Source organism: Salvelinus fontinalis, chromosome 18 (genome assembly GCF_029448725.1).
Source record: "Salvelinus fontinalis isolate EN_2023a chromosome 18, ASM2944872v1, whole genome shotgun sequence".
NCBI classification, from domain to species: Eukaryota; Metazoa; Chordata; class Actinopteri; order Salmoniformes; family Salmonidae; genus Salvelinus; species Salvelinus fontinalis.
Window position 1 is genome coordinate 42,107,901 of NC_074682.1, and position 72,089 is coordinate 42,179,989.

The 72,089-nt window shown below is 44.8% G+C and overlaps 1 protein-coding gene and 1 pseudogene across 1 annotated transcript; both read left to right on the plus strand.

The window, feature by feature from the left end:
• Positions 1 to 30,213: 30,213 nt before the first annotated feature.
• On the plus strand, positions 30,214 to 40,818 carry LOC129815572 (von Willebrand factor A domain-containing protein 1-like; annotated as a pseudogene).
• A 10,998-nt stretch (positions 40,819 to 51,816) lies between these two features.
• LOC129815991 (olfactory receptor class A-like protein 4) lies at positions 51,817 to 54,153 on the plus strand. The gene is made up of 4 exons (XM_055870191.1): positions 51,817 to 52,047; positions 52,414 to 52,677; positions 53,384 to 53,638; positions 53,941 to 54,153. Exons 1-4 carry the CDS (start codon positions 51,817 to 51,819, stop codon positions 54,151 to 54,153), a joined length of 963 nt encoding a protein of 320 aa, XP_055726166.1.
• The last annotated feature ends 17,936 nt before the right edge of the window (positions 54,154 to 72,089 follow it).

Here is a 72,089-nt window from a genome sequence, read left to right on the forward strand (position 1 = left end):
GAGGTTTATCCGGGGTTTTGGCCAAGTGGCGGCGCCTATTACCTCACTGCTGAAGGGGGGGCCGATGCGTTTACGGTGGTCGGCCGAGGCAGAAGGAGCTTTCAGCCAGCTGAAGGCGCTGTTTACTGACGCGCCCGTGTTGGCGCATCCGGACCCTTCGTTAGCATTCATAGTGGAGGTTGATGCGTCTGAGGCTGGGGTTGGAGCCGTGCTGTCACAGCGCTCGGCCACGCCACCGAAGCTCCGCCCATGCGCTTTCTTTTCGGAACTATGATGTGGGGGACCGGGAGTTGCTAGCTATGGTAAAAGCCCTGAAGGTGTGGAGACACTGGCTTGAGGGGGCTAAACACCCTTTCCTCATCTGGACTGACCACCGCAATCTGGAGTATATCCGGGTGGCGAGGAGACTGAATCCGCGTCAGGCTAGGTGAGCCATGTTCTTTACTCGATTTAGATTTACCATCTCTTATCGACCAGGTTCCCTCAACACTAAGGCTGACGCTCTGTCCCGTCTCTATGACACTGAGGACCGGTCCATCGATCCGACTCCCATCCTTCCAGCTTCTAGACTGGTGGCTCCGGTGGTATGGGAGGTGGACGCGGACATCGAGCGGGCGTTGCGGTTGGAACCTGCGCCCTCACAGTGTCCGACCAGTCTCAGGTACGTGCCGCTTGGTGTCCATGATCAATTGATTCGGTGGGCTCACACACTACCTTCTTCAGGTCATCCGGGGATTGCGAGGACGGTGCGGGGTCTTAGGGGGAAATACTGGTGGCTCACCTTAGCTAAGGACGTGAGGCTCTATGTCTCCTCCTGTTCGGTGTGCGCTCAGAGTAAGGCTCCTAGGCACCTGCCCAGAGGGAAGTTACAGCCCCTCCCGGTTCCACAACGGCCCTGGTCTCATCTATCGGTGGACTTTCTTACTGATCTTCCCCCATCTCAGGGGAACACTACCATTCTGGTCGTTGTGGATCGGTTCTCTAAGTCCTGCCGTCTCCTCCCATTGCCTGGTCTCCCTACGGCCCTACAGACTGCGGAGGCTCTATTTACCCACGTCTTCCGGCACTACGGGTTGCCGGAGGACATCGTATCTGATCGAGGTCCCCAGTTCACGTCCTGTGTTTGGAGGGCGTTTATGGAGCGTCTGGGGGTCTCGGTCAGCCTGACATCTGGTTCTCACCCCGAGAGTAATGGGCAGGTGGAAAGAGTGAACCAGGAAGTGGGTAGGTTTCTGCGGTCGTATTGCCAGGACTGGCCAGGAGACTGGGTGAGGTACGTCCCATGGGCGGAGTTGGCACAGAACTCACTCCGTCACTCCTCCGAGAACATGTCGCCATTCCAATGCGTGCTGGACTACCAGCCGGTCCTGGCTCCGTGGCATCAGAGTCAGGCCAAAGCTCCTGCAGTTTAGGAGTGGGTACAGCGCTCTAGGGAGACCTGGCGGGCAGTCCAGGACTCTCTTAACCTGTCTAGGATGACCACCACCACTGAAAAGGCAGAGCCGCAAAATTCAACAACAAAAAATATTTTTTAAATATTTAACTTTCACACATTAAAGTCCAATACAGCTAATGAAAGACACAGATCTTGTGAATCCAGCCAACATGTCCGATTTTTAAAATGTTTTACAGGGAAGACACAATATGTAAAGATGTAAATCTATTACCTAAAAATACATTAGCATAATCCACCATCTTTTATTTGTCCACCAACACCAGTAGCTATCACCAATTCGGCTAAACTAAGATATGTATAGCCCCTAACCAAGAAAAAAACTCATCAGATGACAGTCTGATAACATATTTATGGTATGGGATAGGTTTTGTTAGAAAAATGTGCATATTTCAGGTAGATGGCATAGGTTACAATTGCACCCACCGTCACAAATGGACTAGAATAACTACATAGAGCAACGTGTTTACCTACTTACTAATCATCAAACATTTCGTAAAAATACACAGCATACACTAATCGAAAGACACAGATCCTGTGAATACAGACAATATTTCAGATTGTCTAAGTGTCTTACAGCAAAAACACAATAAATCGTTATATTAGCATAGCACATAGCACATAGCAGCCCAGCATTGATTCTAGCCAAAGTGAGCGATAACGTCAACATCGCCAAAATATATTATTTTTTTCACTAACCTTCTCAGAATTCTTCAGATGACACCCCTGTAACATCACATTACAACATACATATACAGTTTGTTCGAAAATGTGCATATTTAGCCACCAAAATCATGGTTAGACAATGTGAAATGTAGCCCAGCTGTTGAGAAAATGTCCGTGCGCCATATTAGACAGTGATCTACTCTTATACATAAATACTCATAAACGTGACTAAAAAATATAGGGTGGACAGGGATTGATAGACAATTTAATTCTTAATACAATCGCGGAATTACATTTTTTAAATTATCCTTACTTTTCAATACAGTTTGCGCCAAGCGAAGCTACGTCAAAAAACATGGCGTCCTAAGCCACTAACATTTTTCGACAGAAACACGATTTATCATAATAAATTGTTCCTACTTTGAGCTGTTCTTCCATCAGTATCTTGGGCAAAGGATCCTTTCTTGGGTCTAATCGTCTTTTGGTGGAAAGCTGTCCTCTTGCCATGTGGAAATGCCAACTGCGTTCGGGATGAACTGGAAGCGTGCCCAGCGATTCACAGCGTTTCAGAAATAAATGTCCCAAAATCGCACTAAACGGATATAAATTGCTATAAAACGCTTTAAATTAACTACCTTATGATGTTTTTAACTCCTATAACGAGTCTTAACATGACCGGAGAAAGATTACTCCCAACACTAATGCTTGGAACAGGTGCGGGTCGGTGTCCTCCACGCGCATGACGCACCAAGAAAAGAGTTGCTAGCTACAGGGTTTTTTAATTTATAGTGCCTGTGAACGCGCAATCGACCCCATTCAAATCGTCATCACGTAAAGGCATCCAGGGGAAGACGTAAGCAGTGTCCGTATACTCATAGCAATAACAGTGGCCTTTTAACTGACTCCAGATCAGGGGCCAACATTTCTGAAATCTGACTCCATGTCAGGGAAATTGCTGTAGAATGGGTTCTGTTCCACTTAGAGACAAAATTTCAACTCCTATAGAAACTATAGACTGTTTTCTATCCAATAATAATAATAATATGCATATTGTACGATCAAGAATTTTGTGGGAAGCCGTTTCAAAAATTACACGATTAGCATAAATAGTGACAACAGCGCCCCCAGCCTCAACAGGTTAAGCAGGCCGGGGGACGGCAGAAGAAGAGCGCTGACCGCCACCGCAGTGAGGCCCCTGTGTTCGCACCAGGGGACAGGGTCTGGCTCTCGGCCCGAAACCTGCCCCTCCGCCTGCCCTACCGGAAGCTGGTGCCGCAGTGAGTGGGGCCTGTTAAAGTCCTGAGGAGGATAAACAAGGTGTGTTATAGATTGCAACTTCCCTCTTACTATCGCATTAACCCCTCGTTTCATGTGTCTCTCCTCAGGCCGGTGGTAGCTGGTCCCCTACAAGAAGGTGAGGTGCCGGAGGTCCCCGGCGTACACGGTACGAGCTATTCTGGACTCGAGACGCCGGGTGAGGGGCCTGCAGTACCTCGTGGACTGGGAGGGGTATGGTCCGAAGGAGAGTTGCTGGGTACCGGTGGGGGACATTTTGGATCCTTCACTCTTGAAGGACTTTCCCCGCCTCCACCCGGATCGCCCTGCTCCTCGCCCTCCGGGTCGCCCTCGAGGCCGGGGTCGGCGCGCTACGGGAGCCGCACGTCGGGGGGGGGGGGGGGGGTACTGTCACGAATCCCGCCGAAGATGGTGCCTCTTCCTGTTCGGGCGGCGCTCGGCGGTCGTCGTCGCCGGCCTACTGGCTGCCCCCGATCCCCTTTTCTGTTTCATTTAGTTGTGTCTGATTTGTTGCACCTGTTTCGTGTTTAGGTTTGATTGTGGGCTATTTAAACCCAGTTGGCCCGCCGACTTTTGTGCGGGCTTGTTTTTCTGTTTGTGGTGTCTGTTCCTGCTCAGTTTCATCCTGTTTGTTGGACTGGGACTTTACGCGCCCTTGTGTGTGTGGCGTGACCTTCTTTCTGGTTGTATTTGGAATATTAAAAATCCACATCTTTTGGAACTACCCTGCTCTCTGCTCCTGACTCCTGCATTCACCACTTATTGAAGCCGTGACACTAAAAGCCAATTAGGAGAAGGGAGAGGCAGGACTTGCATCGCGTTCGGCGTCACAAATAGAAGCAACTTCTATTTTAACACTTGGCAACGCAGACGCTCAATGGCGTGCACGAGCAGTGTGGGTGCAATGATTGAATAACATGTATGTGTACATTTATTTTGCAATGCTAGCGCATGTGACGCGTCCGGTTTGGGTAGCGTGTGACACTTTAATTATATTTAATTGACATGTGTTGTTTACATTTATGTTCTTAGCAGACACTGTTATATTCTTCAGAAATATTAGTAGTATTATTAATAAATGTTTGTAGTTACACCCTGACACATCAATTATATTTCCTTCTCAAACGGGTTGTTCGGATCCTGGATGCTGATTGGTTGATATGCGGGAGTTGTGGGACAACGACTTGTGGGACAAAATAACATGACATCTTAATGTCATAATTCCACTGTCCCGCAGCCCAGGCAGGAAATTCATAAACTATATCTCTTTTGGGAAAAAAGCATCTACATATTATTTTTCCATGCTATTTGGTTTGCAACAGTCGGGGTTGTATAAACCTACCTGTCTGCCTCTATGACATGTGCAACAATGTATCTTTTTACAAATGCAATCTCTCCACTTCCAGTAGGCTGGCTAGCCCTAGAATGAACGTGAAATGAATAATACACCATGGAAACTGTAAACACTCAAAATTCCATTAATTTATTAACCAGCGCAGTGTGCCCTATGTAGGCCTATTGGATATTTATTCAATCATCTCTCAACTCTCATCATCATTGAATCTCTGCTAGCTAGCTACATACCAATGATTTGTTTAGCATAGTAACGTTGGGCTGGTTGTTAGTTATTTTCTCATGTTTTGATCCAGTCGTTAATCATTCTATTAATTTGACGTTACTATGCTAAACAAATCATTTGCATATAGCTAGCTAGCAGAGATTCAATTATGTTGAGAGACAAGAACTTAATTAAATAATGATTTACACAACTCCTGCATATCAACCAATCAGCATCCAGGATCAAAACAACCAGTTTTGTAATGTGGTTTACTTTCAGAGCCCAGGTGGAAGAATAACTGTTGATTTTTTGTGCTGAAAAAGCTCTGTTTCCTCATCTCAATACAATGTGTTTCAATGCATTCTATTTGAAAATTAAGTGCTGGCAACGTTAAGAAGAGCTTTGTGCTACAGATTTTACAGGCTTTCTTCTACTTGTGTGGGGTAGTTCAATCTAATCTAAATTTAAAAAATATATATTTTTCTTCACCTTTATTTAACCAGGTAGGCCAGTTGAGAACAAGTTCTCATTTACAACTGAGACCTGGCCAAGATAAAGCAAGTAAGTGTGACACTAACAACAACACAGAGTTACACATAGAATAAACAAACATACAGTCAATAACACAATAGAAAAGTCTAGATACAGTGTGTGCAAATGAGGTAAGATTAGGGAAGTAAGGCAATAAATAGGCCATAGTGGCAAAATAGTTACAATTTAACAATTAAACACTGGAGTGATGGATGTGTAGAAGATGAATGTGCAAGTAGAGATACTGGGGTGCAAAGGAGCAAAAAAACAAAAAACAATATGTGGATGAGATAGTTGGGTCGGCTATTTACAGATGGGCTATGTACAGGTGCAATGATCGGTAAGCTGCTCTGACAACTGATGCTTAAAGTTAGTGAGGTTATGCTTAAAGTTATAAGACTCCAGCTTCATTGATTTTTGCAATTCATTCCAGTCATTAGCAGCAGAGAATTGGAAGGAAAGGTGACCAAAGGAGGAATTGGCTTTGGGGGTGACCAGTGAAATATACCTGCTGGAGCGCGTGCTACGGGTGGGTGCTGCTATGGTGACCAGTGAGCTAAGGCGGGGCTTTACTTTGCAAAGACTTACAGATGACCTGGAGCCAGTGGGTTTGCCGATGAATATGAAGCGAGTGCCAGCCAACGAGAGCATACAGGTCGCAGTGGTGGGTAGTATATGGGGCTTTGGTGACAAAACGGATGGCACTGTGATAGACTGCATCCAATTTGCTGAGTAGAGTGTTGGAGGCTATTTTGTAAAAGACATCGCCAAAGTCAAGGATCGGTAGGATAGTACATTTTACGAGGGTATGTTTGTTCCACATATCAGAACCGTCCAGAGTAGTGATGCTAGACGGGCGGGCAGGTATGGGCAGCGATCAGTTGAAGAGCATGCATTTAGTTTTACTTGTATTTAAGAGCAGTTGGAGGCCACGGAAGGAGAGTTGTATGGCATTGAAGCTCGTCTGGAAGTTTGTTAACACAGTGTCCAAAGAAGGGCCAGAAGTATACAGAATGGTGTCGTCAGCGTAATCACCAGCAGCTAGAGCGACATCATTGATGTATACAGAGAAAGAGTCGGCCAGAGAATTGAACCCTGTGGCACCCCAATAGAGACTGCTAGAGGTCCGGCCAACAGGCCCTCCGATTTGACACACTGAACTCCGTCTGAGAAGTAGTTGAAGTACCAGGCGAGGCGTTCATTTTAGAAACTAAGGCTGTTGAGTCTGTCTTAAAGAATGCGGTGATTGACAGAGTCGAAAGCCTTCGATGAATACGGCTGCACAGTATTGTCTTCTATCGATTGCGGTTATGATATCGTTTAGGACCTTGGCGTGGCTGAGGTGCACCCATGACCAGCTCGGATGCACACTAATACATCATATTTTCAAGTTTAATTTTATTAACAAGATTACAACTCCACATTTTAGTACAAAGTACTTTAGAAAAAGAACTGAGTGAGTCTGTGAGCCGTCCAAACAAAGGTCAATTCTGCATGATTGGCTGACCTTGGGTTGAGTTGTCCTTTCCTAACCATGTCTTCCTGCCATGGCACATGTCCAGGGGGGAGAGGAATAAGTCCCTTAGCTTGTTTCTTGTTTCACTTGCAAGCCATGTCGCCCTGGCATGAGGTCTCCCTGGCTCTTGGAGATTGTTGTCCCCTGCCAGAACCCTCCACTCTCCAAGTTGGTAGTTGCCAGAAGGGAGAGGCGTATCAGCAAAAGTAGGAGGCACGCATCTTGCAATCGTCTCAAAAGCTTCATCATTGGAGGACAAGTAGTTGTGGAGGGCCACACATGCCTTCACAATGTTCTTGCAGCCATGATGTTGAATGCATTCTATATGACATTCTCTATGACTCTCCGACAACGAGAGTGGCAGAGAATATATGAGAATATACTGTATGTCATGCAAAAAAATGCAAATGATTTACTTAAAAATCATACAATGTGATTTTGTGGATATTTTATTTTTAGATTCCGTCTCTCACAGTTGAAGTGTACCTATGATAAAAATTACAGACCTCTACATGCTTTGTAAGTAGGAAAACCTGCAAAATCGGCAGTGTATCAAATACTTGTTCTCCCCACTGTATGTCAGATATAAACTATAGCTTATTTGGTCAACAAAAAAAACACCATACCATTTTCCAGGAACCATATTCCAGAAGAGGTGCATACATGGCTGCAGCAACTAGGGAAATTTGAAACAGAACAGAAGTTAAATAGATTCCAACATTCTATTATCAACATACCTGGATAAGTACACATGAGATTCTCAAGTAGGGGGTTAGCTGCATCTCTCAAGAAAACATGGACTTTGTGTTTTTCTACCTGGCAGGACAGCTGGCAGTGGTGAATCTGTGATCTTCTGCAGCAATTTGGACCCGAAAGAACTGTCTTGAAACATTTCACCATCTCTTTTTCAACCGTATTCTCCTACATTCGTCTCCCTATCTCTCTTGTCTTGCTAGGTAAAGCAAATATTTTGGATACTGGGCAATTCTTGTCAGTCAAGTGTCTCTCTGTGTACACTATTTTATTCTCTAGTGTTATTCTCTTCCTTGTTTGGGTGTTGTCACTTCCTTGTTTGGCCATAGATGGCTAATATCAGCTCATCAGCCTCTACTGTCCCAGGGTTATATTGCTGCTTTACCCCATGTTTTCGGTTTTCAAGCTAATGTCTTTTAAGGAAGTACGCCAGCAAACTCGTTCAGTGCCAGTCGAACTGAAACATGCTGACGTCCAAAGTGACTAGGCGTCAGAATAGATAATAATACGTGTAAAATAAAGAAAAGAGTAGCAGCAGCAAATTATGCTTAAAAGTGTGTGCATGTGTGTGTGTAATGTGTATGCATTTGTGTTTGTGTTGTGTTGTGTTGGTTTGTGTGTGTTATGTGTGTGTGGGCGTATGTAGTGTATGTGTATGGGTTTTGTGTGGGAGTGTCAATCTAGTGTGTGTGAGTGTGTACTGTATATGCTTTGTACTGTATGTACTGTATATGCTTTGTATATAAAGTCCAGTGAGTGTGTGTAGGGTCAGTGCAAGACAGAGTCAGTGCTGATAGTTTGTGTACCTTTAATTGACTATTTAGCAGTCTGGCTATTAAGCAGTCTAATGGCTTGGGGGTAGAAGCTGTCTCAGAGCCAGATGATGCTCTGGTACCATTTGCCGGGCGGTAGCAGAGTGAACAATCTGATATAGAGGTCCTGGATGGCAGGGAGCTAGGCCACAGTGATGTACCGTGCTGTCCGCACCACCCTCTGTAGCGCTCTACTGTCAAGGACGGTGCATTTGCCATTCCAAGCGGTGATGCAGCAAGTCAAGATGTACTTGATGATGCAGCTGTAGAACTTTGAGGATCTGAGGGCCCATGCCAAATCTTCTCAGCTTTCTGGGGGGGAAGAGGTGCTGCCGTGCCCTCTTCACGATTGTGCGGGATTTGTGTGGACCATGTTAAGTCCTTAGTGATGTGGACGCCAAGGAACTTGAAGCTCTCGACCCGCTCCTTAATAACAGCCCTGTCGATGTGGATGGAGGCGTGCTCTCCCTTCTTTCTCCTATAGTCCACGATCATCTCCTTGGTCTTACTGACATTGAGGGACAGGTTGTTGTCTTGGCACCACACTCTTAAGTCTCTGACTTCCTCCCTGTAGGCTGACTCATCACCATCCGTGATCAGGCCTACCACCATTGGTATTGGATATGATATTATATTCACAGAATGGCGCCGGAGAAGATGGCTGCTGTTTTTACGATCCCCTAACAAATTGTGCTATTGTGTGTGATTTTCGGGTAGTTTGTAACTTATTTTGTACATAATGTTTCTGCGACCATCTCTTATGACCAAAAAGAGCTTCTAGATATCAGGACAGCGATTACTCACCTCGTACTGGGAGAGGATTTTTTCTTTAACGAGTCGGACACGAAGGGTTTACTTCAGACACCCGACAAGGCCCTCATCCCCGTCATTTGCAGGAGAAAGAGACAGAGATGTTGGGGATGTAGGTTGGGGTGCCTTGTAAGGATCCGAAGGCGAGTGTGTAATCTGCCTTTACCATCGGTCCTATTAGCCAATGTACAATCATTGGATAATAAAATAGACAAACTATGATCACATATATCCTACCAACGGGACATTAAAAACTTTCACAGAGTCGTGGCTGAACGACGACATGAATAACATACAGCTGGTGGGTTTTACGCTGTATCGGCAGGATAGAACATCCGCCTCTGGTAAGACAAGGTGTTGGGGTCTATATATATTTGTAAACAACAGCTGGTGCACAAAATCGAATGAAGTCTCAAGGTTTTGCTCGCCTGAGGTAGAATATCCATGATAAGCTGTAGACAACATTATTTACCAAGAGAGTTTTCATCTATATTACTTGTAGCTGTCTATTTACCACCACAAACCGATGCTGGCACTAAGACAGGGGGAAAAAAACTCTAGACCACCTTTATTCCACACACAGAGACGCATACAAAGCTCTCCCTCACCCTCCATTTGGCAAATCTGACCATGATTCTATCCCCCTGGTTCCTGCTTACAAGCAAAAACTAAAGCAGGAAGCACCAGTGACTCAGTCAATAAAAAAGTGGTCAGATGAAGTGGATGCTAAGCTACAGAACTGTTTTGCTAGCACAGACTGGTATATGTTCCGGGATTCATCCGATGGCATTGAGGAGTTTATCACATCAGTCACCAGCTTCTTAAATAAGTGCATCGACGAAGTCGTCTCCACAGTGACTGTACGTCCATATCCCAATCAGAAGCCACGGATTACAGGGAACTTCTGCACTGAGCTAAAGGCTGCCGCTTTCAAGGAGCGCGACACTAAGGGGACGCTTCTAAGAAATCCCGCTACAACCTTTGACGAACTATCAAACAGGCAAAGTGGCAATGCAAGACAAAGATCGAATCCTACTATACCGGCTTTGACACTCGTCGGATGTGACAGGACTTGCAAACTATCACAGATACAAAAGGAAACCCAGCCATGAGCTGCCCAGTGACACAAGCCTGCCAAGCGAGCTAAATGCCTTCTATGCTCACTTCGAGGCAAGCGACACTGGACCATGTCTGAGAGCACCAGCTGTTCTGGATGACAGTATGATCACGCTCTCCATAGCCAATGTGAGTAAGTCCTTTAAACAGGGTAAATTTCACAAGGCCACTGGGCCAGACAGATTACTCAGAGCATGTGCTGACCAGCTGGCAAGTATCTTCACTGACATTTTCAACCTCTCCCTGACCCAGTCTGTAATACCTACATGTTTCAAGCAAACCACAATAGTCCCTGTGCCTAAGAACGCCAAGGTAACCTGTCTAAATGACCATCGCCCTGTAGCACTCACATCTGTAGCCATTAAATAATTTTAAAGACTGGTCATGGCTCACATCTACACCATCATCCCAGACATCCCAGACCCACTCCAATTCCCATACCGCCCCAACAGATCCACATATGGCGCAATCTCTATTGCACTCCACACTGCCCTTCCACTTGTGAGAATGTTGTTCATTGACTACAGCTCAGCGTTCACCCATGACTGCACGACCATGCACGACTCCAACACCATCATTAAGTTTGCCAACGACACGACGGTGGTAGGCCTGATCAGAAACAACGATGAGACAGCCTATATGGAGGAGGTCAGAGACCTGGCAATGTGGTGCCAGGACAACAACTTCTCTCTCAACATCAGTAAGACAAAGGAGCTGATCATGGACTAAAGGAAACGAAGGGCTGAGCACGCCCCCCCCCCCCCCATTCACATCGACAGGGCTGAGGTGGAGCAGGTCGAGAGCTCCAAGTTCCTCGTTGTCCACATCACTAAGAATCTATTATGGTTCAAACACACCGACACAGTCATGAAGAACATCCCTTCCTCCTCAGCAGGCTGAAAAGATTTGGCAAGGGCCCTCAGATCCTCAAAAAGTTTACAGCTGCACCATCAAGAGCATCTTGACTGGCTGCATCACCGCGTGGTATGGCAACTGCTTTGCATCCGACCGCAAGGCGCTACTGAGGGTGGTGTGTACGGCCCAGTAAATCACTGGGACCGTGCTTCCTGCCATCCAGGACCTCTATACCAGGCGGTGTCAGAGGAAGTGCCTGCTCTTCATGTAGCCTAGCCCGTAGGCCTATATGTTTTGATAAGGTCTGTATCACTAAAGTGGCAAAATAACTTCTTAAAATGATGTATGCAGCATGTGATTTTCAAGCTTGGGGAAGATCATTTTCACCATAAAAATGCACCTTTATAATTAAAGCATAATCATATTTGTGGTAACTTTGATAATGGTGTTTTCCCACTAATGGAACATTTGTGCTTCAAGCCTACTGCCGTGTGCACATTGCTGCGCTTATTATGTGAAGAAATAGCCTAATAGTTTATTAACATTTTAAGGTAAACGTTCTGATCTATTGTGTCAGCTTCATTGCGTAAAAAGGTTTTTGGGATGCAAGTGGTTGTACTAATTTGGGATCTATTGCATCCCACAACAGTCCCAGACTATGTTTGGATTATTTATTTCTGCACAGAATAGGTCAACTTTTGTACTATGGGGATAGTAGATTGACATAGGCTAGTGCTTTTGCTGTTCGTTAGGCCTACTCATCTTGTTGGCTGACGAAAAGTAAATATGGAAAGTTGTTTCAATATCTTTAATATACACCTTGGAATTGGATAAGGACGGAGTTGTGTCCCCAATGTGTCTGACTTCACTTGTAGCCTGTGATAAAGACCCAATCATGTGATGGAGAGCGGTGTGAGTGAGATCAGAGGTGCTTCGGAGTGGCAGCATTTAGGGAGAAGGTTTGCAAAAGGTTATGGATTTTTTTAGGATGCATTATGGCCATAAAAAGGGAATGCTGCCGGGAAAATCGAGGCATTATCAAGTGCTTCTCAAATTGTGAATGAGAGACTGACAAAGTGTATACAGCCTGCACAAAAACAAAGCAGAGTTCATTCCTCATGGGGAGGTGAGAAACCGTTGGGCTTGCAGTAGATTGTGTAACATGTTGCAGCATAAGATAAGCAATATATGTGTTGGAATAAACTTGTAAAACAGCATTGTCATTGTCAGAGAGGAGGGACATTTATGACATAATGTGAGGTATATATACCTATGTGCATGGTATGATTGGCAGAGCTCTCGGGAATAAACATTCTGACTATTGTGACTGGCCTCTGTCTGTTTCATTTCAACCAGAACCTTACAAACTCTGGGCTACAGACAGACTATTTCATTGAAGTTCAGTTTATGAATCTTGGGAACTTAATTTGTCACGATCGTGTGGCGGATTGATGGACCAAAACGCAGCTTTTGGAAAGTAAGACATCTTCTTTTATTTTAAAAGATGACGAAAAATAAACACGACACGAAACACTTTAACAAAACAACAAAACAACAAACGACCGTGAAGCTAAATAACGTTGTGCACTACACACACAGGCTACAAACGTTCTGACATAGACAATTACCCACAACCAATGAGAGCCTATGGCTACCCTAAATAAGGCTCCCAATCAGAGACAACCGAAATCAGCTGTCTCTAATTGGGAACTCATTCAGGTAACCATAGACTCTCCTAGACAACTAAACATACATAGACAACACTAGACACATGTACTCCACACAAACCCATATACTATACCCAACAACCCCTTTACCATAAAAAACACCCAAACCCAACAAAACACAAACATTCCCCATGTCACACCCTGACCTAACTAAAATAATAAAGAAAACAAAGAATACTAAGGCCAGGGCGTGACATAATTCCCTTAACAACTTAATATTTCAATAAATCACCTGCTAGCAATAGCTAGCATGACATTACAGTCCATTGACTGGTGGTGCTGTTTCGTCATTAACATGGCTAGCTAAGCCAGCAAAAACTTAGTTAACTTTAAATACATTAACGGCAACATAAATATATACATAGTCACATTCGCTATTGACTTTGGGATATATTAACCAGCTTTCCAAAGACACTGTTGTGTTATACAGTTTTAAACCGTTTTTTTATGCACAGAGGAAGGAGAGACGAACCTGCTTTCAGAATATCTCTTACAGACTGAAGAGCAGGCAGTCCAACTTTCCAAATAGGGGAGAAGCACTCAAAACCTACTAGTTCTTTCAAGGAAAATAATACACAAATGGAATGTCTGAAGACCTCTCGTATTGCCAACCGTACTACAATGGCAGCAAATATTTTTATGAATTTGACAACACATAATGAAAGGAAACTTTATTTATATCACACATTTCTCTGAAGTGAATGGTTTCACCCACTACTCTGCCCATGAACTGCGGTATTATGTGATATCTACATTGTGTGCAGTGCGAGCGAGGTTGATGGAAACTTTACATTTTCCCTTTGTAACACAAGCCACAGACTGTTCTTTCTGCTATCACACAGAAAGTGGTACCAATGCACCAAGTCTGGAAACAACAGGACCCTGAACAGCTTCTACCCACATGCCATAAGACTTCTAAACAAGACTGCTAAATAGCTAATTGAATGGCTACCTGGACGACCTGCATTTACCTTTTTTTGCACTAACTTTCATGCACTGACTCTATACACACACATTGGACTCTACCCACATATACTTACACTGACACCCCAACACACACACACACAGACAGACAGACATAAGCCCACAAACATAACTTGTACACATGCATACTGACGCCACACAAACACTCGCATGCACGCACCAACCGGTGCACCTGGCAGCTACTACCATACCACGTTTAAAGGCACTCAAATCTTTTGTCTTGCCTATTCACCCTCTGAATGGCACACATACACAAACCTTGTCTCAATTGGCTTAAAGATCCTTCTATAACCTGTCTCTGATTGAAGTGTATTTAACATGGGACATCGTTAAGGGATCATAGCTTTCAAATGGATTCACCGGTTTAGTCTATGTCATGGAAAGAGAAATGTTTTGTGCACTCAATGTAACGGGCTTCCTCCTTCTCCTCATCCGAAGAGGAGTAGCAAGGATTAGACCAAAATGCAGCGTTGTGATAAGACATGATTTTTAATCAACACAACAGAAAACACGACGAACACTTGAATAATTACAAAACAATAAACAACGTAGACAGACCTGGACGACGAACTTACATGAAACACGAAGAACGCATGAACAGGAAAACTGACTACATAAAACGAACGAACAAACAAAACCGAAACAGTCCTGTGTGGCGTAACATACACTGACACAGGAGACAACCACCCACAACAAACAATGTGAAAATACCTACCTTAATATGGCTCTCAATCAGAGGAAATGAAAACCACCCGCCTCTAATTGAGAGCCATATCAGGTCACCCTTAACCAACATAGAAACACATAACATAGACTACCCACCCAAACTCACGCCCTGACCGTCAAACACATACAAAATAACAGAAAACCGGTCAGGAACGTGACATAACCCCCCCCTCAAGGTGCGTACTCCGAACGCACCACCAAAAGTCTAGGGGAGGGTCTGGGTGGGCGTCTGACCACGGTGGTGGCTCAGGCTCTGGGCGAGGTCCCCACCCCACCATAGTCAAACCCAGCTTCCGTATTCCCCTCTGAATGACCACCCTCCTATTCCAACCACTTAGTTTAAAGGGTACCGTCGAGATAAGGGTCAGCACCGGGATAAGGTAGCTCAAGACAGAGAGGTAGGTCAGGATAGAGAGGTAGGTCAGGATTTATTATTATTTTTTTTTATTTTACCTTTATTTAACTAGGCAAGTAAGTTAAGAACAAATTCTTATTTTCAATGACGGCCTAGGAACAGTGGGTTAACTGCCTGTTCAGGGGCAGAACGACAGATTTGTACCTTGTCAGCTCGGGGATTTGAACTTGCAACCTTTCGGTTACTAGTCCAACGCTCTAACCACTAGGCTACCCTGCCGCCCCCAGGATAGAGAGGTAGGTCAGGATAGAGGGGCAACTCCGGACTGAAGGGCAGCTCCGGACAGAGAGACAGCTCTGGACTGAGGGGCAGTTCTGGATGGCTGGCTCTGGCTGCTCATGGCTGGCTGACGGATCTAGCTGCTCATGGCTGGCTGACGGATCTGGCTGCTCATGGCTGGCTGACGGATCTGGCTGCTCATGGCTGGCTGACGGATCTGGCTGCTCATGGCTGGCTGGCGGATCTGGCTGCTCATGGCTGGCTGGCGGATCTGGCTGCTCATGGCTGGCTGGCGGCTCTGGCAGATCCTGTCTGGTTGGCGGCTCTGGCAGATCCTGTCTGGTTGGCGGCTCTGGCAGATCCTGTCTGGTTGGCGGCTCTGGCAGATCCTGACTGACAAATGGCTCTAGCGGCTCCTGACTGACTAACGGCTCTGACGGCTCGGGACAGACGGGCGGCTCTAATGGCTCGGGACAGACGGATGGCTCAGACGGCGCTGGGCAGACGGATGGCTCAGATGGCGCTGGGGAGACGGATGGCTCAGATGGCGCTGGGGAGACGGATGGCTCAGATGGCGCTGGGGAGACGGATGGCTCAGATGGCGCTGGGGAGATGGATGGCTCAGATGGCACTGGGCAGACGGATGGCTCTGGCCGGATGAGGCGCACTGTAGGCCTGGTGCGTGGTGCCGGAACTGGAGGCACCGGACTGGAGACACGCACTTCAAGGCTAGTGCGGGGAGCAGGGACAGGGCACACTGACCTCTCGAAGCGCACTATAGGCCTGGTACCGGCACTGGTGGTACCGGGCTGAGGGCACGCACCTCAGGGCGAGTGCGGGGAGAAGGAACAGTGCGTACAGGGCTCTGGAGACGCACAGGTGGCTTAGTGCGTGGTGCCGGAACTGGAGGCACTGGGCTGGAGACACGCACCATAGGGAGAGTGCGTGGAGGAGGAACAGGGCTCTGGAAATGCACTGGAAGCCTGGTGCGTGGTGTAGGCACTGGTGGTACTAGGCTGGGGCGGGAAGGTGGCACCGGAAATACCGGACCGTGCAGGCGTACTGGCTCCCTTGAGCATTGAGCCTGCCCAACCTTACCTGGTTGAGTGCTCCCCGTTGCCCGACCAGTGCGGGGAGGTGGAATAACCCGCACCGGGCTATGTAGGCGAACCGGGGACACCATGCGTAAGGCTGGTGCCATGTAAGCCGGCCCGAGGAGGCGTACTGGTGGCCAGATATGTAGGGCCGGCTTCATGACATCCGGCTCAACACTCAATCTAGCCCTACCAGTGCGGGGAGGTGGAATAACCCGCACCGGGCTATGCACACGTACAGGAGACACTGTGCGCTCTACTGCGTAACACGGTGTCTGCCCGTACTCCCGCTCTCCACGGTTAGCCTGAGAAGTGGGCGCAGGTCTCCTACCTGCCCTTGGCCCACTCCCTCTTGGCCCACTCCCTCTTGGCCCACTCCCTCTTGGCCCACTCCCTCTTGGCCCACTCCCTCTTGGCCCACTCCCTCTTAGCCCCCCCCAAGAAATTTTTGGGGTTTCTTCTCGGGCTTCCTTGCTAGCCGTGTACCTTCATATCTGCGGTCCTGGGCTGTGGCTGCCTCCTTCTCCTCCTCAAAGCGGCGATTCACTCCCACCTTAGCCCAGGGTCCTTTTCCCTCTATGATTTCCTCCCAACTCCAGAAATCCTGCAATCCTTTTTTCCTAGACCACTGTTCGTGGTCCCGCTGCTTGATCCGGGTTTGGTGGGTGGTTCTGTAATGGGCTTCCTCCTTCTCCCCATCCGAAGAGGAGTAGCAAGGATTAGACCAAAATGCAGCGTTGTGATAAGACATGATTTTTAATCAACAAAACAGAAAACACGACGAATACTTGAATAATTACAAAACAATAAACAACGTAGACAGACCTGGACGACGAACTTACATGAAACACGAAGAACGCATGAACAGGAAAACTGACTACATAAAACGAACAAACAAACAAAACCGAAACAGTCCCGTGTGGCGTAACATACACTGAGACAGGAGACAACCACCCACAACAAACAATGCGAAAACACCTACCTTAATATGGCTCTCAATCAGAGGAAATGAAAACCACCTGCCTCTAATTGAGAGCCATATCAGGTCACCCTTAACCAACATAGAAACACATAACATAGACTACCCACCCAAACTCACGCCCTGATCGTCAAACACATACAAAATAACAGAAAACCGGTCAGGAACGTGACACTCAGTGTACATATGTATATTGTATATTTTGTATGTACTGTGTGTGTTGTGCTTTATAGATTGTTTATTTGTGTGTGTTGGGCTTTAGCTGAGATAATTCTTTACAGAGTGAAGTATATTTGTCCAGGCCTCAATTGTTTCTTGACTGGCACCATTCATTCTCTCTGTTGATAATTCTAATGTTATAACTTCTGATAGTAACTGTATCCACTGGTGGATTGGGAGAGAGTGGGGTGTTTGCCAACAGCTTTTGTGCACAAGTGCTTCCTGCCAGCAGTAATAGTCTCTGACTGATTGAGATATTCAAGGAGCTTTCATTGTTAAGTAACATAGTAGATGCAACACATAGAGTATTTACATTCATGCACTTCGATATACATTTTGTAACTTTGTCCCAGAAGCATTTAACTGCATTGCACTTCCACATCATATGAAGGAATGTGCCTTCCTGATTTAGGGGACACAGTGAACAGTTTGGAAAATGTATTCATAAAACTTTTCCTTAGTGTTAAATACAGTCTGTGAACAAACTTAAATGTATAAGTTGATGATTCAGATTACAGAATGCCAAGGTCCAATTGTTCCATATTCTGGTCCAGTTACAAGGTTGTTCAGATTCACTTAGATCTGTTGACCATACTTTTTTCATGGCTAGCTTAGAAAATGAGCTTTTCCAAAGGTTGTTAATATATTAAATAGCAGTCCTCTTGGGAGCCCAGATCATTTATTTATAAATCCCATCATTGGATGGTTTGGTAGTTGGGTTTCCCAAGGGACTCCATAGGCCAGCCTAGCTGACCTAAAATGTACAGTGCACTCGGAAACTATTCATACCTTTTCCACATTTTGTTACGTTACAGCCTTATTCAAAAATGAATTAAATAATGTTTTCCCCTCATCAATCCACACACAATAACCCATAATGACAAAGGAAAAACTTTTTTTATTTTTTATTTTGTAAAAGTATTACAAATTAACAACTGAAATTTACATAAATATGCAGACCCTTTACTCAATACTTTGTTGAAGCACCCTTGGCAGCATTTACAGCATCGAGTCTTCTTGGGTATGAGCTATAAGCTTGGCACACCTGTATTTGGGGAGTTTCTCCCATTCTTCTCTGCAGATCCTCTCAAGCTCTGTCAGGTTAGATGGGGAGCTTTGCTGCACAGCTATTTTCAGGTCTCTTCAGAGATGTTAGATCGGGTTCAAGTCCGGGCTCTGGCTGGGCCACTCAAGGACATTCAGAGACTTGTCCCGAAGCCACTCCTGCATTGTCTTGGTTGTGTGCTTAGGGTTGTTGTCCTGTTGGGATATGAACCTTCGCCCCAGTCTGAGGTCCTGAGCACTCTGGAGCAGGTTTTCATCAAGGATCTCTCTGTTCTTTGCTCTGTTCATCTGTCCCTCAATCTTGACTAGTCTCCCAGTTCCAGCCGCTGAATAACATCCCCACACCATGATGCGGCCACCACCATCCTTCACCGTAGGGATGGCACCAGCTTTCCTCCAGACATGATGCTTGGCATTCAGGCCAAAGAGTTCAATCCGGGTTTTATCAGACCAGAGAATCTTGTTTCTCATGATCTGAGAGTCTTTAGCTGTCTTCTGGCAAACTCTAAATGGGCTGTCATGTGCCTTTTACAGAGGAGTGGCTTCCGTCTGGCCTCTCTACCATAAAGGCCTGATTGGTGGAGTATTGCAGAGATTGCTGTCTTTCTGGAAGGTTCTACCATCTCCACAGTGGTACTCTGGAGCTCTGTCAGAGGGACCATCGGGTTCTTGCTCTGTAACGGCAGCCTTCCTCCTCTTCGTCTGAAGAGGAGGTGTAGCAGGGATCGGACCAAGACGCAGCGTAGTTTGTGCTCAACATATTTAATACAGACGATAAACGTGAACACTTAACAAATACAAAATAACAAAATGTGGCAAACCGATATGGTCCTAGCTGGTGCAGAGAAACACAAAGACAGGAAACAACCACCCACAAAATCACAACACAAAACAAGCCACCTAAATATGATTCCCAATCAGAGACAACACAAAACACCTGCCTCTGATTGAGAACCATATACATAGAAACAGACAAACTAGACACACAACATAGAATGCCCACCCAGCTCACGTCCTGACCAACACTAAAACAAGTAAAACACACAAGAACTATGGTCAGAACGTGACAGTACCCCCCTCCTGAGGTGCAGACTCCGAAAGCACCACCTAAAACTGTAGGGGAGGGTCTGGGTGGGCATCTGTCCGCGGTGGCGGCTCCGGCGCTGGACGAGGACACCACTCCATTGTCTTTGTCCCCCTCCTTAGTGTCCTTTGAGTGGCGACCCTCGCCACCGACCTTGGCCTAGGAACCTTCACAAAGGGCCCCACCAGACTGAGGAGACAGCTCCGGACCGAGAAATAGCTCAGGACAGAGAGGTAGCTCAGGACAGAGAGGTAGCTCCGGACTGAATGGCAGCTCATGACTGGAGGGCAGCTCATGACTGGAGGGCAGCTCATGACTGGAGGGCAGCTCATGACTGGCGGGCGGCTCTGGCAGCTCCTGACTGGCGGGCGGCTCTATCAGCTCCTGACTGGCGGGCGGCTCTGGCGGCTCCTGACTGACGGACGGCTCTAGCGGCTCCTGACTGGCGGACGGCTCTGACGGCTCGGGACAGACGGGCGGCTCTGACGGCTCGGGACAGACGGGCGGCTCTGACGGCTCGGGACAGACGGGCGGCTCTGACGGCGCTGGGCAGACGGATGGCGCAGATGGCGCTGGGCAGGCCGGCAGCTCAGATGGCGCTGGGCAGGCCGGCAGCTCAGATGGCGCTGGGCAGGCCGGCAGCTCAGATGGCGCTGGGCAGGCCGGCAGCTCAGATGGCGCTGGGCAGGCAGGCAGCTCAGATGGCGCTGGGCAGGCAGGCAGCTCAGACGGCGCTGGGCAGGCAGGCAGCTCAGATGGCGCTGGGCAGGCAGGCAGCTCAGATGGCGCTGGGCAGGCAGGCAGGCAGCTCAGATGGCGCTGGGCAGACGGCCGACTCTGACCTGCTGAGGAGCACAGTAGGCCTGGTGCGTGGTGCCGGAACTGGTGGTACCAGTTTGTAGACACGCACCTCAAGGCTAGTGCGGGGAGCAGGAACAGGGCACACTGGACTCTCAAGGCGCACTATACACCTGGTGCGTGGTACTGGCACTGGTGGTACCGGGCTGAGGGCACACACCTCGGGGCGAGTGCGGGGAGAAGGAACAGTGCGTACAGAGCTCTGGATACGCACAGGAGGCTTGGTGCGTGGTGCCGGAACTGGTGGTACCGGGCTGGAGACACGCACCACAGGGCGAGTGCGTGGAGGAGGAACAGGGCTCTGGAGACCCACTGGAAGCCTGGTGTGAGGTGTTGACAGTGGTGGTACTGGTTTGTAGACACGCACCTCAGGGAGAGTGCGTGGAGCTACCACAGGAGAGCTGGTGTGCTGAGCTGGCACAGGACGTGCAGGGCTAGGGAGGCGCACAGGAGGCCTGGTGCGTGAGGCTGGCACAGTCTTCACCAGACGGCTAGCCCGCACCTCAGGACGAGTATGGAGAGCTGACTCAGGTGACATCAAATCCCCGACACGCTCCATCGGGCGGATGTCGTGCCTCATGCACCAAACCAGCAAATCCCTCATTTCTCTCTCCTCCAATTTCCCCATTAGATCCTTCACAGTCTCTACCTCGCTCACCTCCAATACCGCCCTCACCGGCTCTGGTTCCATCCTTGGCTCCTTACGGTAAGCAGGGGGGGTTGGCTCAAGTCTCCTACTTGACCAAGCTACACCCCCCCCCCCCCCCCACCCCCACCCCCACCCCAAGAAGTTTTTGGAGGAGCCTCTCGGGCTTCCAGCCGCTCTGCCTTGCTAGCGCCTCATAATGCCGCCTCTCTGCTTTTGCTGCCTCCAGCTCTGCTTTGGGGCGGCGACATTCCTCTGGCTCTGCCCAGAGTCCTTTACCGTCCAGCTCATCCTCCCATGTCCATTCCTGAACTCGCTGCTGCTGCTGCTGCTGCTGTCGCTGCTGCCCGTTACTACGCTGCTTGGTCCGAGTTTGGTGGGTGGTTCTGTAACGGCAGCCTTCCTCCTCTTCGTCTGAAGAGGAGATGTAGCAGGGATCGGACCAAGATGCAGCGTAGTTTGTGCTCAACATATTTAATACAGACGATACACATGAACACTTAACAAATACAAAATAACAAAATGTGGCAAACCGATACAGTCCTAGCTGGTGCAGAGAAACACAAAGACAGGAAACAACCACCCACAAAATCACAACACAAAACAAGCCACCTAAATATGATTCCCAATCAGAGACAACACAAAACACCTGCCTCTGAGAACCATATTAGGCCAAACATAGAAACAGACAAACTAGACACACAACATAGAATGCCCACCCAGCTCACGTCCTGACCAACACTAAAACAAGTAAAACACACAAGAACTATGGTCAGAACGTGACATGCTCACCTCCTTGACCAAGGCCCTTCTCCCCCGATTGCTCAGTTTGGCTGGGCGGCCAGCTCTAGGAAGAGTCTTGGTGGTTCCAAACTTCTTCTGTTTAAGAATGATGGATGGCACTGTGTTCTTGGGGATATTTAATGCTGCAGAAATTGTGCCTTCCCCAGATCTGTGACTCGACACAATCCTGTATCAGAAATCTCCGGACAATTCCTTCGACCTCATGGCTTGGTTTTGTACTGTCGACTGTGGGGCCTTATATAGAAAGGTGTGTGCCTTTCCAAATCATGTCCAATCAATTGAATTGACCCCAGGTGGACTCCAATCAAGTTGTAGAAACATCTCAAGGATGACCAATGGAATCTGGATGCACCTGAGCTAAATTTTGAGTCTCATAGCAAATGGCCTGAATACTTATGTAAATCTGTTTTTTATTTAAAAATTTCCAAAAACCTGTTTTCACTTTGTCAATTTGGGGTATTGTGTGTAGATTGATGAAGAAAAATATATTTTTAATCCATTTTAGAATAAGGCTGTAACGTAACAAAATGTGGGAAAAGTCGAGTGGTCTGAATACTTTCCAAATGCACTGTAAATATAGAACAAAAGGAGTTGCCTGATAATGTGTATTTGTCTTTCAAATCTTGGAATGTTCTCAAACTATTAGTGTCCATGACTTCGACAAGGGTACAGATTCCACATTTGGACCATTGGGGGATGCAAAAGGTCATTTTGATTCCAGGTTACATTGTTTTTCAAATTTGCGGCAAATAGAAATTGTGTGAACAATAAAGCAAAGCTTACAGTGCATTCGGAAAGTATTCAGGCGCCTTGACTTTCTTCACATTTTGTTACGTTAAAGCCTTCTTCTAAAATTGATTTTAAAAAAATCCTCATCAATCTACACACAATACCACAAAATGACATAGCAAAAACAGGTTTTAATACATTTTTACAAATTTACAAAAAATGAAATATCACATTTACATACAGTACGAGTCAAAGTTTGGACACACCTATTCATTCAAGAGTTTTTCTTTATTTTTGCTATTTTCTACATTGTAGAATAATAGAAGACATCAAACCATGAAATAACACATATTGAATCATGTAGGAACCAAAAAAGTGTTCAACAAATCAGAAAATATTTGAGTTTGAGATTTTTCAAAGTAGCCACCGTTTGTCTTGATGACAGCTTTGCACACTCTTGGCATTCTCTCAACCAGCTTCATGAGGAATGCTTTTCCAGCAGTCTTGAAGGAGCTCCCACATATGCTGAGCACTTGTTGGCTGCTTCACTCTGTGGTCCAACTCATCCCAAACCATCTCAATTGGGTTGAGGTCGGGTAATTGTGGAGGCCAGGTCATCTGATGCAGCACTCCATCACTCTCCTTCTTGGTCAAATAGCCCTTACACAGCCTGGAGGTGTGTTTTGGGGTCATTGTCCTGTTGAAAAACAAATGATAATCCCTCTAATCGCAAACCAGATGGGATGGCATATCGCTGCAGAATGCTGTGGTAGCCATGCTGGTTAAGTGTGCCTTGAATTCTAAATTAATCACAGACATTGTCACTAGCAAAGCACCCCCACACCATCACACGTCCTCCTCCTTGCTTCACGGTGGGAACCACACATGCATAGATCATCTGAACACTTATGTAAATGTGATATTTCTTCTTTCTTTTATAGATTTGCTCAAGTCTTTAAAACCTCTTTTCGCTTTGTCATTATTGGGTATTGTGTGTAGATTGATGAGTAACATTTTTCATGTAATCCATTTTAGAATAAGGCTGTAACGTAACAAAATGTGGAAAAAGAGAAAAGGTCTGAATACTTCCGAATGCACTGTAGCATTATGATTACGTCTTTAGTTTTATTTGGGGCTGATGAAAAATTAGCAAGTTTTTACAAATGCTTCAGCATTCTGTGTGTGTCCTTATAAAGCATTGCTGTATCGATATGGTTTCTTGTTAGGATATTAAGAAAACTGGAACATTTGATAGGATAATTTCGGCCTTTCAAATTCCAGGAGAGAATAGGTAGTGTTGCCATTCTTTTCAGAAAGGAATGTTATATTAATGATATACACTGAGTGGACAAAACATTCGGAACAGCTTCCTACTATTTAGTTGCCTCCTTTCATGCCCTCAGGACAGCCTTAATTGGTCGGGGCATGGACTACAAGGTATCAAAAGCGTTCCCCAGGGATGCTGGCACATACTGACTCCAATACTTCCCTCAGTTGTGTCAAGTTGGCTGAATGTTGTTTGGGTGGTTGCCCATTCATGATACACATGGGAAACTGTTTTCAGACCTTTACAATTTAGTTAGCAGACTTCATGAGTAAGACTTCATGAGTTGGATAAAGTAAAAATAAAGAAAAAAGTGTATATAACAGCAGATATGCAAGCTTTAAGAGTCAAATAGGATTCTGTAGCTAAAGCATTTAAGTGATCCATACCATGTACAAAGAAATAAGACGGTATGTGCAAGAAATGCAGTTGATAATCTAGATCTTCACACTCGTTCATCATGGCCTGTAGGGCAAGTCCTCCATGGGAGATAAATTCAATAGCATGCCCTAAATGAAGGGGGACAGTAATCAACAGGAAGATTTTTTTTAAAACAACTGTGTAGTAGCCCATATGGGACTGGCCATCTCTCTTTAGCAGTAGCAAGCTGACTTAAAAACTGTGGATTCGTACAATCATAAAGTGAGAGCCATTCCGGATAGGACCTGGACGGTGCATAATGTTAATTAGCGGCATGAGACCTGACTTGTCCTACCCAAACAGTTAAAACAAAAGATTTCTTATGAAAGAAGTTGGGTTTCCAGCTTCCATGTCAGTTTCAAGTCCTATGACCTGCATATTTAATTAATGGGAATGATTTTCAAGGAATTCCATTTTCTATTTTAGGATATTGATCACCCCTTCTAATTTAGCTGGGGCTGTTTCCAAGTCATGGAGTCACACTTCTGTCGGATTTGGCCGCCTTCTCCAGACTTTCCACTTTAGTTGAATAGGCATCCACTTCATAAGTGAGCAATGCGAGTGATTAATTTACCGGTTTGAATTGCAAGTCAAGGGCAATCCCTTATGAACAATCTCTCAATTAGTTGCTGTCAGCTCTTTCTGTTGTCTGGTGTTGCCATGTTGCCATGGTGAATTGTGAATAGACAGATTATGCTATCTGCTGGAGCGAAATAGACCCATTTTCTCTTGTCAATGAACGTCCCTAAATAAGGTGTTTACTATTGATACTTTTAGAAAACAAGTCCATTAATTCCAAATCAAATCAAAGTTTATTTGTCACGTGTGCCGAATACAACAGGTGTAGACCTTACAGTGAAATGCTTACTTACAGGCTCTAACCAATAGTGCAGAAAAGGTATTAGGTGAACAATAGGTAGGTAAAGAAATAAAACAATGGTAAAAAGACAGGCTATATAAAGTAGCGAGGCTATAAAAGTAGCGAGGCTACATACAGACACCGGCTAGTCAGGCTGATTGAGGTAGTATGTGCATGTAGATATGGTTGAAGTGACTATGCATATATGATGAACAGAGAGTAGCAGTAGCGTAAAAGAGGGGTTGGCGGGTGGTGGGTGGGACACAATGCAGATAGCCCGGTTAGCCAATGTGCGGGAGCACTGGTTGGTCGGCCCAATTGAGGTAGTATGTACATGAATGTATAGTTAAAGTGACTATGCATATATGATAAACAGAGAGTAGCAGCAGCGTAAAAAGAGGGGTTTGGGGGGCGCACACAATGCAAATAGTCCGGGTAGCCATTTGATTATCTGTTCTGGAGTCTTATGGCTTGGGGGTAAAAACTGTTGAGAAGCCTTTTTGTCCTAGACTTGGCACTCCGGTATCGCTTGCCATGCGGTAGTAGAGAGAACAGTCTATGACTGGAGTGGCTGGGGTCTTTGACAATTTTAGGGGCCTTCCTCTGACACCGCCTGGTGTAGAGGTCCTGGATGGCAGGCAGCTTGGCCCCAGTGATGTACTGGGCCGTATGCACTACCCTCTGTAGTGCCTTGCGGTCGGAGGCCGAGCACTTGCCATACCAGGCAGTGATGCAACCAGTCAGGATGCTCTCGATGTTGCAGCTGTAGAACCTTTTGAGGATCTCAGGACCCATGCCAAATCTTATTAGTTTCCTGAGGGGGTAATAGGCTTTGCCGTGCCCTCTTCACGACTGTCTTGGTGTGTTTGGCCCATGATAGTTTGTTGTTGATGTGGACACCAAGGAACTTGAAGCTCTCAACCTGCTCCACTACAGCCCCGTCGATGAGAATGGGGGCGTGCTCGGTCCTCCTTTTCCTGTAGTCCACAATCATCTCCTTAGTCTTGGTTACGTTGAGGGGTAGGTTGTTATTCTGGCACCACCCAGCCAGGTCTCTGACCTCCTCCCTATAGGCAGTTTCGTCATTGTTGGTGATCAGGATTGTTGTGTCGTCTGCAAACTTAATGATGGTGTTGGAGTCGTGCCTGGCCATGCAGTCGTGGGTGAACAGGGAGTCCAGGAGGGGACTGAGCACGCACCCCTGGGGAGCTCCAGTGTTGAGGATCAGCGTGGCAGATGTGTTGCTTCCTACCCTCATCACCTGGGTGCGGCCCGTCAGGAAGTCCAGGATCCAGTTGCAGAGGGAGGTGTTTAGTCCCAGGATCCTTAGCTTAGCATTGAGCTTTGAGGGTACTATGGTGTTGAACGCTGAGCTGTAGTCAATGAATCACATTCTCACATAAGTGTTCCTTTAGTCCAGGTGGGAAAGGGCAGTGTGGAGTGCAATTGAGATTGCATCATCTGTGGATCTGCAAATTTCATAGAATTTTTGCAAACGAAAGCCACGATAAGGCCAAGTGTTTCAATGCATGCCACCGGAATGTCACTTTTAAAGGTAGAGTCAGTGATATGACCTAAATGCATTCGTAGACGTCTGTTCTGGTAATCAGAGGCCACATAACATGAGTTGGGCTAACACAAACAAAGTGGTGGGTTAACAGTATGACATAATGTTTAATGTATATCTGTTTCTTGAAAATATTTTTTTATGACATTCCCCCATTCATAACTATTGAAATTAAATATAATATACATGAAAAACATGCATGACAAATTGTGGACATTATTTTGAAATTGGAAATGCGGGACTTATTTTGGCATGACAAATCAACACTCTTATTTTGAAATCGTAAAATGACAGAATTTTATTTTGCCATAATAAATCAAGGTACAATTATTTTGAAATTGGAACTCATGTTACTTTTATTTGAATGACAAATTAAAGGACTCTTATTTTGATTTCAGAAATCGCATGACTAGTATTTTGGCATGACAAAGCAAGGGACTCTTATTTTGTAATTGGAAATGCAGGACTTTTATTTTATCATAGGCAAGAGACTCTTATTTTGAAATCGGGAAATCGCAGGACTTTTATTTTGGCAGGCCAAATCGAAGGACTCCTATTTTGAAAACAGTAATGCAAGACGTTCATTTTGGCATGACATATTGGGGGACTCTTATTTTGAAGTATGTTATCCAGTTCAGAGTTGCTGGATGTAACTGAGCTGGATGCTGGATGTAACTGAGCCGGATGCTGGATGTAACTCTGAGCTGGATGCTGGATGAAACTGTGCAAGATGCTGGACGTTACTTTGAGCTGGATGCAGAATAATGGATGTAACTCTGCCGGATGCTGTATGCTGGATGTAACTCTGAGCCAGATGCTGAATGTAACTCTGAGCCGGATGCTAGATGTAACTCTGAGCTGGATGCTGGATGAAACTGTGCAAGATGCTGGACGTTACTTTGAGCTGGATGCAGAATAATGGATGTAACTCTGCCGGATGCTGTATGCAACTCTGAGCCAGATGCTGAATGTAACTCTGAGCCGGATGCTAGATGTAACTCTGAGCCGAATGCTATACTGGATGTAACATCCAAAATCCAATTAATTTAAAAAATATTAATAATAATTCAAATTTAAACCTTTATTTAACCAGGTAGGCCAGTTGAGAACAAGTTCTCATTTACAACTGCGACCTGGCCAAGATAAAGCAAAGCAGTGCTACACAAACAACACAGAGTTACACATGGGATAAACAAATGTACAGTCAATAACACAATAGAAAAATCTATATACAGTGTGTGCAAATAAGTCTGATTAGGGAGGTAAGGCAATAAATAGGCCATAGTGGGGAAAAAAAATACAATTTAACAATTAAACACTGGAGTGATGGATGTGCAGAAGATGAATGTGCAAGTAGAGATACTGGGGTGCAAAGGAGCAAAAAAAAAAAAAACAATATGGGGATTAGATAGTTGGGTCGGCTATTTACAGATGGGCTATGTACAGGTGCAATGATCGGTAAGCTGCTCTGATAGCTGATGCTTAAAGTTAGTGAGGGAGATATAAGACTCCAGCTTCAGGGATTTTTGCAAATCGTTCCAGTCATTGGCAGCAGAGAACTGTAAGGATGACCAGTGAAATATACCTGCTGGAGCGCGTGCTACGGGTGGGTGCTGCTATGGTAACCAGTGAGCTGAGATAAGGCGGGGCTTTACCTAGCAAGGACATATGACCTGGAGCCAGTGGGTTTGCCGATGAATATGAAGCGAGGGCCAGCCAATGAGAGCATACAGGTCACAGTGGTGGGTAGTATATTGGGCTTTGGTGACAAAACGGATGGCACTGTGATAGACTGCATCCAATTTGCTGAGTAGAGTGCTGGAGGCTATTTTGTAAATGACATCGCTAAAGTCAAGGATCGGTAGGATAGTCAGTTTTACAAGGGTATGTTTGGCAGCATGAGTGAAGGAGGCTTTGTTGCGGGATAGGAAGCCGATTTTAGATTTAATTTTGGATTGGAGTTGCTTAATGTGAGTCTGGAAGGAGAGTTTACAGTCTAACCAGACACCTAGGTATTTGTATATGTCCACATATTCTAAGTCTGAACCGGGCTGGTGCGGGCAGCGATCGGTTGAAGAGCATGCATTTAGTTTTACTTGCATTTAAGAGCAGTTGGAGGCCACGGAAGGAGTGTTGTATGGTATTGAAACTCAGTGTCCAAAGAAGGGCCAGAAGTATACAGAATGGTGTCGTCTGCGTAGAGGTGGATCAGAGAATCACCAGCAGCAAGAGCGACATCATTGATGTATACAGAGAAAGGGTCGGCCTGAGAATTGAACCCTGTGGCAACCCCATAGAGACTGCCAGAGGTCCGGACAACAGGCCCTCCGATTTGACACACTGAACTCTATCTGAGAAGTAGTTGTTGAACCAGGCGAGGCAGTCATTTGAGATACCACGGCTGTTGAGTCTGCCAATAAGAATGTGGTGATTGACAGAGTCGAAAGCCTTGGCCAGGTCGATGAAGACGGTTGCACAGTATTGTCTCTTATCGATGGCGGTTATGATATCATTTAGGACCTTGAGAGTGGCTGAGGTGCACCCATGACCAGCTCGGAATATAGATTGCATTGCGAAGAAGGTACGGTGGGATTCGAAATGGTCGGTGATCTGTTTGTTAACTTGGCTTTCGAAGACTTTAGAAAGGCAGGGTAGGATAGATATAGGTCTGTAACTGTTCAGGTCTAGAGTGTCTCCCCCTTTGAAGAGGGGGATGACCGCGGCAGCTTTCCAATCTTTAGGGATCTCAGACGATACGAAAAGTTGCATATTCATTGTTACAGCCCCTACTATAATTATTGCAATGAGTAGTTTGCTGCCACTCCACCCTGTTAGCCTGCATTCTCTCAAGATGTGCCACCACACTGTTCCGCCCATCCCCGAGTAGAAAAACAAACCTATTCACTCAATAATACGAAATGCTCTGAGACCAGGTTGGTTCACTGAAGGGGGGTCCAAGTATGAGGGTAGAGTGCTGAATACCAGTGGTGTCAATAAAGTGTTAATCGCATTTGTGATAATGAGTTTGTTGACAATGTGACGTAGGCTACAGACGCAACCTGGATAATGTCCGAAACTGGGCCGAAAAACAACAAAAGTGATGCCAAAACCCTCTTGACTGTTGAGGGGAGAAGGCTTGAGAAAGGAAAACAGAAAGATAAGGGGGAGGAGAGGACTTAAAGATATTGGAGGGTGAGGAGGAAATTAAATAGAAGAAGCACTTTATCAGTTGATCTTGTGGAGAGGGGGGTAATGCATTCTGTGAAAGTGGGAGACTTGTGCCAGTGATAAAAGTTATGAAATTGGACTAAAATTGGAAAGAATTTAAATTGAGCAAACATTTTTGTATACGTTTTGACTGAGGTAGTGTGGATAAAGTCGTCTACGCTGTTTGTGTGTGTGTATACCAGAGCGCCCTTGTGTGGTTACCAGTTTGTGATGACTTTTCAGCCTTTCTAAGGAAGCAGGCTGTACAACAAAAAACGGACTTATCCCTTGGCGCATGAGAATCTCGAGGAAGTGTGAGAGGGAAGGAACTGTAATACAGTACAACAAAGCTATGGACAGTGACTTGGGAAGATCCCATTCAGGGTGCACTTGTTTGCTCTATTTCATCATAACGTATTGATCCAATTTATGATGGAGTGGCTTGGATTTTCCTGTTTGCTGCTCGGTGTGTTACTGTGGCCGAGCAGCACACAAAACGTTGTACTTGACACAGGTAAGTTTAGTCTACCTTATACAGGTGTGTCACGGTTAGAGAGATGGCTGTGTGCATATTTCACAAATACATTTCACAACGTTCCATTCTGCAGAGTTGAAGCTGGTAAAGTCGGGATCCTCAGTCACATCATTAGATAATCATTTGTTTTAGTTCTCTAACAATGAACTTCTTGGGATGTTAAACTATGTGCAGTAATATGTATCTGATCTATTAGTGATGTATAGCCTACATCCACAAGTAGTAACTGATTTACACTGTCTATTCTTTTGTCCTCATCATTGTATTATTGACAGAGTTGTCTATATGATTCATATTTTTTCAGTATGTTTGTTTGAGAGAGGAAGAGAGTTCCAGCTCTTGGGATTACAGTTGAAAGGGAGACAACAGAAGTTCTGTCTTCTATTGATATTAGTTGCTATCTTCAAGAAAAACCTTTGCCCTGCTGACCTTGGCCAGAATGTCTCTGGAAATCCGGAACATTTTGTTTTCCAAATGACAGTAACAAGCTGTAATGATAATGGTAGTGCCAAACTACTTAAAAGTAAACACTTGGATCTATGACTCAGGTGTCTTTTAAAAAGATCAAGCAAAGGCTTTGGATACATTTCTCTACAGGTCATAAAGGTGGGAACAAAGCTTAATTTAGTTTTGTGGCTATGTTTTAATGACATAAATAGAGAGGAAGAGGAATGCATCTCTCTCACATACACTCTCTCTCACCCACAAACACCTTCTCACTGTGGATCTCAGAGAGGGAAGAGAGCTGCATTCCTCTTCCTCTCCTCCTCTTAAGTGCCAGCGCAAACCCCCTTTCTCTCTTCTCTCTCCTTGTCCTTCTCTTTTCCCCCCAGTACTTACACACTCTGCCTTTCAATTTCTCCCTCTACAGTATTTACACACTTTAAGATATCATCTTTTTGTTGTTGAGATAATACTTTATTTCTCTTGCTGAATGCTGAATGCTGAATGTAAAAACTGTCTTGACTTACCCCACTCTCCCCTATGTAGATGGTTGAGAAAGAAAAGTGCTGTAAATTGTTCCTGAAAATAAAGAGATGATAAGGTCCAGTGACCATTATAATGTGCTCATCAAAGAGCATCTGCCCAGACTGTGGCTATTCTCTGCATATAATGTTGTCTCTTTCTCTGTGTATCTTTCACTCTCTCTCTGTTGTTTGGTTTCTCTCTCTCTGTCTCTCTCTTTATCTTTCACTCTGTTGTTTGGTCTCTCTCTCTCTGTTTCACTCTCTCTCTGTTGTTTGATCTCTCTCTCTCTCACACTCTCTCTCTCTCTGTTTCTCTCTCACTCTCTCTCTCTGTTTCTATCTCTCACTCTCTCTTTCTCTGTTGTTTGGTCTCTCTCTCTCACTCTCTCTCTGTTGTTTGGTCTCTTTCTGTCTCTCTCTTTATTTTTTGCTCTCTCTGTAATTTGGTTCATCTATATTTTACATAATTTTTCTTCCCCATCCTTTGTTTTTATATGTTTAATATCTCTCACTCCATTGACAGCCATCTTTCAACCCATACCTTTATTCATCTTTTAGCACTCTTGTCTCTTCATTCTTCTTTCCTCTCCTCTCTCTTGTCCTGTGTTCTATGGCTTGGATCCCATTATGTTTGAATAAAATGGCTTAAACGATCAAGGTTAATTTTAATGATCACACAAAGAACAGCAAATATTTCGATTTAGACATAGGAAGATTAGCAAAGTAAAGAACAACCATGGCAGGAAGTAAAACAAAGGCTAACAAAGAGCTTTTCATCGCATGTGTTTTTATGTTGCCTTGTGGAACATAAAATATACACTGCTCAAAAAAATAAAGGGAACACTTAAACAACACAATGTAACTCCAAGTCAATCACACTTCTGTGAAATCAAACTGTCCACTTAGGAAGCAACACTTATTGACAATAAAATGCACATGCTGTTGTGCAAATGGAATAGACAAAAGGTGGAAATTATAGGCAATTAGTAAGACACCCCCAAAAAAGGAATGGTTCTGCAGGTGGTGACCACACACCACTTCTCAGTTCCTATGCTTCCTGGCTGATGTTTTGGTCACTTTTGAATGCTGGCGGTGCTTTCACTCTAGTGGTAGCATGAGACGGAGTCTACAACCCACACAAGTGGCTCAGGTAGTGCAGCTCATCCAGGGTGGCACATCAATGCGAGCTGTGGCAAAAAGGTTTGCTGTGTCTGTCAGCGTAGTGTCCAGAGCATGGAGGCGCTACCAGGAGACAGGCCAGTACATCAGGAGACGTGGAGGAGGCCGTAGGAGGGCAACAACCCAGCAGCAGGACCGCTACCTCCGCCTTTGTGCAAGGAGGTGCACTGCCGGAGCCCTGCAAAATGACCTCCAGCAGGCCACAAATGTGCATGTGTCTGCTCAAACGGTCAGAAACAGACTCCATGAGGGTGGTATGAGGGCCCGACGTCCACAGGTGGGGGTTGTGCTTACAGCCCAACACCGTGCAGGACGATTGGCATTTGCCAGAGAACACCAAGATTGGCAAATTCCCCACTGGCGCCCTGTGCTCTTCACAGATGAAAGCAGGTTCACACTGAGCACATGAGCACATGTGACAGACGTGACAGAGTCTGGAGACGCCGTGGAGAACGTTCTGCTGCCTGCAACATCCTCCAGCATGACCGGTTTGGCGGTGGGTCAGTCATGGTGTGGGGTGGCATTTCTTTGTGGGGCCGCACAGCCCTCCATGTGCTCGCCAGAGGTAGCCTGACTGCCATTAGGTACCGAGATGAGATCCTCAGACCCCTTGTGAGACCATATGCTGACACATGCACATTTGTGGCCTGCTGGAGGTCATTTTGCAGGGCTCCGGCAGTGCACCTCCTTGCACAAAGGCGGGGGTAGCGGTCCTGTTGCTGGGTTGTTGCCCTCCTACGGCCTCCTCCACGTCTCCTGATGTACTGGCCTGTCTCCTGGTAGCGCCTCCATGCTCTGGACACTACGCTGACAGACACAGCAAACCTTTTTGCCACAGCTCGCATTGATGTGCCATCATGGATGAACTGCACTACCTGAGCCATTTGTGTGGGTTGTAGACTTCGTCTCATGCTACCACTAGAGTGAAAGCACCGCCAACATTCAAAAGTGACCAAAACATCAGCCAGGAAGCATAGGAACTGAGAAGTGGTCTGTGGTCACCACCTGCAGAACCATTCCTTTATTGGGGGTGTCTTACTAATTGCCTATAATTTCCACCTTTTCTCTATTCCATTTGCACAACAGCATGTGCATTTTATTGTCAATCAGTGTTGCTTCCTAAATGGACAGTTTGATTTCACAGAAGTGTGATTGACTTGGAGTTACATTGTGTTGTTTAAGTGTTCCCTTTATTTTTTTGAGCAGTGTATATATGGTGAATAACTTCAGTTCTCTCTCTCTCTCTCTCTCTCTCTCTCTCTCTCTCTCTCCTCTCCTCTCCTCTCTCTCTCCTCTCTCTCCTCTCTCTCTCCTCCCTCTCTCTCCTCTCTCTCTCTCCTCTCTCTCTCTCTCTCTCCTCTCTCTCATCTCTCTCTCTCTCTCTCTCCTCTCTCTCTCTCTCTCTCTCTCTCTCTCTCTCTCTCTCTCTCTCTCTCTCTCTCTCTCTCTCTCTCTCTCTCTCTCTCTCTCTCTCTCTCTCTCTCTCTCTCTCTCTCTCTCTCTCTCTCTCTCTCTCTCTCTCTCTCTCTCTCAGCTCTGAACTGTTGTGAGGGGGACATCCTGCTCCTGTTGGATTCTTCAGGAAGTGTGTCATCCTACGAGTTCACTCACCTGCTGCACTTCCTGTCCGAGCTGCTCCTCCCCTTCTCTCTGGGGCGAGGCCAGGTGAGGGCGGGGCTGCTGCAGGTGGGCACTGAGCCACACCTGGAGTTTGGTCTGGACGCCCACAGCACCCAGCCTGGCCTGCAGGGGGCACTGAGGAGGACGATGCAGCTCCAGGGGGACACCAACACAGAGGCTGCCCTCAGACTGGCCCAGGGGCTGCTAGCCAGAGCTGGGGCTGGGGATGAGTTGGAGCTCCCCAAAGTGCTGGTGTGGCTAACGGATGGGGTACAGCTGGGCATGGTGGATGGACCAATGGCAGAGCTGAGAAAGGCAGGTGTGTCTCTGTTGGCTGTCTCTACGGGACACGGGCACTACCAGGTGCTGCAGAGGGTGGTGACCCCGCCCATCGAGTCCCACCTGTACTTTGTGGACATCGATGACATCAGTATCATCCCAGAGGACCTGAGGGAGGCCATCATTGGTGTGTGGGGCAGGGGTGAGGGAGGGGGGTAGTGACTCACAAAGACAGAGGACATAGATGACAGTATATGAAATGTCATTTTTTGCCCTTCAAACTGCACAGACTTGTATAAAAAAGTTCAGAGCATACATTTTTCACTTTGAACATCACAGCAGAGGTGGGACTGTGCTGCTTGACTATAATTGAGTTGCCAGACTCAAGTATTTATAGACAGAACTGTGATTGCAGATGAAATCCTCTGTAGTGTAAATGCAAACTCTACCCCACTGAGTTGTATCCCCTTCCCCCTCTCTCTCTCTCTCAGAGCTGATCCGTGTTGAGCGCCTGAGGGTGGTACAGGTGTCCTCCCACAGTGCCGTGCTGCAGTGGCATCCTGTACTCGGATCCAACACAGATTTCTACAGCTTTTTCCGCTACAGCTCTGTTCTGCCAGGTGGTGGGGAGGGTCTGCCTAACGGCGGGGCCAGCAGTGGGGGGCAGTACCACAGACGGACCCTCCCCGGGGACGCCAGCTGGGTGGAGCTGAGGGGCCTGCAGCCAGACACCATCTACACTGCCACCCTCACCCCTAACTCCCAGTCCAACCATGATTACCTCAACACTCTCAGTGTCACCTTCACTACACAACCCGGTCAGAGGGGGGAGGGAAGGAGATGGGGAAGGAGGGAGGGAGAGGGGGATGAGAGTTCAGTGATGTGGTAGATAAATGAAATGAGCAGATAGTATAATAGAAAATCAACACAACCAGAATATATTTTTACATTATTAAACACATTTTTGTGGATAATAATATTCTCTTTTGTGTCATCCCATCCTCTCCCTCTCCTATCCTCCAACCTAGAGGTGTTGAGCCCAGCGGTGGTCACAGTGGCAGACTCAGGTCCTGACAGAGTGCGAGTGAGCTGGGGTCCTTTGCAAACTGAGCATGTCCAGCGGTACCAGATAGAGTATGGAGCTCTACCCAGTGGGCAGGTCCACACGGTTAGGCTACATGGACATCAGAATTCCACTCTGCTCACTGGTCTAGAGCCAGACACACAGTACCTAGTTACTGTCAGCGCCCTGTACTCCACAGGCAAAGAGAAGGCCATGTCTGTCAAGGCCTGCACTCAGGAGGGTAAGATGTGTGTTGGTGTGTTTCTATTGATTTAGGGACAATTCGACATTTACTGGGTTAGGGGGGCTGTTCCAAAATAGCGGAGGGTTGTATAGATTTTTTTCATTGCTCTGGGGAGTGTGTTTTCTTTATTGGGAACAGGGGAGGGTAGTGCGTTTTTTCCCTGATTTACAATTTCCACTATGCAGGTTTTACGATATGTATTCCATATAGCCAAATGTCCTCATCTGCTTACTTGCTTCTTCCCTATCAAGGTGCTTTGGTACTTCCCTTATGCACTACACTTCTCCATGTGATTACTATACCACAGATCAATATACTGTAGTCTACCAGTCAACTATCTATCCTGCCCTCTATTCATACTGACAATAGTGGTAGTTGGATCATTTATCCAGATCTGCAATAGGTTAACTAGCAATCATACCACACATAAAATCATTCAAATATGCACACATTTTCTAAATAAATCCACAAGATATAGAGGAATAACTGATTGGCAGCAGAGAGGCCAGGTGCATCATTGCACATGAAAGAACAGTGAAAACATGCAGCTCAAAAAGCTCCCCCATTGATCTTGTTAAGGGACAATACAATGATCCTACCTAGACTAGCTTTCAACACCATAATCCAATGAACAATTGAGTGCAATTCTACTCCAGGCTGTAAACTGCAGTGAAAATGTCATTTGAATAATGGTGCAAAAGTCATTCCATTCATTCCATCAAGATCAGCTGTGGGTCTACTCTGGACAGATTCTAGATAGGCACAGGAGCATGCCAGTCTGGTTGTATTTTTACTTGTGATACTGATGCGCTGTCTGTTGCCGATCATCATTCTCTCATTCTCCCATGTCGTCCACATAGGCCTATATGCGCCCAGCAGGCCCAGTTATTCAGGAAAGCTTAACATATTCTGGCTCCTTTCCGATCCAAGTGGCTATTCCTTGACCTAGAACCTGACACTTCAAAATTGCCTAAATATTTGTCATTTAATATGTAAAATGTATTACCTTTTTTATGTGTGGCATTAACACAACTACTCACAATGTTTTCATCTGATTAGGCTACCTGCGCACGTTCATTCACTCCACTCTAATATAATTCCACCATCCAAACTGCGCAATGGCCATTTGATTCATGGAAAGTGACAACTGTTACAAAACAACAAAATTACATTCAAACCAAGCCTTCGATACTGAGTAGGGATACTGAGTAGGGGTACTGAGTAGGGGTACCGAGTAGGGGTATCGAGTAGGGGTATCGAGTAGGGATACCGAGTAGGGGTACCGAGTAGGGGTACCGAGTAGGGGTACCGAGTAGGGGTATCGAGTAGGGATACCGAGTAGGGATACCGAGTAGGGGTACCGAGTAGGGGTATCGAGTAGGGGTATCGAGTAGGGATACCGAGTAGGGGTACCGAGTAGGGGTACCGAGTAGGGGTACCGAGTAGTGATACCGAGTAGTGGTACCGAGTAGGGGTACCGAGTAGGGATACCGAGTAGGGGTACCGAGTAGGGGTACCGAGTAGTGATACCGAGTAGTGGTACCGAGTAGGGGTACCGAGTAGGGATACCGAGTAGTGATACCGAGTAGAGGTACCGAGTAGTGATACCGAGTAGGGGTACCGAGTAGGGGTACCGAGTAGGGGTATCGAGTAGGGATACTGAGTAGGGATACTGAGTAGGGGTATCGAGTAGGGATACCGAGTAGGGGTACCGAGTAGGGGTACCGAGTAGGGGTACCGAGTAGTGATACCGAGTAGTGGTACCGAGTAGGGGTACCGAGTAGGGATACCGAGTAGTGATACCGAGTAGAGGTACCGAGTAGTGATACTGAGTAGGGGTACTGAGTAGGGGTACTGAGTAGGGGTACTGAGTAGGGATACTGAGTAGGGATACTGAGTAGGGGTACTGAGTAGGGGTACTGAGTAGGGATACTGAGTAAGGATACTGAGTAGGGATACTGAGTAGGGATACTGAGTAGGGGTACTGAGTAGAGGTACTGAGTAGGGGTACTGAGTAGGGGTACTGAGTAGAGGTACTGAGTAGAGGTACTGAGTAGGGGTACTGAGTAGTGATACTGAGTAGGGGTACTGAGTAGGGGTACTGAGTAGTGATACTGAGTAGGGGTACTGAGTAGGGGTACTCAGTAGGGATACTCAGTAGGGATACTGAGTAGGGGTACTGAGTAGAGGTACTGAGTAGAGGTACTGAGTAGGGGTACTGAGTAGGGGTACTGAGTAAGGAGGGATGTATTTTCTGTTTTTCAAGATTGTCATACTCTAATTGATTGTGGTGTTGAAAATACAAACCATGATGATAAGTGCTCGAAGTCAGAAATTGGTATGCAGTTACGCGTTGCTTATTGGTTGTGTGTGATGCATTGGCAAAGAAACCTGTTGGTGGAAAATTTGGACATTTCTGGACATTTCTAAATGTCCCTTATACTTCTGCTGTCTTTCCTTAATATAAAATGTTTCCCTCTCAGCAACAATATTGTATTTGTGCTCAATGGTTCCCAACCTTTTTCGGTAACTGTACCACCAAGTACATTTTGCTCTGCCCGGATTTCCCAATAAGTACCCCCCTCATGTGCATTTTACCAGTAAGTCTATGGTCTCATGAGTCTTCTCAAGTATCCCCTTTTGATAGGCCAAGTACCCCCAGGGGTCCCAGTACCCCTGGTTGGGAAACACTGTGTTAATGAATGCTTGTTAAATGGTATTGACATTTAAATGTCATGAAACCCTTTACTTATCCTGACATACTGTACATTCATCCTACAGTCATTTATAAGGAGTACATGCCTCCCAAGTTTACCTGTAGGCTTTGCCCCTCTCGTTTTTCATTCTGTGATTTATGGCTTTTAGAACAGAACACACACACTAGCCTGTCCTCTATCTGTGTGTCTCAGTGCTGCCTGCCCTGGCTGACCTCCAGCTGACCCCAGTGGGGCGTGATGCGGTGCAGGTCCGGTGGTGGGGCCACAATGAGGGGCTGAGGGGGTACTGGCTCAACTGGAAGAGGGGTGAGACCCAGAGCCCCTCCCGCCCTGCATTCTCCTGCCTATACCTGCCCCCTGGCTCCCTGTCCACGCTGCTCACACAACTGGCCCCCAGCAGCCGAGTGTGTGTGTCCCCTGTCTACCGCATGGCCCGGGGAGAGGGGCTCTGCTGCACCACACGCACACAAACAGGTCTGATACTGCGCACACACATACCAGGGTTGGGCTCAATTCAGAATTTTGGAATTGATTCCCATTCAACTCATCAGTTACATTTCAATTAAATTGGCCACACTCCACAGGATGTAGAAATTGAATTTGAGTGACAGGAAGTAGAATTTAACTCAGTGCTATTCAAAGACATTCCACTGTCATAGAACATGAGAGTGTCATTAAATCTAAAGAGTGTGCAAAGCTGTCATCAAGGCAAAGGGTGGCTACTTTGAAGAATCTCAAATGTAACATTTTGATTTGTTTAACACTTTTCTGGTTACTACATGATTCAATATGTGTTATTTCGTAGTTTTGATGTCTTCACTACCATTTTACAATGTAGAAAATAGTAAAAAACTAAGAAAAACCCTGGAATGAGTAGATGTGTCCAAACGTTTGACTGGTACTGTAAGTATTCAGACCCTTTGCTATGAGACTCAAAATTGAGCACAGGTGTGTCCTGTTTCCATTGATCATCCTTGAGATGTTTCTACAACTTGATTGGAGTCCACCTGTTGTAAATTCCATGGATTGGACATGTTTTGGAAAGACACACACCTGTCTATATAAGGTCCCACAGTTGACAGTGCTTGTCAAAGCAATATCCAAGCCATGAGGTCTAAGGAATTGTCCGTAGAGCTCCAAGACAGGATTGTGTCGAGGCACAGATCTGGGAAGGGCACTAAAACATTTCTGCAGCATTGAAAGTCCCAAAGAACACAGTGGCCTCCATTATTCTTAAATGGAAGAAGTTTGAAACCACCAAGACTCTTCCTAGAGCTGGCCGCTTGGCCAAACTGAGCAATCAGGGGAGAAGGGCCTTGGTCAGGGTGACCAAGAACCCGATGGTCACTCTGACAGAGCTCCAGAAGGACAACCATCTCTGCAGCACTCCACCAATCAGGCCTATACTCGGTACCGGTAACCCCTGTATACAGCCTCGTTATTGTTATTTTATTGAGTTTTTTTTTTTTTACTTTAGTTTATTTGGTAAATATTTAAATATTTTCTTAACTCTTCTTGAACTGCACTGTTGGTTAAGGGCTTGTAAATAAGCATTTCACGGTAAGGTCTACACTTGTTGTATTCGGCGCATGTGACAAATAAAGTTTAATTTGATATTTCACTTTTTTATGGATTAGCAAACGTTTCTAAAACCCTGTTTTGCTTTGTCATTATGGATATTGTGTGTAGATTGATGAGGTGGAAAAATTATTTAATACATTTTAAAATAAGGTTGTAATGTAACAAAATGTGGAAAAAGTCAAGGGGTCTGAATATTTTCTGAATGTACTGTAATGAATTATGCTAAATGAGGCAAATATAACTTGTCTGTGTATCGCCGTATATAAGACAACTGTTGGGACTCACCAGAGCTTCTGACAGATGTTCACTATGGTGCATTACGTTTGTTGGAACATCTCCAGCTCACTGATAATAAACAATGATTAATTTAAGATTGACTTTGAGTGTCTCTGTGTAAGAATTACCACGACAGAAGATTATGCCGTCATGTCATAAGGACATGTTCTGGGTCAGCTGGGTCAAGATAAAGTTGTAGCTTCACCATATAGGTGATGTGATCCAAATGGATGGATTCCATTTCTCTGATTCCAATTCGAAGGATAGCCACTGACAGGGAGAGGTGAATAAGGGTGAAAAGGAGGGGTGGATGGAGGGGAAAAAGAAGACAACAGCATATTTTTTATCTCCCATCATCCATGTCACATAGGCATTTCTGGAGGAAGAAAAAAGATACAGCATATACACTTCATGAATAAAAGGTGAAAATGTACTTTCTCACACATTTTTCAGTTTTAGATTTCTCCCATAATGCAATCAACATGTGAGCCTAGCTCTTGTGAACTTGCTTCTGAAGAGCACCATCTAGTGGGATACATATTTTACCACAGGTTGTGACAATCAGGCCTATGTTAAACTTTTTAGATTTTTTTTCTCTGCTGCACTGTATGCACAGTACACCCCTAAGTGTGAATATAATGCAAAAAAATGCAGGGAAAGCTATTTTTTTTAAATGACGTCATAATTTCCTCAATCAAAGTTTTTACTGACAGATGCCCCCATTTAAATAGCATATCATTATAGAATATGCATATCATGCATCCTCCAATTGCAACGTCTGCCTATGCCCACACATGCGTTTACACAGGCAGCCCAACTCTGATCTGTTTTTTCACTAATTGGTCTTTTGACCAATCAGATCAGCTTTGAAAAATATCTGATGTGATTGGTCAAAAGACCAATTAGTGGAAAAAATATCAGAATTTGGCTTCTTGTGTAAATGCAACCATTATGTCTCTAGAAAATGTTCTATTTTTAATACCCTCAAACACCAAGTTAGGCATAAGCTACCTAATTTCAAAATAGGCCATCAAAATAGGCCATCGAAATAGGCCCAAATAGGCCATGATAATTCTTCACATTTTACCTGTGAAACCCCAAACTGCATGTCATTGATTGATCTCAATCAGTTTCACGGGAATATGCATTTTATGCATCTTCTTGAATTACTGTTTCATGAGCAAATTACAGCAGATGGTGTTAACAAACATTTAACCTTTCTTATATTTTGTTTTAATCAAAGCATATATCCTGCTTAGTGGCTCGCTCTGTTGAGTTTTGGAGCATGATAATTTTTTCAGCTTCAGCTTCAGCTAACCATCCTAAAATCTCATTAGAAATGAGATGTTTTGGTATAACAGTAACGTTATAGGTCCCTATGGTATTATATTTGGTTCTGTTATGTAAAATGCAAATAAGTAATTACACAAACACACCTACAGTACACTCCTCTCCTTAAAACCCCTTCCCCTGCCTGCCACGTATTCACTCCCACACCAATTGTTTTTGACATATCTAGGCCTGTATCATAGTAGCATTGCTGATCTAGAATTACTGATCAGGTCCCCCTTGTCTATGTAATTAGCAAATTCAGCACTGTTCAGCACTGAGGAGGGGTCACCTGATTGAGTTATCATTATGGAAAAAGGCCCATTTAATGAATACTTTAGTATCACTATGCTTTCTTTATGGTTATATTGCGTTTTAATCACCCACCGACTAGATGTCAAATCCTTGCTTCCTTCGTCCATGTTTCCTCCAATCCTCGCCTCTCTTTCAAAGCACATCGGAGGAGGAGGCCCCAGGGCAAGGAACTTTCAATACTCCCCTCCAATGTGCTTTGGGAGGGCGGTGAGGTGTAAAGTAAACAGATACAGAGAATGCATGGATTTGGCAGCTAGTCAATTTTTAGACAATGCCTGAGTGAGTGAGTGAGTAGCCGTGATACCCAGGTCCTGTCCAGACACAACCCGTAGCCTGAAATAAATTGATGGGTGGTGACATAGTGAGTAGGCTTGGGTGGTATCCAGATTTTCATACTGTCATACCATCCTTCTCTCATCCCGGGATTTACGGTATTACTGGCATAGCACACAATGGGGCACTAAAAACACAAGAAAAGCTGTTCAACTGTTCTGCCTGCGGCTATGAAACCCTGACCTGTTCACCGGACGTGCTACCTGTCCCAGACCTGCTATTTTCAACTCCCTAGAGACAGCAGGAGCGGTAGAGACACTCTGAATGATCGGCTATGAAAAGCCAACTGACATTTACTCTTGAGGTGCTGACCTGCTGCACCCTCGACAACCACTGTGATTATTATTATTTGACCCTGCTGGTCATCTATGAACATTTGAACATCTTGGCCTTGTTCTGTTATAATCTCTACCCGGCACAGCCAGAAGAGGACTGGCCACCCCTCATAGACTGGTTCCTCTCTAGGTTTCTTCCTAGGTTCTGGACTTTCTAGGGAGTTTTTCCTAGCCACCATGCTTCTACACCTGCATTGCTTGCTCTTTGGGATTTTAGGCTGAGTTTCTGTACAGCACTTTGAGATATCAGCTGATGTAAGAAGGGCTTTAAAGATACATTTAATTTAGATTTTATTAACAGAATGCTAACAAAATTTGCATAAACTAATAGCTAAATCACATAGACGCTGTTAGCTAAATGCTAACATGTGAAAATGAACAAGCGAATTTCAAATCCAGCTCAAAAAGTAGTACAAGCATATACAGGAGTGGACATTTATAAGCGAAAATTAACAAGAGAAATTTCGCAAATGAACCAAGTTGTGATGCATGCTTTTCTGAAGGAAAACCAGCATGTGTACATCAGTAGTGGTCGCTGACATTTAAGATGAGGGAGGACGATTTTATTTTTTCATCAGTATGTCCTTATTTCTATTACAGCATATTGGATGATGGTCATTCATATTCCATTCACCCAGTTCAATATAACTATCAGGTTTGAAGGTAAGACCCAGATGCAGACTGTGTCGGAGTAACAATGTTTATTACAGCAACAAGGCAGGCAAACGACAGGTCAAGGCAAGGGTCAAAACCAGGAGGGCGAGAAAAAGAGAGACTGGGGAAAACCAGGAGTGGAGACAAAAATACGCTGGTTGACTTGACAAACAAGACGAACTAGCAACAGACAAACAGAGAACACTGGTATAAATACACAGGGGATCATGGGGAAGATGGGCGACACCTGGAGGGGGGTGGAGACAATCACAAAGACTGGTGAATCAGATCAGGGTCTGACAATAACAGTGATAGGTTTAGGCTACTACATGATACAAAAATGTTCAATACCGCCTTGCAAACTCGTGCCTGCATCCAACTGATCTATGGTGTAAACATTAGTCCAACAGTTGCAAACAAGAGTTTCCATTGGACAAATTCAGGTATGTTTATCCCCGTTTCGTTCCGTTTAAGAAACGTTTTTCAACAGAATTGGTGGAATCAATACATCTCTGATCACCCGTAAACACAGTTCACTTTCATAACACCCAAATTGTATTCCTTCTCACATCTATGCGCTCTCCACCTCTCACCTTTTCCCTTTGAATTTGGACTTTAATGCACAACATATCAGCTGTATGTGACCAGGCGAAAAAATCTTTCCAAGCCAAACCATATCATAACCGCTACACACAGCCTACATCGTTGTCACCATATTAGCTAAGGTAACATCATAGTCAAGATACCTAATAATTCTAACTAATGCGCTAGTAAACCTGCTACAATCATGCAGCAACGTTACAGTCCACAGTCAGTAAGCAATTTAGCACTTACACCAGCAGGCCCCAGTGGTAATGAATTTGTAAACCAAAAGCTTACTTTGACTTGGAAGAGTTCCAGTGTTGTGTTGCATATTCATAGCCAGCTAGCTGACATAGCATTCCATAGTGTCTGAGTAGGCTAAACTGGGTAGCTGCATTTGCTAGCTAAGTAAGTGAAACTGAAAGGGGAAAAATGACAAAATCTCTCTCTCTATCTATCTCTCTCTTGCTTCTTCTTCATTTTGGAAGAAATTAATTTGTTCAAAACTGTTCAGCTATTTTCTTTCTCTCTCTTTGAGTCAACTACTCACCACATTGTATGCATTGCAGTGCTAGCTAGCTGTAGCTTATGCTTTCAGATTCATTCTCTGATCCTTTGACTGTGTGGACAACATGTCAGTTCATGCTGCAAGAGCTCTGATAGGTTGGAGTACGTCCTCCAGAAGTTGTAAAACTTACTTTCTAAGCCATGGAAGGAAGGGGGTGAGCACCATAAGCCTCCTAGGTTTTGTATTGAAGTCAATGTACCCAGAGGAGGACAGAAGCTAGCTGTTGTCCGGCTACACCACTGTGCTACCCTACAGAGTGCTGTTGAGGCTACTGTAGACCTTCCTTGCAAAAAAGTGTTTTATTCAATTATTTGTTACTTGAATATATTTTGTCTAGTTTTATCTAAAAATGATAACTGAGGAGGACTTTCACTGAGGAGGATGATCCTCCCCTTCCCCCTCTGAGGAGCCTCCAATGGTGTACATGGAGCAGAGGGGAGAAGAACGGAGGAGAAAAAAACGCTAGTAGGAAGCACAGGGAAAAAATGGCAACTGTACAGATAACTCATCCAGAGCTATTTGACTTCTGGCAGAAGGCCATTATAAAATATCTGATGGCAAACATTTAGTAGTGAATTGCATACAAGTGTAACTTCATCACCTCATGTGCGCCACACAACAGAGACTAGATAGATATAGAACGCTATGAACTCCACAGCTCCCACTTTCTCCATTGTGCTATTTATACTGAATTAAAATATAAACGCAATATGTAACGTGTTGGTCCCATGTTAGTGAGCTGAAATATAAGATTCCAGAAATGTTCCATATGCACAAAAAGCTTATTACTCTGTCACGTTCGTCATAAGGAATGGACCAAGGTGCAGCGTGCGTAGAGTTCCACATATTTTAAGAAATAGAAACTCACCAAACAAAACAAACAAGCACAAACGAAACGTGATGTCTTGGACTTACTCACAGGCAGCTACACAAACACAAGATCCCACAAAGCAAAAAGGGGAAATGGCTGCCTAAATATGATCCCCAATCAGAGACAACGATAAACTGCTGCCTATGATTGGGATCATAACAGGCCAAGATCGACATATAAAACGCCTAGATGACCCACCCTAAATCACACCCCGACCTAGCCGACATAGAGAATAAAAGCTCTCTATGGTCAGGGCGTGACAGTACCCCCTCCCCACCCCCCCGCAAAGGTGCGGACTCCGGCCGCAAAACCTGACTCAATAGGGGAGGGTCCATGGGGGGATCTACCGTCAGGGGTGGCTCCGGTGCGAAGTACCCATTCCGCTCATGGACACGTCATCGGAGGAATCGGACCGTGGCTCATCGCCGGAAGAACCGGACCATGGGTCGTCGCCAGAGGAACCGGACCGTGAATCATCGCCGGACGCTCCGGACCGTGGATCGTCGCCGGAGGAACCGGACCGTAGATCGTCGCCGGAGGAACCGGACCGTAGATCGTTGCCGGGGACTCCGGACTGTAGATTGTCGCCGGAGGCTCCGGACTGGGAACCCTCGCAGGAGGCTCCGGACTGGGAACCCCCGCTGGAGGTTCTGGACCGCAGACCATCGCTGGAGGCTCCGGACCGCAGACCGTCGCTGGAGGCTCCGAACCGCAGACCGTCGCTGGAGGCTCCGGACCGCAGACCGTCGCTGGAGGCTCCGGACCGCAGACCGTCCTAGGAGGCTCCGGACCGCAGACCGTCCTAGGAGGCTCCGGACCGCAGACCGTCCTAGGAGGGTCCGGACCGCAGACCGTCCTAGGAGGCTCCGGACCGCAGACCGTCGCAGGAGGCTGCGGACCGCAGACCGTCGCAGGAGGCTCTGGACCGCAGACCGTCGCAGGATGCTCCGGACCGCAGAGCGTCGCAGGATGCTACGGACCGCAGACCGTTGCTGGATGCTCCAGACCGCTCTGGACTGGGAACTGTCACCAGAAGCTCTGGACTGGGAACTGTCGCCGGAAGCTCTGGCCGGGAACTGTCGCCGGAAGCTCTGGACTGGGAACTGTCGCCGGAAGCTCTGGCCAGGAACTGTTGCCGGAAGCTCTGGACTGGGGAGGCGCACTGGAGGCCTGATGCGTGGTACCGGTACAGGTGGCACCGGGCTGATGACACGCACCTCAGGGCGAGTGCGGAGAGGAGGCACAGGACGTACTGGACTGTGGAGGCGCACTTCAGGGAGAGTGCGAGGAGGAGACACAGGACATACCAGACTGGGGAGGCGCACTGGAGCCCAGAAGCGTGGAGCCAGCCCAGGTTGCACCAGACTGCTAACCGGATCCTCTGGTCGGATGTTGAGCAGAACACACTTGCACAATATCTCTCTCATCTCTCTCTCTCCTAACTTCTCCAATGCCTCCCTGACAGTCTCTGGCACTTCAAAGCGAGTGCAGGAAGCAGGCACTGGACGTACCGGACTGGGGAGGCGCACTGGAGTCCAGATGCGTGGAGCTGGCCCAGGTTTCACCAGACCGATGACACGCTCCTCCAAATGCCTGCGTTGCCGCATGCTCCTAGCCAACTCCATTCTCCGGTATCCCTCCTCACACTGTTCCATCGACTCCCAGGCGGGCTCTGGTACTCTCCTTGGGTCGACCGACCACCTCTCTATCTCCTCCCAGATAGTCTCTGGCTCTTCCCTCTGCTCAGCCGCCAGCTCCATGTGCCCCCCCCCCCCCCAAAAATAATCTTGCGGCTTCTGTGGCCGCGGTCCCCGGCGTCTTCGCTGTCCTTCTTGCGTCCTCTGCGACTCCTGCCAAGGAAGGGTGTCCTGTCCTTCCATGATTTCTTCCCAGGTCCAACTTATTTTTTCCATCGTTGCACGCTGCTTGGTCCTTTTTTGGTGGGATATTCTGTCACGATCTTGGAAATGAGAGGACCAAGGCGCAGCGTGAGTATAGTTCCACATATTTATTTAAGTGAAACTAACAAAACAAAATAACAAAACTTACAAAGACCGTGAGGACATAGTGCCCAAATACACTAACAATCAATATCCCACAAAACACAGGTGGGAAAATAGCTACCTAAATATGATCCCCAATCAGAGACAACGATAAACAGCTGCCTCTAATTGGGAACCATATTAGCACCAACATAGAAATATATATACTAGATCACCCCCTAGTCACGCCCTGACTTTCTACACCATAGAGAACCAAGGGCTCTCTATGGTCAGGGCGTGACATCAGGTTCCGTATTGGCTATGTACACGAGGCAAAGAGGTTGCCCATCAACCGGCGACGTCACTTGCTCTGAGACAGAAGTAGTGGTTCCCCTTGTGTTGTAAGGGCTGTGGCTTTTCTGGAAAGAGAGGTAACGATGCTACATGGGTGACTGTGTTCAGAGGTTCCATGGTTCGAGCCCAGGTTCGAGCAAGGAGAAGGAGCAATACGTTTACACATGCATGTTTACGTATGGGTGGTCCTAGGAATTGAACCCACTATCCACAAGGTTATAGATGCTTTGTGAAGTCTCAATTCAATATGATTCATAAAGCCTTAATTAAGTGGTGTTAATGTCACCCTTTATAAAGTATAAGTGTCATATTTTACACAGTGGGTTATGTTACAATTGACATTGGTAGTTTTGTCACAGTTATTTTTTATAATGTTTTATTTATTTTACCTTTATTTAACTAGGCAAGTCAGTTAACTTCTCTACGCTACGAATCCCTTTTACGGGATAATTTTCCTAAACAACCACTGAATTGCAGGGCACAAAATATGACAAAAAATATTTATAATCATGCAATCACAAGTGAAATATACCAAAACACAGCTTAGCTTGTTGTTAATCCACCTATCGTGTCCGATTTTTAAAATATGCTTTACAGAGAAAGAAATCCAAGCTTTTGTGAGTGTATCAATCAATGCTAGAACAGCTAGCCCCAAATTAGCATGGTCACGAAATTCAGAAAAGCAATCAAATGAATTGCTTACCTTTGATAATCTTCGGATTTTTGCATTCACGAGTCTCCCAGTTACACAATAAATGTTATTTTTGTTCGATAAGTATTACTTTTATAACAAAAAAATGCCATTTGGGTTGCGCGTTATGTTCAGAAAACTATAGCCTCGTTCCGGTCCTGAAAGGCAGAAGAAAATTCCCAAACGTATCAGATTCAAAATATTACTAAAAATACTTATAATCATGCAATCACAAGTGAAATATACCAAAACCCAGCTTAGCTTGTTGTTAATCCACCTATCGTGTCAGATTTTGAAAATATGCTTTGCAACGAAAGCAATCTAAGCTTTTGTGAGTGTATCAATCAATGCTAGAACAGTTAGCCTTATATTAGCTTGGTTAGCTTGGTCACGAAAGTCAGAAAAGCAATAAAATGAATCGCTTACCTTTGATAATCTTCGGATGTTTGCACTCACGAGACTCCCAGTTACACAACAAATGTTCTTTTCGTTCGATAAATATTACTTTTATAACAAAAAAACGCCATTTGGGTTGCGCGTTATGTTCAGAAAACCAAAGCCTCGTTCCGTTCGACGAAAATTCCAAAAAGTATCCGTAATGGTCGTACAAACATGTCAAATGTTTTTTATAATCAATCCTCAGGTTGTTTTTAACAAACATAATCGATAATATTTCAACCGGACCGTAACCTATTCAATAAGAGAGAAAAAGAAAATGGAGAGCTACCCTCTCGCACGCAGGAACTAATCAGAGGACACCTGACTACTTTTGAAAAATCTCGCTAATTTTTCAAAATAAAAGCCTGAAACTATGTCTAAAGCCTGGTCACAGCCTGAGGAAGCCATTGGAAATGGAATCTGGTTGATACCCCTTTAAATGGAAGAAAGACGGGCCAGGAAACACAGATAAAAAAATAAATCACTTCCGGGTTAGATTTTCTCAGGTTTTCGCCTGCAGAATCAGTTTTGTTATACTCACAGACAATATTTTGACAGTTTGGAAACTTGGAGTGTTTTCTATCCTAATCTGTAAATTATATGCATATTCTACGATCTGGACCTGTGAAATAGTCTGTTTACCTTGGGAACATTATTATTTTTTTTATTAAAAAATCTGACCGCTAGCGTCAAGAGGTTAAGAACAAATTCTTATTTTCAATGACGGCCTAGGAACACTGGGTTAACTACCTTGTTCAGGGGCAGAACGACAGATTTTTACCTTGTCAGCTTGGGGATTCGATCTTGCAACCTTTCGTTTACTAGTCCAACGCTCTAAACACTAGGCTACCTTCCTTATGCCACATTTATGAACCCTTTATAGAGCATGACATACATAGGTGATTTGTGACACATTTATTTAGTGCTTATGAAGCCTTTATAAGCTGCACTTCATTTAAAGCGGGACCACTCATCCATAGGGAAACCCTGTAATGTGATATTCTAATCTCTTATCCCATGCTTTTTTTTATTTCTGTCCTTTATTTTTGCATCCTGGCATCTCATTTGTTTTCTATTGTTCTGTCTTCTCAAACTATGTTTCTCATGTGCTCATCATTTTCTTTAGCGTCCTCTGACTTTGGAACCATTTCCTCCAACAAAGTGTCTTGTGCTCATCTCTCTTTGTCCTAGCGTCGCCTGCTGTACCACAGCCCAACAGGGAGTCTCCCCTGAATCAAGTCGCCCTAAAAAATGCTTGCCGGAAACTAATGGAGATTCTTCCTCTACTGGAGTATGGGTATATCTGTACTGAGTGTGTTTGTTGATTGTATGGAGCTGCTTTCCCTCATGACATATACTATTTTCCTTTGCTCTTTTTTCCTCTTTCAGGAAGAAAAGAGGGAGTCGTAGTGATGAGGAGAGTGACTCAGTCCATTTCTCCTGACAGAAGAAGATAGGGAAGAAGCACTGTCGTACTCTGTTCCATACGGGCTACATTTTTGAGTCTCAGCTCTGAGACTAACTTCTCTCTTGGTTGCAGACGAAGTCGCAGTGTCTCTTCTCCTTCATACTCCATCTCTCTCGCCCACCACCAGAAAATAAGTTGCAGGGATAGAGGGAGAGAAAGAAAGGGAAAAAGAGAGGGAGCGTCGGGGTGAACTTGAGAGGGAGAACGAGCGGGTAAGAGGAAGGAGAGATGAATACTCACATTGAATATAGCTGTTGTCAAGGAAGAGCTATGAGAGTTACTATAAATGGCCTATAAAACAGCACATCATGAACCAAATACAAGCCAGATTCTTACTTTCCAATGTTTTCAATTTTGTACATTGCTTGTATTACATTATATTTTGGGAAACTATGCTCTAAGATCATTGTCTGAACAATATTTTTGAAATAAAATGCTTTTGGATGACCTTTCCTTGTTTTATGAATGGCATCAAGTGATTACTTCCTATTCAGCACCACAACCAAACACACCTCCCCCCTCCTCCATGGGGAAGCTAGTGTGGCATCCTAATTAACCTAGCTGCTAAGGTGGCATGTTTCAATTAGACTAGCTGATTAATCTCTCCTGTTCCGTGTATATGCACTCTCAGCTCCTGGTAGCTAAACTCTGAAACACCCACATTCCCATGGGTGTAGTGTACCCCTGGTCTAGCATTGATTGGTTGAGTAACTAGGGAAATGCCCTTTGCTGTGATTTTAGGTGGATGGGTATGGTAGGAACTACTTTGTATTTGTCTGGTGTCCATGGTGATTTTACATTGGTAGTTCTGTGGGAGGTTGGGCTTGTGTTCAATGCTACAGAAAGAGTGAGTGTTTATGAAAGTGTACCTATAATAGATGGGGAGCAATCAATATCTATTTTGCTGTGCATTTGTATCTATGAACAAGAGTTGTTCATATTTGGAATAAAACATCTAGCAGTGGATTAGAGGCTGCAGACATTTACTGAAATATAACTACTCTTAGAAGAAACTGGGAAAACTGGGCCCTGGATTAGGATGCAAAGAGACTGAAGAGTATTCTACCCAGAACTCTAACTCTAATTCAGTAGCTGAGATGGAGACCCCAATGCCGGAGTTGAGAGATGAGGAGCCAGTGGGGATGGGTCTCGGTGTCAACGGGTATCCCTTCCAGAATGCCCTCTACATAATCTTTGTCCTGCTGGGTATTGTGGGTAACGCCACGGTGGTTGGCGTAATTAGTGAGAGCGTATTCAGAGACCCCAGTGGAGGACGTAACTCAGACATCATCCTGATAAACATGGCCCTCTCCAACCTTCTCCTTTCTCTGCTGAGGAACATCCTGCTGGTCATCTCTGACCTGGGGCTGGAGGTAAGGAGCTGGATGGGAATGTGACAAGAGTCGGGCACTGTGGTAGGGGGTGCCATGAAGAATGAGGGCTGTATGTGGGTGTTTGAGACAATGGGGAGGCAAGTATGGAAAGTGTGTGGTTTGGGCTCAAAGTAACAGGGTTGTAATTTGGAATTTGAGATATTGGATGGATTTGAGCTGGTCTTTAAGGAATGGTAGTTTAAAATGTAAGGGTTATGGAGGGTGGTGTGGCTGTAACTAGAGATATGCCATGTGAAAAGAAAGCAATCTGACAATATACCATGCCATACTTATAATAAGAGCATTGTTCAGGTCGGCACTATAGTGTACACACACATAAAACCTCACACTCAGCTCTCTCTCTAGCTGAACTCTTCCAGAGACGGGTGTCACGTCCTGATGGGGGTGTGGGTGTGGCTTCGCTCAGTCAACGTGTGGTCAACACTCTTCCTCAGTGCTTTCCACTTCCAGACACTGAGGCGCGTGGCCCCTCCCTCACGGACTGTTCACGGACCACGCAGACCCTCCAAGACCCTTCTGATTAGCCTGGGCCTCATCTGGTATCTCAACCTGATCTACGCTATACCTGCACACATCTACTCTACCAAGGGGAACAATAACAGCACAGAGGTAGGACCCTGATATAATAGAAGCACAGAGGTAGACAATAGGTGATGTGTATTTTCTAAGTTGTGGGAAACTATCTAAAAAACCTTCTCCGTCTTATCTCAAATCAAATCACATCAAATGTATTTATAAAGCTCTTCTTACATCAGCTGATATCTCAAAGTGCTGTACAGAAACTCAGCCTAAAACCCCAAACAGCAAGCAATGCAGGTGTAGAAGCACGGTGGCTAGGAAAAACTCCCTAGAAAGGCCAAAACCTAGGAAGAAACCTAGAGAGGAACCAGGCTCTGAGGGGTGGCCAGTCTTCTTCTGGCTGTGCCGGGTGGAGATTATAAGAGAACATGGCCAAGATGTTCAAGTGTTCATAAATTACCAGCATGGTCAAATAATAATAATCACAGTAGTTGTCTAGGGTGCAGCAAGTCAGCACCTCAGGAGTAAATGTCAGTTGGCTTTTCATAGATACAGTATCTCTACCGCTCCTGCAGTCTCTAGAGAGTTGAAAACAGCAGATTTGGGACAGGTAGCACGTCCGGTGAACAGGTCAGGGTTCCATAGCCACAGGCAGAACAGTTGAAACTGGAGCAGCAGCACAGCCAGGTGGACTGGGGACAGCAAGGAGTCATCATGCCAGGTAGTTATCTCCATGCCCATCTCCCCTCATTTCCTCTCCTCTGTCTCCTCTACCCTCTTCTCTCTTCCCCTCCAGACCCTGATTTTGGTCAGCAGCACCACACGCCCCCTGCTGGGCTGTGTGTGGAACTTCCCCTCCAGCTACGATACCCTGGCCTACACCACCACCTCCATGGTGATCCACGAGATCCTGCCTATCATCCTGATGACCATCACCAACCTGGGCTCACTCTACACACTCTACACCCACGGCAGGACCCGCAACCCAGCACACATGGCCCAGGACGCGCCCATCATCAAGAGGATACCGGCTGAGAGACGGGCTGCCAAGGTAAGCGAGACTGGAGGGGATTCAGAATGATGGCTTGTTGTGTGTGACCTGCCGCCTGCTTATTGTGGACGGAAATAAGTACAACACGTGATTTGGACCTGTAACATTGTTATTGTCATAAAAAATGAGAAATGTGAAAAAAAAAAGCTTTTGGATTACTAAGGTGTTTATGATCCTGGTGTTTTCAATAAACAGTGTTTTTATAGAGAATGTGTGTGTATCTTTTATGACCGTCGTGCTAAGAGAGGACGAAAAAAGGTAAATAGTTTCACAGTATTTTCTTTCCTTCCCTCTCTCGCCAGGTGATTCTAGCCCTCACCATCCTCTTCATTGTGTCTTGGGGAACTAGCATCATCTCTATCAACTACTTAAACTACAATAAAGGATCTTCAGACAGGTTTCTCCCGGTAATAGCTCGCTTTGCCAACAGCATCTTCATCGCCATTTCGCCCATCGTGCTGGCAGTGGGTCACCGGCGGCTGCGTGCTGTCGTTAAGTCCTTTCTTACTCACTGACAGGTCCCACACCCTGACACACACTGCAACTGACATTATGGGGAAGCCAGTGGAAAAATATTATACTTCCCTTCACATAGCCTAATAATAAAGTAGACGTACATGTTTGTTGACATTCCTCTAACCATTGGCAAAAATGATGAGGCCATCTGTGCTCTTTTAAGGTACTTACTACTTACTGAGCAGTATATTTTCCAGGTGTGTAGGAGTCAAAATAAGAATACTGGAAGAGATGGAGGATCGCACACTGTCGAAAAAAAACTAAACATCCAAAACCGAGGCTTGAATGTTTATTAAAATATCATGGTGCCCAAAAAATCAGAGTGCAAGAAAGTGCATAAATGAAAGTGAAAACAAAACACAAACGTTTCGGCCTCAGCTCAACATCAGTTTAACCATTGGCAACCATTTTGATCCTCTTGGGCAGACTGTTTTAACATGGCACTATGAGAGTCAAACCCATTCATTTATTATTTATCACAATTTCTAAGAATGTATTGATCACTGAGGAAGACCACTGTTTGTTTGTCAGTGAGACTACATGAACACAATTTATTTCTGGCAACCTGCCCTTTTGTGAGCGACAGAATGTTTTTGATGTATAGACTGTACGTGAGAGGGCACTCCTATCTATAGATAGTTGTTACATGTTCTGTCTTGTTTGCTCTTTAAAAAACAGTCAAATTAAAGGCCTTAATTTGTACCATCTCTCAACCTCTGAGACAGTTGATGCCAGAGGCTCATCTACATGAAGCTCATTGAGAGAGTGAACAGTCCAACAGGATCTGTCTTTGCATAATGTGAGAGCTTATCACAATATTTCAACACTCCAGATCTTAAACATTCCATTACTTTAAATGTACTTAGGTAATAATTGGATGGGTTATTACTTATAACAGGGTTTGTATATATATATATATATATATATATATGTCGACATTTAAACACAGAATGAGGGGAAGGCAAGCACTGGTTATTTAATTATTCCATACAAAGTCGTACTCATTTATTCATTCAGTTACATATTTTTTAAATATTTGCTGAAACTCTCTCCTCGACTTTGATTAACTCTCTACTACTGAATAATGAAAACAGTTTATTTTGCCTTCTTTCCTAGAAGGCCAGAATCGCGGAGTCGCCTCTTTACTGTTGACGTTGAGACTGGTGTTTCACGGGTACTATTTAATGAAGCTGCCAGTTGAGGACTTGTGAGGAGTCTGTTTCTCAAACTAGACACTCTAATGTACTTGTCCTCTTGTTCAGTTGTGCACCGGGGCCTCCCACTCCTCTTTCTATTCTGGTTAGAGACAGTTTGCGCTGTTCTGTGAAGGGAATAGTACACAGCGTTATACGAGATCTTCAGTTTCTTGGAAATTTCTCACATAGAATAGCCTTAATTTCTCAGAACAAAAATAGACTGATGAGTTTCAGAAGAAAGTTCTTTGTTTCTGGCCATTTTGAGCCTGTAATCGAACCCACAAATGCTGATGCTCCAGATACTCTACTAGTCTAAAGGTGACCAGTTTTATTGCTTCTTTAATCAGAGCAGTTTTCAGCTGTGCAAACACAATTGCAAAAGGGTTTTCTAATGATCAATTGGCCTTTTAAAATGATAAACTTGGATTAGCTAACACAACATGCCATTGGAACACAGGAATGATGGTTGCTGATAATGGGCCTCTGTACACCTATGTAGATATTCCATAAAAAAATCTGCCTTTTCCAGCTACAATAGTCATTTACAACATTAAAAATGTCTACACTGTATTTCTGTGTAAAGGGTGCGTGTCGGTGGCAGGGAAGTCAGGCGCATTAAAACGAACTTGGTGTAAACGGAGTCGTTTAATAAGTGCTCATAAAACCCCAAAAACCAAAATATACAAAAAAATGATATAATTGGGTACAAAACCCAACGACTTGCACATAACATACAATAAAACAATCTCCAACAAGGACATGAGGGGAAACAGAGGGTTAAATTCACAACATCTAATTGATGGGATTGGAACCAGGTGTGAAGGAAGACAAGAAAAAACCAATGGAAAATGAAAAATGGATCAGTGATGGCTAGAAGGTTGGTGACGTTGATCGCCGAACACCGCCCGAACAAGGAGAGGGACCGGCTTCGGCGGAAGTCGTGACATTCTGATCAATTTGATGTTATTTTAATGGACAAACAATGTGCTTTTCTTTCAAAAACAAGGACATTTCTAAGTGACCCCAAACTTTTGAACGGTAGTGTATTTATTTTCAGGGGTGGTTTCCGTTATTTTCAGGTTGTCCCCCTTAACAAGTTTCAACCCCTGGTTATGTTATGATCCACCTGTTTTTCCCCTGTCCAACGTCTCTCTCCCCGCTCATTGTTAGCTCCCATTGTTCAGAGGGGCAAATCATAGAGGACCATCATTAGACTAATTTACCCAGCATCCCCCAGGGGCTTCCAAGGGCTCTTATTAAAACTATCCCATCCATTGATGTGAGAAGGGTGCAATTTCGCAGCGCAATTTGGGGCGTTCCTTCATGTGGCCATTCCCGTATCTGCAGGAACTCCTCTTTATACTTCTATTGGTCAAAGAGATGCAGGAATGCCCACATGCTGTAACGCCCAGAATTTCAAACTGCAGTTGCACACTATTGACTGATGCTGCAGTATTATTTTAATTTTTCATCACTTTGGAAATGTAGTTTAAAGATGCACTATGTGTCACGATCGTGTGGGGGATTGACGGACCAAAACGCAGCAGTTGGAAAATAAGCCATCTTCTTTTATTTTAAAAGATGACAAAAATAAACACGAAACACTTTAACAAAACGAACAAAACAACAAAACGACCGTGAAGCTACAAACGTTGTGCACATACATACAGGCTACAAACGTTTTACATAGACAATTACCCACAACCAATGAGAGCCTATGGCTACCCTAAATAAGGCTCCCAATCAGAGACAACCGAAATCAGCTGTCTCTAATTGGGAACTCATTCAGGTAACCATAGACTCTCCTATATAACTAACCAACATAGACAACGCTAGACATCTACACTCAACACAAAACCATAATCTACACCCCATAACCCCTTTACCAAATAAACACCCAAAACCAACAAAACATAAACATTCCCCATGTCACACCCTGACCTAACTAAAATAATAAAGAAAACAAAGAATAATAAGGCCAGGGCGTGACATAACCCCCCCCTTGAGGCGCGAACTCCGGGCGCACCATACACAGTCTAGGGGAGGGTCTGGGTGGGCTCCCCTCCACGGTGGCGGCTCCGGCTCTGGTCGTAGTCCCCACGTCACCACAGTACCTAACCACCTCCTAGGCTTCCTCCAAACGACCCCCCTCCACATTAACCCCATTGCATTAAGGGGGAGTTCCGGACTAAGGGACAGCTCCGGACTAAGGACCAGTACCAGGGTAAGGGGCAGTACCAGGGTCAGGGGCAGTACCAGGGTCAGGGGCAGTACCAGGGTAAGGGGCAGCACCAGGGTAAGGGGCAGCACCAGGGTAAGGGGCAGCACCAGGGTAAGGGGCAGCTCCGGACTGAGGAATGGCAGCTCCGGACTGAGGAATGGCAGCTCTGGACTGAGGAATGGCAGCTCCGGACTGAGGGACTGCAGCTCCGGACTGAGGGACTGCAGCTCCGGACTGAGGGACTGCAGCTCCGGACTGAGGGACGGCCCATGGCTGGCTGACTGATCTGGCTGCTCATGGCTGGCTGACTGATCTGGCTGCTCATGGCTAGCTGACGGATCTGGCTGCTCATGGCTAGCTGACGGATCTGGCTGCTCATGGCTAGCTGACGGATCTGGCTGCTCATGGCTAGCTGACGGATCTGGCTGCTCATGGCTAGCTGACGGATCTGGCTGCTCATGGCTAGCTGACGGATCTGGCTGCTCATGGCTAGCTGACGGATCTGGCTGCTCATGGCTAGCTGACGGATCTGGCTGCTCATGGCTAGCTGACGGATCTGGCTGCTCATGGCTAGCTGACGGATCTGGCTGCTCATGGCTAGCTGACGGATCTGGCTGCTCATGGCTAGCTGACGGATCTGGCTGCTCATGGCTAGCTGACGGATCTGGCTGCTCATGGCTAGCTGACGGATCTGGCTGCTCATGGCTGGCTGACGGATCTGGCTGCTCATGGCTGGCTGACTGATCTGGCAGATCCTGTCTGGTTGGCGGCTCTGGCAGATCCTGTCTGGTTGGCGGCTCTGGCAGATCCTGTCTGGTTGGCGGCTCTGGCAGATCCTGTCTGGTTGGCGGCTCTGGCAGATCCTGTCTGACGGACGGCTCTAGCGGCTCCTGTCTGGCTGGCGGCTCTAGCGGCTCCTGTCTGGCGGACGGCTCAGTGGGCTCATGGCAGACGGGCGGCTTTGCAGGCTCATGGCAGACGGGCGGCTTTGCAGGCTCATTGCAGACGGATGGCTCAGATGGCGCTGGGGAGACGGATGGCTCAGATGGCGCTGGGGAGACGGATGGCTCAGATGGCGCTTGGCAGACGGGCAGTTCAGTCATTGCTGTGCAGACGGCAGACTCCTGCCGGCTGAGGCGCACTGTAGGCCTGGTGCGTGGTGCCGGGACTGGTGGCACCGGGCTGGGGACACGCATCTCAGGGCTAGTGCGGGGAGCAGGAACAGGGCATACTGGACCCTGGGAGCGCACATTAGGCCTAGTGCGTGGTGCCGGAACTGGTGGTACCGGGCTGGGGACACGCATCTCAGGGCTAGTGCGGGGAGCAGGAACAGGGCATACTGGACCCTGGGGACGCACATTAGGCCTAGTGCGTGGGGCCGGACCTGGTGGTACCGGACTGGGGACACGCATCTCAGGGCTAATGCGGGGAGCAGCAACAGGGCACACTGGACTCTCAAGGCGTACTATAGGCCTTGTGCGTGGTACCGGTACTGGTGGTACCGGGCTGAGGACCCGCACATCAGGGCGAGTACGGGGAGAAGGAACAGTGCGTACAGGACTCTGGAAACACACAGAGGGCTTGGTGCGTGTTGTAGGCACTGGTGGTAATGTGCTGGAGACACGCACCACAGGGCTAGTACGTGGAGGAACAACAGGGCTCTGGAAACACCCAGGAAGCTTGATGCGTGGTGTAGGCACTGGTGGTAATGGGCTGGAAACACGCACCTCAAAGCTAGTGCGGGGAGCAGGAACAGTGCGTAAAGGGCTCTGGGGACGCACCTTAGACCTAATGCTTGGTGCCGGAACTAGTGGTACAGGGCTGGGGACATACATCTCAGGATGAGTGAAAAAAGTAGGAACAGGACACACCGGGTTGTGAAGGTGTACTGGAAACCTGGTGTGTATAGCCGGCATCAACTCTTCCGGAACTTTAACACGAGTTTCAGGCTGAGTACGAGGAACTGACACAGGTGGCATCGGACAGCTAATATGCTCCTCAGGAAGAATGCATTGCATACTCTGCCAAACCAACAGCTCTCTCTCTTCACTCTCCTCCAATTTCGTCAACAACACTTCGAATGTCTCATAATCTCCCCTTCGTTCACTCTCCTCCAATCTGTCCAATAACTCCTCGACACACTCAGACTCACCCCTCAACTTCGCCGACTGCTCCAAGTGCCCCCCTCCAAATTTTTTTTTGTGCTGTCTCTTGGGCTTCCTCCCGTGTCGCCGTGCTGCCTCTATCTCTGCCTTGGGGCAGTGATATTCCCCTGGCTGTGACCAGGGTCCTCTCCCGTCTAGAATTTCCTCCCATCTCCAGAAATCCTGTGTAGGTAGGTCCTGTTGCCGCCTTCCATGCCGCTTGGTCCTATGGTGGGTAATTCTGTCACGATCGTGTGGGGGATTGACGGACCAAAACGCAGCAGTTGGAAAATAAGCCATCTTCTTTTATTTTAAAAGATGACAAAAATAAACACGAAACACTTTAACAAAACGAACAAAACAACAAAACGACCGTGAAGCTACAAACGTTGTGCACATACATACAGGCTACAAACGTTTTACATAGACAATTACCCACAACCAATGAGAGCCTATGGCTACCCTAAATAAGGCTCCCAATCAGAGACAACCGAAATCAGCTGTCTCTAATTGGGAACTCATTCAGGTAACCATAGACTCTCCTATATAACTAACCAACATAGACAACGCTAGACATCTACACTCAACACAAAACCATAATCTACACCCCATAACCCCTTTACCAAATAAACACCCAAAACCAACAAAACATAAACATTCCCCATGTCACACCCTGACCTAACTAAAATAATAAAGAAAACAAAGAATAATAAGGCCAGGGCGTGACACTATGCATGTACTACCGCCATTTCCTGGTTGCTAAAATTCGAATAGTTTGCCTAATAAAGATTTTTTTTAATGAGCATGGCCTTATTTAAATTACGGCATATTGGATGACTGTCATTCATATTCCATTCACCCAGTTCAATGTAACAGCGATAGGTTAAGGCTACATGATACTACTATTTTCTCCATATCCATCATGAGGTTGCTACAACGTAGGTGCACAAAGGTCGATATACATTTAGGCGACAGACAGTGACAAACGGAAAGACATTGACACATTCAATATACTGTCTTGCCTGCATCCAGCTGATCTATGGTGTAATCATTAGTCCAACAGTTGCAAACAAGAGTTTCCATTGGACAGATTCAGGTATGTTTATCCCCGTTTCGTTCCGTTTGCTTCCGTTTATGAAAAGTTTCAACAGAATTGGCCGAATGAATACACCCCTGATCACCCATAAACGCAGTTCACTTTCATAACAGCCATATTGTATTCCTTCTCACATCTATGCGCTCTCCTCCTATTATCTTTTTCCTTTGATTGTGGACTTCAATGCACAACTCATCAGCTGTATGTGAACAGGCAAAAAAAACTTTCTAAGCCAAACCATATCATAACCGCTACACACAGCCTACATCGTTGTCACCATATTAGCTAAAGTAATGTCATAGTCAGCATAGCTAGACGTTCTAACTAATGCGTTAGTAAACCTGCTACAATCAAATTGCATTAGTCACATGCGCCGAATACAACAGGTGTAGACCTTACAGTGAAATGCTTACTTACAAGCTCCTAACCAACAATGCAGTTTCAAAAAGTAATGGATAAGAATAAGGACATAAAAGTAACAAGTAACTAAAGAGCAGCAGTAAAATAACAATAGCGAGACTATATACAGGGGGGTACCGATACAGAGTCAACTAACCGGTGCCCCCGCACATTGAGGTAGTATGTACATGTATGTAGAGTTATTAAAGTGACTATACATAGATGACAACAGAGAGTAGCAGTGGTGTAAAGAGGGGGAGGGGGGCAATGCAAATAGTCTGGGTAGCCATTTGACTAGATGTTCAGGAGTCTTATGGCTTGGGGGTAGAAGCTGTTTAGAAGCCTCTTGGACCTAGACTTGGTGCTCCGGTACCGCTTGCCATGCGGTAGTAGAGAGAACAGTCTATGACTAGGGTGGCTGGGGTCTTTGACAATTTTTAGGGCCTTCCTCTGACACCGCCTGGTATAGAGGTCCTAGATGGCAGGAAGCTTGGCCCCAGTGATGTAGTGGGTCGTTCGCACTACCTTCTGTAGTGTCTTGCGGTCAGAGGCCGAGCAGTTGTCATATTTTTATATTTATTTAACTAGGCAAGTCAGTTAAGAACAAATTCTTCTTTACAATGATGGCCTAGGAACAGTGGGTTAACTGCCTTGTTCAGGAGCAGAACAACTGATTTTTACCTTGTCAGCTCGGGGATTCGATATAACAACCTTTCGGTTACTGGCCCAATGCTCTACCCACTAGGCTACCTGCCGTCCCAAGGATTCTCTTGATGGTGCAGCTGTAAAACCTTTTTAGGATCTCAGGACCCATGCCAAATCTTTTCAGTCTCCTGAGGGGGAATAGGTTTTGTCGTGCCCTCTTCACAACTGTCTTGGTGTGCTTGGACCATTCTAGTTTGTTGGTGATATGGACACCAAGGAACTTGAAGCTCTCAACCTGCTCCACTACAGCCCCATCGATGAGAATGGGGGCGTGCTCGGTTCATTTTTTTTCTGTAGTCCACAGTCATCTACTTTGTCTTCATCATGTTGAGGGAGAAGTTGTTGTCCTGACACCACACGGCCAGGTCTCTGACCTCTCCCTATAGGCTGTCTCGTCGTTGTCGGTGACTGTTGTGTCATCGGCAAATTTTATGATAATGTTGGAGTCGTGCCTGGCTGTGCAGTCATGATTGAACAGGGAGTACAGGAGGGGACTGAGCATGCACAACTGAGGGGCCCTGTGTTGAGGATCAGCGTGGCGGATGTGTTGTTACCTACCATTACCACCTGGGGGCAGCCCGCCAGGAAGCCCAGGATCCAATTGCAGAGGGAGGTGTTTAGTCCCAGGGTCCTTAGCTTACTGATGAGCTTTGAGGGCACTATGGTGTTGAATGCTGAGCTGTAGTCAATGAATAGCATTCTCACATAAGTATTCCTTTTGTCCAGGTGGGAAAGGGCAGTGTGGAGTGCAATAGAGATTGCATCATCTGTGGATCTGTTGGGGCGGTATGCAAATTGGAGGGGGTCTAGGGTTTCTGGGATTATGGTGTTGATGTGAGCCATGACCAGACTTTCAAAGCACTTCATGGCTACAGACGTGAGTGCTACAGGTCGGCAGTCATTTAGGCAGGTTACGTTAGTGTTCTTGGGCACAGGCACTATGGTGGTCTGCTTAAAACATGTTGGTATTACAGACTCGGACAGGAAGAGGTAAAAAATGTCAGTGAAGACACTTTCCAGTTGGTCAGCGCATGCTCGAGGTACACGTCCTGGTAATCTGTCTGGCCCTGTGGCCTTGTGAATGTTGACCTGTTTAAAGGTCTTACTCACATTGACCGTGGAGAGCGTGATCACACAGTCGTCTGGAACAGCTGGTGCTCTCATGCATGTTTCAGTGTTATTTGCCTCGAAGTGAGCATAGAAGTAGTTTAGCTCGTCTCGTAGGCTCGTGCCACTGGGCAGCTCTCGGGTGTGCTCAGGCAGCAACGTTACAGTGTACAGTCAGTAAGCAATTTAGCACTTACACCGGCAGCCTCCGGTGGTAATGAATTTGTAAAACCAAAAGCTTACCTTGACTTGGAAGAGTTCCAGTGTTGTGTTGGATATTCAAAGCCGCCTAGCTAACATAGCATCCCTCTGTTTGAGCAGGTTGTCTGAGTAGGCTAAACTGGGTAGCTGCATTTGCTAGCTAAGTAAGTGAAACTGAAATCTCTCTCTCTCTTGCTTTTCCTTCATTTTTTAAGAAATTAATTTGTTCAAAACTATTTAGCTATTGTCTTTCTCTTTGAGTCAACTACTCACCACATTGTATGCACTGCAGTGCTAGCTAGCTGTAGATTATGCTTTCCGATTCATTCTCTGATCCTTTGATTGGGTGGACAACATGTCAGTTCATGTTACAAGAGCTTTGATAGGTTGGAGGAAGTTGTCATAATTACTGTGTAAGTCTATGGAAAGGGGGTGAGAACCATGAGCCTCCTAGGTTTTTCTATTGAAGTCAATGTACCCAGAGGAGGATGGTAGCTAGCTGTCCTCCGGCTACACAACGATGCTACCCTACAGAGTGCTGTTGAGACTACTGTAGATCTTCATGGCAAAAAAGTGTGTTTTAATAAATGAGTTGGTGACTTGAATACATGTAGTATAGTTTAACAAAAAAGTATAACTTTTTTTATGTTTTATTCACTGGGGAGGATGATCCTCCCCTTCCTCTTCTGAGGAGTCTCCACTGGTAGAGAATCATTGTACCATCTAAACCGTTGTGAAATATATTTTTCATAACCAAAAATATTGTATTTTCAGCTGTTTGACCTGGTGTACAAAACCAAGAGTAAAAGACTCTATAATGAAGCTATGGGACACATTTGTCAACAATCCTTTTAACCATCACTTTATCAAACTTCTCTAAACGGATAACTACTGAAATAGTGCCTAGTTTACATATACAGTTTGAGAACTGCTGAACTCGGTACATGTCTATGTTTTTGCATCATAAATTTGTCAATTGACATTTATTAAGGTTGGAAGTAAACCAAATCACATACATGTATGGATGTGGCTGTAAATACTACATCATCCTCACTTGAGTAAAAGTAAAGTTACCTTAATAGAAACTTAAAAGTAACAGTCATCCAGTAAAATACTACTTGTCTAAAAGTATTTGGTTTAAAATATACTTAAGTATAAAAAGTAAATGTAACTGTTAAAATATACAGTACCAGTCAAAAGTTTGGACACACCTACTCATTCAAGGGTTTTTCTTAATTTTTACTATTTTCTACATTGAAAAATATGAAATAACGCATATGGAATCATGTAGTAACCAGAAAAGTGTTAAACAAATCAAAATATATTTTAGATTTTAGATTCTTCAAAGTAGTGTCATGACGTTGGCCTGGGGGTAGGTTTATGACAGTCATAAATAGCTCTTTCCCCCTCCCCCGTTCCTCTTCCCTACTGATGTGACATTAGAAAGCCCCTTTGGTTAACATAGAGATTCTGGGAACATCAGAAGTTGGGGGGAAATGAACTATATTCTGGTAATCCGACCAACTGAACATATGCGGTGGTACTTAAGGTATATTATGTCAGTTCGGTTGCCCTCTGAAACATTCTCGTCAATGATAGAATGACAAACTCTACTGTGGAAAGTCTAAACATCAGAGGTATCTGATTCACATGGAATTGTTGTTTAATTGAAATGCTTGAATATGAAATTATTTGTGAAGAGATGAAATGTAATTTTAGCTTCCAAATGAGAGATTTGGGTTTTCATACGTTTGGGCCTCTGCTCAACCAGTGGCCCGCCCCTGTGAAGAGACATGGGTAATAAACTTTTCAGACACACCCCTCTCCCTCCACTATATAAAGCCATTGACAAAAATCTAAAACTTTCTGTTCCGGGTACATTAGGATGACGATCCTATGTCAGAATGGTTCAGATAATAACTACAGAACGAAGCCAACATCAGCATGAACTTTGGTTGTGAATGGTATGAACTTTGAACTCGTATTCACTACAGAAGTGATACCTCCTAGCCGTTGAGTTAGCAACAGCTGCTACAAACGCAGGTTAGGAAGGACAGTCAGAGTATCCCGTCTACTACACAACGACGTTACTACGACAGTGACCACCAGAGACATTCTTCAAAGGAAGAGGACTTGGTTTGGCAACCCGGTCTTCCATCTACCACCAACCTACTGAAGCGCAGCTCAGAGTAAATATTTATTGCATTTTCCTTTTCCAAATGGGCGGTAATTTAGAATGCATAAGATACTGTATTTACGATAGCACAGCTTCGCCTCTGTTCCAGTCTCCCGCTCTTTCACTAAAACACAGCCCCCTTTCCTTTGTGTAACAAGCTGTCATATCTATTCTGCCCGCTAGGGACGTTTTCCTTTATGACGGCAATTTGTAATCAAGTTATGATTTAATTGTGTACGTGTGATTCTGTGTGATTAGTTAGGTATTTAGTAAATAAATAAATAAACCCAATTTTGTATTGCTGATTCAACTTGTTAGCCAGGATTCTTGCAGATAACCAAGGATTTACAACTTTCAGATGAGACTGAATAAGATGACGATTAAGGTTGACTGCTATGGATGTAAAATATTACTAAATCTTTAAGAGTTTATTCGGCAGCTCTATAAATATTATTTTGTGGTGTCCCTCTCTAGTTAATTACATTTACATGATTAGTTCAATCAGGTAATATTAATTACGGAGAAAATATTTTATAGAATAGTATGTCATAGCAATTAATCTGGCATAGCCAAAGACACGACAGTAGCCACCCTTTGCCTTGATGACAGCTTTGCATTCGTTCAACCAGCTTCACGAGGAATGCTTTTCCAACAGTCTTGAAGGAGTACCCACATATACTGAGCACTTGTTGGCTGCTTTTCCTTCACTCTGCGGTCCAACTCATCCCAAACCATCTCAATTGGGTTGAGGTCGGGTGATTGTGGAGGCCAGGTCATCTGATGCAGCACTCCATCACTCTCCTTCTTGGTCACATAGCCCTTACACAGCTTGGAGGTGTGTTGGGTCATTGTCCTGTTGAAAAACAAATGATGTCCCACTAAGCACAAACCAGATGGGATGGTGTATCGGTGCAGAATACTGTGGTAGCCATGCTGTTTAAGTGTGCCTTGAATTCTAAATAAATCACAGACAGTGTCACCAGCAAAGCACCATCACATGTCCTCCATGTTGGAACCACACATACAGAGATTATCAGTTCATCTACTCTGCGTCTCACAAAGACACGGCGGTTGGAAAAATCTAAAATGGTCTAATGTCCATTGCTTATGTTTCTTGGCCCAAGCAAGTCTCTTATTATTGGTTGCCTTTAGTGATTTCTTTGCAGCAATTCAACCATGAAGGCCTGATTCACGCAGTCCCCATTTATTTGGGTTGCAATTTCTGAGGCTGGTAACTCTAATGAACTTAACTTCTGCAGCAGAGGTGACTGTCTTCCTTTCCTGTGGCATCATAGCGCTTGATGGTTTTTGCGACTGCACTTGACACTTTTCGGGAATTGACTGACCTTCACCTTAAAGTAATGGTCTGTCTTTTCTGTTTGCCTATTTGAGCTGTTCTTGTCATAATATGGACTTGGACTTTTACCAAATAGGGCTATTTTCTCTATACCAACCCTATCTTGTCACAACACAACTGATTAGCTCAAACTCAGTAAACTTGTCTGGTACTGTACTTAAGTATCAAAAGTAAAAGTATAAATAATTTCAAATTACTTATATATTTTTTTTATTTACGATAGCCAGGGGCACGCTCCAACATAATTTACAAATGAAGCATTTGTGTTTAATGAGTCTGCCAGATCAGAGGCAGTAGGGATGACCAGAGATGTCCTCTTTATTAGTGTGAGAATTGGACCATTTTCCTGTCCTATTAAGCATTAAAAATGTAACGAGTACTTTGGGTGGAGTAAAAAGTACATCATTTTCTTAAAGAATGTAGAAAAGTAAAAGTAGTAAAATACAGATACCCCAATACACTACTTAAGTAAAAATACTTTAAAGTACTTTACACCACATTCTCAATCAGCCGATGTTCTTCAATACACCATGGCAAAGTGGAAAGAGTCATTTGCTACCATTTGAAATTATGGTGTAGTGTGCAATCCACTGCTATAATATTTTGGTTTTAAATTACAGTATATTTCACACATCTGAATTTCATTGATACACTGTAAACTGAGGATTTTAGCTGATGATACTCTATATACACTATATAGAAATATTGATCTTGTTGCATGGGACAGAAATGGATTTATATACCCGGCTACACCAATACCTTTTTAATATAGGCTTCTGCTTTACAATACATGCCATAATAAAACATATTTCTGATGATTTCTTCTATATATGTACTGTATAAGGATACTGTAACTGTGCATGACATTCTCGACATGCTCCAAACTTTATATTGGACACTAACAAATGATTATAGAAATTGGTTTGCAGTAAACTTTAAAGATTGTACATACTGGTATACTGATAAATATTGTATTGGAAATGGTTTTTACCCTCTATTATTGTCAGAAGGTGAGTGTAGCTGGTGCATGTCAGGCGCAGGAGAGCAAAATGAGTGAGCAACGTACTTTACTCAAAATAAAGGCACAAGGTAAACAAATACACTTGACCAAAATACCAACGGTAAATATTACGCACGGGTGAACACAGCACCCGTCGGAAAACCAGCCATCATAACCGAACTGATCATAGAAATAATCACGCACAACAAACATGGGGGAAACAGAGGGTTAAATACATGAAAATGTAATAGGATAATGAAAACCAGGTGTGTAGAAAATAAAGACAAAACCAATGGAAAATGAAAGATGGATCAGCGATGGCTAGAAGACAGGTGACGTCGATCGCCGAACGCCGCCCGTACAGGGAGAGGGACCGACCTCGGAGGAAGTCGTGACAATTATTCCTTCTATTCAGTGCTTCAAAAAGATCGGATTTGAAAAATGTTCACGAAAAACTTAGATTTTCCATGAATGACCATGAGCAAAAGATGTGTTCAACTCCAATGTATGCTCAATCAAGTGTTATCAGTTTTGACTTTTGTTTTAAGAGTTGTGAAGAATTTGTCAAAGTGATTGCAAAAAACTGTACTCATTAATCACACTGTTCATGTCCTCTCCCTTGGCATTTCAAGCTTACTGGCTTGCCTATTTTTTTTTACTTTTTGGAATGGACATATAATCAAATTAAATATCTTCACAGATATATGGCTTATCGTGACCAACTGCCAGTATGTGTTGTGTTAGGTTTTACACTGTGAGTTTTATTATCTATATGATAATCATGCTATTTATCACTAAAGCAAACAGTGTATTTAGATTGTTCTCCAGTTATTCATGATCTGTTATATTTCACCATGATCATTCCAAAGATGATACTATTTGAACCCTTTAATGATTTCTTCTTGTAAAACATGTTGAAAAAAATATTTTACCTTAAATTCCTAATACTAACAACTCAACTTGATGTTTATTTAGGAAATAACAGACCTCTACCAGGTGGCTGAGAAGTCAATAGAAGGTCATACCAGCAATGCCATATTAGAATGGCAATTTACATAGCATTTCTACTAATTTCAACAATTTCAAAAATGACTTCAGGTATAATTCAAAGGCTGGTATAGGTAGGTAAGCATTGTTAAATAAGGACTGATGTAAAATTATAATAAATTATGGTAATTTTGTATGTCCAAAGATTAGTATTCTATTACATTGAAATTAATGTGTTTTCAGGTGATGTATAGTGCAATATCACTCCAAATGTTCTTACATTTCAAATGATCCAGGTTCTTCCAATCTTTCCCACATGTTCAGACTACATTTTGAAATAAATGAAAGGTCCGTTTTTTTATTACTATTATAGACATTATTTTTTAGGCCAGGGTTTCCAAACTGATGCAGGAGGGCTGGGGTAGTTAACCAATGAAGTTAAGTGAAGATTATGTTCATATCCACTGTCAACCCATGCTCTACCAGCCGGTTGAGAATAGGGTTAAAGGATTAAAGAGTTTCTAAATAGATTGTATAACTAACCAGAAATGAATGTTTCAGAAATGTTTGAGTGTGTGCAAAAGAAACCTAAGATCTGTTCAAGTTCTCTATTGTTGAACTACCCGAATGTTGTATAATGTTGTAGAACTATTATCAATTATTACCACTTGAGGTCGCTGTAGGTATGGAAATAGCATCACATAGCCCTAGGTTACAGCTTTTAATTATAGCCCACCACTGACAATATCCAGATATTCTGACAGACACATAAACACACAAAGAGCAAACACACAAGCGCAAACACTTTCTCACTACAACCATACAGCCAGACAGCAGGCCAAGACTGGGTCAAATGTGATTGGAAAGATAACCACCCAGACACATAAATTGTCTTCTCAATAGCCAAAATGGATCTTACATTGATTGCTGTTAACGATGAACGATTCCAATAAGTGGTGACCTATTTGGCGGTCGGTGCCGTTTATGAGAGAGGACGTAAAAAACTGTATTAGCATGGCCATATTTCTATTACGGCATATTGGATGACTGTCATTCATATTCCATTCACCCAGCTCAATGTAACATCAATAGGTTTAGACTACTTCACGATACACCAATTTCCCCTGTACCCATCATGAGGTTGCTACAACCTAGTCTATGAATGAAAGTTTACAACGTAGGTGCACAGGCCAAGAGTAATTTGAGTAATCAAGGTGACAGACAATGACACATTCAATACCACCTTTCACAATCTTGCCTGCATCTAGCTGATCGAGGGTGGAATCATTAGTCCAACAGTTGAAAACGAGAGTTTCTATTACACAAACGCAGGTATGTTTATCCCAGTTTCGTTGAGTTTGCTTCCGTTTAAGAAAGGTTTTTCAACCGAATGGGCAGAATTAATACACGCCTAACCACACGCGAACAGTTTATTTTCATAGCAGCTAGATCGTTGCAGTGGCGTGCCGTGGGCCTGGGGCCTGGGCCTTCAGTAAGGTCCTACACAGTCCCACCCGAATGAATCCACCTCTTATTACCATCATTATGATGCCATGGCTTTAGACACTATACATTTAGACAGAAACTGTAGGAGTAATTGATACATATGTAGTTAGATATCACACTATTAAAACAATAGACAGGTGTACACTAGAAAATAGGAGAAGAAGGCAGACGTGAGTGCATTTGCCATTCGGATAAATATAGGAAACCAAAGATTAGCAGATGGCCAATGTCATACGTGCTTTAAAGTGCATGTATGGAAAAAGCAGGACACCATTATGAAGATAAAATTGACAGGAACAGCCATAAGTGCTTAGGGTAAAAGGCCATAAGTGCTTAGGGCAAGATAGACATATATTAATTTTAGGGGACAAGGGGGTCCTGCCCCCATTATAATCTAATCAAGAGCGGATACAGGCGTTATTGGGCGTAGACAAGCAGGAAGCCTGAAATGAAGGATAATGGTGGCAGATGACCATAGGAGAAGTAATTTAATTAATGTATGTAATGATCTCATGTGTGTGGATGTGTATAAAGAGCGAACCAGTGCTCTGGGAAGGGGTGGGATCCGCGGATCGTTCCGGCTTGTGATACATGGTATTAAAAGTCTATTTTGATTTCACAAAGTTCTTAAGAGTGTTATATTTCTGAGACGATTTTCCACGACATATTTGGCGAGCTTGCCAGGAGGGACAGGGACTGAGATATGGCGATCAGGGCTGGAGATAGTTTCTTTGGACAATCTTGCAAACACTATGGCCACAACTATAAAAGGTAAGCTTGTTCTTACATAGTTGAAATGTTTGTATGGATTGCTTCAGAGATCCTGTCTCAGCGAGAGGGGCGCCATGTAAGTCTCTCTTTCAAATTTCCTAAAAAGAAACCAGTAAAAACGAAAGAACTTTTGAATTCAAATAAATTTGCATGTATGTGTAATTTGGGGAATTGTATTAAATATAAATGCATGCGCATGTATAGAGAATGAGTGAATAGGCGATGTGAACTTTGCTTGTGTTAGGTGTTTAGTGGAGCATGCGCTCGTTCTAATTAGACCGTTCGAATGTGTAGCTTAAATGATGTGCTTGTTTGCGCCATCTGGCTGAGATGGCTGGCTATAATGTCGGACAGCTCATACGGTAAAAACAGATAATGTAGGTAGAAAATCCTGTGATACCTCTTCAATAAAATTAGTAGAAGGAATGCTTGGACAGGTTACTTATGAATAATGGCTCTAAAGATAACAGAGAACTGCATAAATAAGTAGTTAGAAAGCCACCGCTCTTTAAAAAAGGAACATTTTTAAAGAGGTCTGATTGGGTGGATATTTAGTAAATAAATACTTCATGGATACCGCCCCAGAACGGGGGACTGAACGGATGAATATTTAGAAGGCAGGAAAAACGTTAGCCCGATTGTGCGGCGTTCAACTGCAAAAGTAGCTTATAAATATTAGGTTGTAGAAAAAACGTTTGCCTGATTGTGCGGCGTTCAACTGCAAAAGTAGTTTATACGGTCAAAACATAAATCAGTAGTTAAATAAATATTTCATGGTTAACGCTCTGAAAGGAGGACTGTACGGATGAATATTTAGAACGTTTGCCCGATTGTGCGGCGTTCAAATGCAAAAGAAATCCTGCGAATAAAAAACCGCTCTGTCTAGCTAACAGGGTTTTGTAATTCAGTAGGTCACGCCATAATACTACTCTAATAAAAGAAGAAAATATCAGTATTGGGGGGTTGGGTAGGATATGAAGACAAGCTGATCCGATTAGACAGTAGTCTCTCGTCATATCGTAGAAATCCTATTAGCCTAGGCTTATGTTGAACAAAGGGATTAAGTCAA

What these genes read in the sequence shown, in the direction of transcription:
- LOC129815991 (XM_055870191.1), top strand. Translation starts at nt 51,817, where the DNA reads ATGGGTCTCGGTGTCAACGGGTATCCCTTCCAGAATGCCCTCTACATA. An exon ending in TCTCTGACCTGGGGCTGGAG is followed by an intron (nt 52,048 to 52,413) that starts GTAAGGAGCTGG and finishes CTCTCTCTCTAG; the next exon opens with CTGAACTCTTCCAGAGACGG. An exon ending in CTGAGAGACGGGCTGCCAAG is followed by an intron (nt 53,639 to 53,940) that starts GTAAGCGAGACT and finishes CTCTCTCGCCAG; the next exon opens with GTGATTCTAGCCCTCACCAT.